Source organism: Dreissena polymorpha, chromosome 3 (assembly GCF_020536995.1).
Source record: "Dreissena polymorpha isolate Duluth1 chromosome 3, UMN_Dpol_1.0, whole genome shotgun sequence".
Lineage (NCBI taxonomy): Eukaryota > Metazoa > Mollusca > Bivalvia > Myida > Dreissenidae > Dreissena > Dreissena polymorpha.
In genome coordinates, this window is record NC_068357.1 from 95,292,387 (window position 1) to 95,364,475 (window position 72,089).

The 72,089-nt window shown below is 35.2% G+C and overlaps 4 protein-coding genes and 2 long non-coding RNA genes across 8 annotated transcripts; 3 read left to right on the forward strand and 3 right to left on the reverse strand.

Annotated features, from left to right (window-relative positions):
• Nucleotides 1-8,296: 8,296 nt before the first annotated feature.
• LOC127875380 (52 kDa repressor of the inhibitor of the protein kinase-like) lies at nucleotides 8,297-12,122 on the reverse strand. Of its 2 annotated transcripts, none has more exons than XR_008047385.1 (5): nucleotides 11,048-12,122; nucleotides 10,736-10,879; nucleotides 9,983-10,140; nucleotides 9,473-9,798; nucleotides 8,297-9,147 (listed from the first exon to the last, which is right to left on the reverse strand). XR_008047385.1 is itself a non-coding variant. In XM_052420422.1 (5 exons), the coding sequence occupies exons 4-5, from the start codon at nucleotides 9,738-9,740 to the stop codon at nucleotides 8,918-8,920; spliced, it is 498 nt and encodes a 165-aa protein (XP_052276382.1). In that variant the 5' UTR covers nucleotides 9,741-9,798; nucleotides 9,983-10,140; nucleotides 10,736-10,894; nucleotides 11,048-12,122; the 3' UTR covers nucleotides 8,297-8,917. The 2 variants fall into 2 exon arrangements, 1 of the variants encoding a protein (XP_052276382.1); XM_052420422.1 differs by having other exon boundaries at nucleotides 10,736-10,894.
• A 2,339-nt stretch (nucleotides 12,123-14,461) lies between these two features.
• Nucleotides 14,462-48,206, forward strand: LOC127875384 (uncharacterized). The gene is made up of 4 exons (XR_008047388.1): nucleotides 14,462-14,528; nucleotides 15,398-15,507; nucleotides 15,867-16,022; nucleotides 47,298-48,206. It is a non-coding gene; the product is annotated as an uncharacterized LOC127875384 (long non-coding RNA).
• On the reverse strand, nucleotides 20,678-24,476 carry LOC127875381 (52 kDa repressor of the inhibitor of the protein kinase-like). The gene is made up of 5 exons (XM_052420423.1): nucleotides 23,429-24,476; nucleotides 23,117-23,260; nucleotides 22,364-22,521; nucleotides 21,854-22,179; nucleotides 20,678-21,528 (listed from the first exon to the last, which is right to left on the reverse strand). Exons 4-5 carry the CDS (start codon nucleotides 22,119-22,121, stop codon nucleotides 21,299-21,301), a joined length of 498 nt encoding a protein of 165 aa, XP_052276383.1. The 5' UTR covers nucleotides 22,122-22,179; nucleotides 22,364-22,521; nucleotides 23,117-23,260; nucleotides 23,429-24,476; the 3' UTR covers nucleotides 20,678-21,298.
• On the forward strand, nucleotides 24,002-43,254 carry LOC127875383 (uncharacterized). Of its 2 annotated transcripts, none has more exons than XR_008047387.1 (3): nucleotides 24,002-24,121; nucleotides 27,350-27,459; nucleotides 42,156-43,254. It is a non-coding gene; the product is annotated as an uncharacterized LOC127875383 (long non-coding RNA). The 2 variants fall into 2 exon arrangements; XR_008047386.1 differs by lacking the exon at nucleotides 24,002-24,121 and adding an exon at nucleotides 26,527-26,910.
• LOC127875382 (52 kDa repressor of the inhibitor of the protein kinase-like) lies at nucleotides 35,074-37,894 on the reverse strand. The gene is made up of 5 exons (XM_052420425.1): nucleotides 37,767-37,894; nucleotides 37,455-37,598; nucleotides 36,702-36,859; nucleotides 36,192-36,517; nucleotides 35,074-35,866 (listed from the first exon to the last, which is right to left on the reverse strand). Exons 4-5 carry the CDS (start codon nucleotides 36,457-36,459, stop codon nucleotides 35,637-35,639), a joined length of 498 nt encoding a protein of 165 aa, XP_052276385.1. The 5' UTR covers nucleotides 36,460-36,517; nucleotides 36,702-36,859; nucleotides 37,455-37,598; nucleotides 37,767-37,894; the 3' UTR covers nucleotides 35,074-35,636.
• Nucleotides 48,207-63,119: 14,913 nt separating the features above from the next.
• Nucleotides 63,120-64,124, forward strand: LOC127872416 (uncharacterized protein K02A2.6-like). The gene has a single exon (XM_052415747.1). It carries the CDS (start codon nucleotides 63,120-63,122, stop codon nucleotides 64,122-64,124), a length of 1,005 nt encoding a protein of 334 aa, XP_052271707.1.
• Nucleotides 64,125-72,089: the final 7,965 nt, after the last annotated feature.

The window sequence follows — 72,089 nt, forward strand, 5'->3', positions numbered from 1 at the left end:
GTTATTGTAAGAAAATATGTACAAATATTTTCGTCACAATCAGCTCGGGGCGCTAATTTGTATTTGCTGCATGTTATGAAATTCGTCTTCAATGTATAATTTTTATTGCCTATTTTGTGTTATTGTAACATATTTTTATCAATATATTACAATTTAACACATATAAAAATTGCATACCCACTTTAAAAGTTAGCATAAATCGGATTAACAAACTTTTATTTTTAGCGATGATCTCATGCAATAATACCATGCATTTTTTAAAAACAAAATAGTAACAGTAGTAGTAGTGCGTTAGAAACACATCTCAAGCCTTGAAAATTAATAATCAAAAAAAAAGTAAACAGTTTGCATTAATCGGATTTAATAAACACATACTGTTATTTTTATCGTTTATCTCATGCAGTCATACCATGCATTTTTGAAAAAAAAATCGTTGATTGGGCGGAGAGTATATACAACTGAGTAATGTAATATGCAACATGGAATATAGGAATTTCAAATATGCTATCAATACTGATATGGAATGCAATACAATGTTGATAGTAACGATCAAAGTACTGACAGTACTGGTGTGACGATGCTTTTGAAGAGGATGGATATATACAAGCATCAATTTAAGTAGATTACATCATCACAATTTTGTATGTGGTACGAAAAAAAAACTTGGTACAAAAATTTTGGGAACGAAAAAAATTTGCCAAAAAAAAATGTGGTTACGAAAAAAAATTAGAGTACCAAAAAATTGGGTACGAAAAAAAAATTGGGTACGAAAAAAAATTTGAAACGAAAAAAAAAATTGGGTACGAAAAAATAATTTGGTACGAAAAAAATTTGGTACGGAAAAAATTGGGGGTACGGGGACGTAGTACCCCTGGGGAACTTGACCCACAATCGCACATTCTTGGCCCTTTCCTTCATAATCGAGTACCTCGAAGGCAATAGTATGAATACACATTTATGGCGTACCATTTGGGTCGAAAGTCAACAAGACCTAGTAGGTAAAAAGAGAAATGTACTTTGACGTACAATATGTACGTCGAAGTACATGTTTTGTACTTCGATGTACAAAATTGTAATTCGACGTTCAGTCTTTACTGACCCTTGAGTATTAGCCAATCAGAAGACGCCTTACATCTGTTGCTTTTAGAGATATTTGACATTGAACATTACTATTATTATTATTTATACCAAATTATCCGACTATCGACCGCTAACTAATAGATATTGAGCGTATTTATTGAACATTATTATTATTATTTATACCAAAGTTTGCGACTATCGACCGCTAACTCATAAATATTGTGCGTATTTATTGACCTGGCGTGGCGGAATTAACCTCTGACTTATGCAAATAATGGTAAAACGCTTTTAAGCAAACAGCTTTCAAGCGACTGCCGGCTGATTTGGATCCAAACTGGCCACAATCGCCTTAATGTCTCTTTTACTGTGACACAGTTCATTTGACTTAAAAATGATATTTAATACAGTCGATTGGTGTATAACGGATTGCTAAGGTCTTCGAGTCTCATTTCAACGTAAACACCATGCATTCAGTAATTAAACCTTTAAACCTCGAAAGACAAATGTCTTTCCTATTGAAACATGCCAGCGGTTTTAAAATTCCGACAAATATTTTTTGTTTACAGCGCAAATTTCAGGGTAAACTGATTCAGCAATTACCGGATCGCTTAGGTCTTTATCGGATTACATATGTATCGTGTTATTTCTTGAAATTTTACCCAGCATTTGTAAAACATATTGCAAGATATGTACATTTCCAGAAAAGGAACTACATGTCTGCGTTTAATAAGACCGAGTTCATGGAAATCGCTGCACAATTGATGAAGTAATGGCTGTTCAAAGCGATGCACCCTATATTCGGGTCGTTTTGAGTTGAATACCTTGTTATATATATTTGATAGTGAAAACTATGTTTTCAGAGAAATCGATAGTTCGTTATAATTTATTATTTTTCATTCAAAATGATGTTTTTACTAATAAATATCATAGCCACGCGCTACCCACATGTGTATTGGACAACTTCAATTGAGTTTTCATTTAGTTTGAGACAATCTCCACATTCCCGAATATGTGTCGCCACATGTCCGTTATTCACTAAATCACGAGTTGCAGCTCTCATGCTTATTTTATGTGGTACGCATCAATTTGGTTTCTGAGCATTCTTACTTTTAGAAAGGACACATTATACTACAATATTACTTCAATGAACATAATGTTTACCAAACAAAATCTGCAAAATTCAGGAAACCATACGTCTTCACTTTTCCTTTCGTCACAAAAACGGTGCGTACATAACGTGACCTTGTTTTGCTTTCGAAACAATTGTAAGTTAAACATTGACACACGTCAACTAAAACATGAATCGACTGAACAATGATAGGCATTTTGTATTCAATTCATAGAACACTATAAATCTTTACATAAATAAAAGTATTTTGCAAAAAACTTTTAACCTATCCGTTACTCACTAAAATCCGCTATACACCAATCGACTGTACTGAAATAGAAAGAAGAAATAATACAAACCAGTAATATGAGTAAAGACTTTGTAATCAATGTTTTCAGGACAGCTTGGTGATCTGCAAATCCCATGTGATATGTTTATATCGGGTATCATAGTCATTCAATAAGTCGCAAAATGCTCGAATACAATTTACAAAGCAAAATGTGACTTAAATTGATAACTAAAAATACCAGTTATGCCGTGTCAAGCTGTCAAGATCCAGAAAGTCCTGCATTCACATCGAATGTATCCTTCGAATTCAATCCATTGTTGACATTAGCGGAGATTTAGTTAATAAATAACTCATATATCCTAAATGACAGTTTCTAAATAGTCAAACAAGCCGATGTATGCTGTAAGAAAGTTTTGACACAAGTGTGAACATTATCTCATGGAAGCGGCAATGGTTGTATGACCTTGAGCGGTCCGTCTAAAATGCGTATATGACTCATATCCGCGGATATGAACGAAAAGTGCGAATATGAACGAATATAGGCAATATTTATGCGTTTTTTGCAGTTTTGTTATGAACAATTCACTGTTGAATTAAAACTTCACAATATGTGATAAATATGTTGAGACTGCCTCAAAATAGAGCAATTTAATAAAAGCGGTGGTCTGACTGGTCGTTCATATTCGCGGATATTAATTTGGAGTTACTGAAATTAAAATGCCAATTCAGAGGCGTCGGAGCTGGGGCGGCAGGGGCGGCAGCCGCCGCCCCAATATTTTCGGCAATATTGTTATTCGGCAAAGACCTTTTCTTCATTTTTTTTTCATTTCAATACCCGTATATTTGATAATATCTTTACCGCGAAGCAAGGTAATCACGCCTTCGTCGTTATGACACGTGTATTGTTGATTGTCATCACCCGCCCGCGGTAATGTACGTGTCAATTATGTTGTTAATTGATCGGTCTCTTTTATAACGATAATCTCTTTATTCTTGAGTATTTAAACCTGGGAATCTTTAATTGTCGGTATGATTTAAGCCTTTGCTTCTTTTTATTAATATAAAGGAAAGTATGACATGAAACAACTGTGCCGATCTCAATAGACCTTAATTATCACAAAATAAAAGATACCTCAATATACCTGGATTAATTGTGATAACTCAAAGTAAATCGATAATTCTAAAAACTTATTTAATGTTTTTTTTTTACCATTTTTTGTTTCATTTCAATATGTCTTCTCTAAACCAAACAACGGATTTCAAATTTCCAAAACGGAATTTCGGGGAAAAAATCCCGAAGAACGTTCTTTCAACCCACACGATCCCTATTTTTGTGTCGCCTGCTGCGAAGTACAAACTGCGACAAATAGAGATTACTTCTGCAATGGCCTGTCTGTCTGTCACATCTTTTGTCATTCAGAATATGCTTGCAATAGACGTGTATAAGGTTAGGTATCAGACATAAAAACGCACCAGAATGCACCATTTGATATTAAAATTCGAAATATTCCCTCCGACACCCACGAACGAGAGGGGGATACCCATCCCCTCCGCCGCCCGAATGTCAATTTGCTTCCGACGCCTCTGTAATGAAAAACGCTTTTAAATTCATTCGATCGTAACATAACACATTAGCGACGTGTATTTTTGTCATTGAACGATATTCATATAACAAAAATAAAGGAAAATCCGCCGATACGAGTCATATACGCATTTTAGTCGTACCCTATGTTGAGGCATGAACGACAACTCTGCTGGAGAATGTTACCAATGCTTATCAGCGAGATATGCCGATTAGAAAATCGACAATATCTCAATTGGACTGGCTCGGTCTTTTACATAGCTCGCCATTGTGAAGAATTTTTCCATGGTATGATAACTTAGACGATGCTGAAGCAACATCGTCAAAAATGTAGACTTCGTGCTACAGTTAAGCACTAAGTGAATATTAACTGCGAGTACACCTATTGTGTGAGCATATAATTGATTTCATCGATCTTCAACAGCCGGAAGTCCCGTACGCCGCCTTCAGTCTAATCAAACATCATTCGACACATTTTAGTTAATATGCAATTTATGACGAAGTGTAATATCTAAGCACCAGCCTAACTTATCAGTTAATATCATTTATAGTATTCAATTAAGTATAAACTTTTTCTTATAAGATGCTCGTCAGTTATGATACACAATGCTTACAAATATAAATTTGCTGTGAGCTCATAATTCAGTTGTAACCATATTTGACGTCCGATGTTAAATAATATCGGCTGTGGGACTAAGGAAGAGAATATCCGCCAGTACATGCATGCTGTTGAATGGCATTCTTATTTTAATACAGAACATGCACGCTGTTACATGATATTCTTATTGTAACTGTCATATAACAGAATGCATGCTCTGTATTACAACTAGTGCTTTGTCACAGACGTGACGTATACCCATCCACACATGCTGTATTGACACAGAATATTTGAACTCTTAAGTTCTTTCGCATGACACGCCGTCCAATGACTGTGGACAAAATTAATGTAAAGAGTCATTTTAAAATCTCACAATGAATGACATAGGTATGGCCCGGACAAGCTCATTTATGGCCATTTTAGACTTTTGAACTCAAGTGTGACCTTGACATTGGAGATATCGACGTAATTCATTCGCATAACACACCGTCCAATGATTGTGAACAAATGTACCGAGTCATTTTAAAATCTCAAAATGAATGACATAGTTACGGCCCGGACAAGATCATTTATGGACATTTTTGACCTTTGAACTCAAAGTGTGACATTGACCTTGGAGATATCGACGTAAGTCTATCGCATGACACACCGTCCAATGATTGTGAATAAATGTACCGAGTAATTTTAAAATCTCACAATGAATGACATAGTTATGGCCCGGACTAGATCATGTATGGCCATTTTTTACCTGTAAACTAAAAAAGTGACATTGACGTTGCAGATATCGACGTAATTCTTTCGCATGACACACCGTCCAATGATGGTGAACAATTGTGCCAAATTATTTTAAAGTCTCACAATAAATAACAATGTAATGGCCCGGACAAATCATTTACGGGCACTCCAAGTGTGACCTTGACCTTGGATATCGACGTACTTCTTTCGCTTGACACACTGACCCTTGATGGTGAACACATGTACCAAGTCATTTTAAAATCTAACGATAAATGACATAATTTGGGTCCGGACAAACTTTCGGTTTAATACGCACTAAGTTACCCCGTGACCTAGTTTTTGACCCGGCATGACCCATATTTAAACTTGATCTAGGCATCATCTAGATACAACTTCTGACCAAGTTTGGTGAAGATCGGATGAAATTTTCGGGACAGACAGACCGACCGACAGACAGACCGACAAAGTGACTCCTGTATAGCCACCCTTACCAATGGTAATGGGGGTATAATAAGAATGTCATTTAACAGCATTCATGTACTGGCGGATATACTCTTCCATCTGGGATATGTGTCAAAAATCCTAATTTACGCAATACAACTCCCCATGAAATCCTTTTCAAAATTGATGCGTAAACAATCAACGTTCAGAATGTCTCCTCCACGAGCTTTCTCATGCGAAACTATTAGATCAATTTAAAACGAACTTGATACTAAAAATAATGTGTTTCATAATTCTGCCATTCTGTCCACCTTTTTTCGAATCAGGACTAAACGTTTATAAATAAAACTTGAATTAAACGTTACAAAGATAATAAAGAAATGAAAACTGATATAAAAATCATACATACCGGTACTCGCAATAATAACTGGATGTATATTTTGAGTTACTGCTATTCGACTATCATATGCATGATCTTCAACTCATTCAATAAATTACAGTAATTGTAAAATAACTTTCGAAACTCTTAATGATGTGCAATGATTTAATGTTGTTTTTTTTTTTTTATATATCATGATAAAATAGCAAAATTCAACAAACCTCAACTTACTTAGAGAGATTTTGAAGACAATCCTCGCTCAATTATGCAAGCCGATTCTGATTTAATAAAAGCATACTGTGTGCTATTATTAGCATTAAGCTCATGCAAATGTAATTCAATATGTTCCTGAGCGTGTGTATTTCGAAGTGTATGAGGTTCTTTCGCGCATTATGGTGCATAATGTGAGGACCAAGAGCACTTCTACCTCATTAACTTAATAAAGTCACGAAAGTTGGGAAGGATTTTTAATGATAACTGCAAATTCCAGCTGTGTCTAATTGGTACTGAAATATAGTTAAATTGGGTTGTGGTATTGTGTTGTGGTTACGATATTTGAAGAGGTGAAATGGCTAAGCACCAAGCTATATGTAAATTGAACATCATTGATTTTAATAATTAACGTATTACCTTTCACATTCTCTTTAGTTATTGCATACAATGCTTACAACTGTGTATTTGCCGTGAGCTCATTGTTCAGTTGAAATTATATGTGTCGCCCGATGTTAAATAAGACAGGCTTTAAAACATGTGTTCAAAAATGCCTGATTGACGCAATAAAAATCACAATAAAATTAGGTTGATGCGTAAACAACAAGGTCTCCATAATGCGGACTTACACCCATTTGTTAAATACATTGACAAATGAGCACTTTCTCGTGTAAATTATTGGACTACCGGTTAACGAATTTACCAGTCTGTTTTAAAGCAAGCATAAACAATACTTTTTTAAACAAATAAAACGTTAAATGTGAATGAATAAAAAATGTACAGAAGTTCCAAATATAATAAGAAATAAATGTTGAAATAAAAATCGTACATACGGTACTCACAAATAATGACTCGGAGGCATTTCTTTTTTAATTTGTACGACCAATCATATCCGGTATCTTCAACCCATTCTCAAAATTGTTTTTAAAAGACAATTCGATCTAAAATATGTTCATATATGTGTTTGTTAATGTTTGTTTAATGGATAACACGATTTAACAAACAAAAAAATCAACATAACGCAACTTACTTGGAGTACTTTTGTATGCATTCCTTGCTCGCTAATGAAAGGAGATTAAATGGCATGCACACACACAAAGTGCATACATCGACCGGTATTTGAACAGTTGTGACGTGTCACCAATGTTAAATTTCACTAATCCAAAAACACGGTCTAAAATCAATCGAACATCGATTAGCAATTACACACACGTACATGTATTAAATATCAATAAGACAGTCGCACAGTTTTTGTCTCTCTCAGCCATAACGTTATCTTATAACGATGGATTTTGACAAAGCTTTGTATCTTAAGACGACGTGTCCACGTAGCATCCAGCACTTTCACACAATGTTTAAGGTTACATGAAGTGGTCAAAAGTCGCATGTGGTAATGAAACAGGATTAAAATAACTTCCACTGCCATATATTTCCCATATATTTATGGATTTTGTTATAAGTTACCAAAATTACAACCAAAAGGAGACAGCATTTTTTGTGTAAAAAACAACCTCCTTACCTACAAAGTTAAGACAACACTTTGAGGTTAAAAGCAAAGAAAAATTTGTCATAAAGAGCCTGAAAATGTTAGACTCAGACATATCTCAGGGCCGAATACAGAGAGGACCCAGTTGGAGGGGGGGGGGGGCACAAGATTTGTTGCGCATATCTAGGGGGGTCCGGGGGCATGCACCCCGGAAAATTATTTGTTCCTAGATCGTCTGTGGAGCATTTTTGGGCTATTTCCTGAGCAAAATAAAGACTATTTTTATACTTTATAATGGTGCTTTCAACATAAAGAAGTGAAAGAAAATGCTGTGTATAAATAATGTTATTTTTTTATTTCCAATTGTGATTGGCATTCAATTGTTCAACAAGTAACAAATACAAACAAACAAAAAAATCACAATTTTCAAACTGTCATCAGAAAAATGTACAAGCTTTCACTCTCTTTAACTTAACACAAGTAATTGTCTTCATTGCTTAAATCAGACTCCAAAATACAAGGCAGTTTCATTTTTCTTGGATTCTGTCTTGCAAATTGCTTTACAATGTCACTAACATTCACATCAATGTCCCTGTGCACTGACATCAGACACAGACCAGTGAGTCTTTCTTCCCCCATTGTTGAACGACAGCTTGTTTTTACATTCCCTAACGTTGAAATGCTCCTTTCGCATTCATAGCTTGTCACTGGAAATGTTGCTGCAATGTTTAATATTGTATAAATGTTTGGGAAAATCTGTCTATGGCATGCTTTTAATGCAGCACTTAATGTTGAAGGGGGGTTGGGATCATTTACCCACTTACACCTCCAGCATGTCTGCCTGAAGTGTTCCTGGTGAAGGGAGGTCATCTAAGTAGTACTCCAGACTGGTGTTGTCCAGGTCCTGTTTAACTGATGGAATAAGGAGGAGTGCAGAAGAAGCCCTCTCATGAAGCGTTGTAAAACGCTCACTAAACTGCTGCAGCAGGTGGTCCAGGAATGGAATGGTTCAAACCCTCTTGTAGTATGTTTCTGGAGTGTCTGCTGGGATGTTGTTTCGTTGTGTCTGTCTGCAACATCGCCTTGGGATTGAAGGGTCCACTCCGACAGCTTTGGCTACAGCCACAGCCTCCTCATACAGACAGCCATGGAAGTTGTCAACAGAGTCACGCTTGTTTTGCAGGGTGTCCTTCACATGGCGGACATTCTTCAAAGCCTCTTCCGAATCAAGTTCTCTGCCTATAAATACAAACAGAATGTGTACTAGAATAAATATTTGGACAACGATAAATAATACTATGAGAAAGTAATAAATGTCTTAAATTGTGAAAGTAGAATTTGCTTCAATAACATTTTTAATGTATACAAATCATAGAGAGAATATTATAATTAAGGAAGTTGTTCTACATCTGTTTTGAATTGTACCTTAAGTTTAGATATCCTAATTGTATAAGAGTTTTGTGCAAGCTACTAGCCATACGAATTCAATAAAACATATATTTCGGAGATCAAGCTAGTTGAAAGGGTTGATGATAAGAAAACTATAAAGTGAACACAAATTTACCCTGAAGAACAATGCTGAGAGACTTGATGTACGCCAAGCAACGCAGAGCAATCACCAGGGCAATAATAAATGGGAATGATGTGATGGCGCTCAGAATTCCATTTGCATCAGTCAGTGAGTCCGGGCGACTTTCATACTCCAGAATATTTTCAATGGCATCAATCGTTGCTGGGAGGAAGTCTAGGAAGACCTCGAAGGCATCATGGCGTTGTACCCAGCGGGTCCTACACAATTCCTTAAGTTTTCTTCTTTGAGGCTGGTCTGGCATCTGCTCAAGAGCTGCCACAAGTCTGTCTCTTCGCTGAGTTGTTGAAGAACCAGCAACACTGTAATTATGATGAATCTAATTTGCAAAGTGTAATCATTAAATAATGTATACATAAATTTAATATTGAATAAGACATTATGCATTTAAAAGAAAAAAATGTACATACTTTGTTGTAGTAGTATTGTTATGTACTAGTACACTATTATTTAATATGCCAAAACATTTCAAGCGTTTTAAATTACCTTATCTGCAATACCCATCATGTTACGGACTTCCTTTACATCACAGGCAGCAACAATGCAGCGATTCAGAAGATGTGAAGCACACCAGAATGGAAGGGCTTTTGAATACTGCTGGAGAATTCTAGAGCCAACACCTTTAACTTTGCCCATCATGTTGCCTGTTTAAAGGAAAAACAGTAATTAACATGAGCTGTGTTTGTCAGAAACACAATGCCCCCTACTGCGTCGCTTTGATTTTTTTTCGTGACCTTTGACCTTGAAGGATGACCTTGACCTTTCACCACTCAAAATGTGCAGCTCCATCAGATACACATGCATGCCAAATATGAAGTTGCTATCTTCAATAATGCAAAAGTTATGACCAATCTTTAAGTTTTCGGACGGACGGACAGACAGACGGACTGACGGACAGTTTAACTGCTATATGCCACCCTACGGGGGGCATACAAACTTGTTACAGTTTTTCACTCAATAGTAAAATACCAAAATTAAACCACTCTACATTTGATCATAAAAGTATTATGCGCAGGATAGGTTTGCATGATACTTAGGACTTGTTCCAGACTGAATCCAGTTTAAAAAGAAGCAATTAACTGGCCATAATTTAGTCAAAGATAGTTACTATTCATTGTTTAAATTAAATAAAATATACCGTACAAACACGTTACTTTTGATTATTAAAATGTCTTTGTACTTCTTTTGTTTATTAAAATGTCTTAATTACTATTAACTATTTCTTGTTGCATTGTGTACCTGCTCCGTCATAACATTGGCTCCTCATCTTGGTCGGGTCAAGCCGCAAACTGGTGATGATGTTCAAAATTGTATCTGAAAAAGCCTCCCCTCTTGTGTCCCCACTAACTTCTTGCAAGGAGAGGAATCGTTCTTGTACATCATCTGTACATATAGAACCTACAATCAACCACAATGCACGTCTTAAATACGAATGAACATTGGCAGTTATATGAGAACAAAAGTTCAATTTAGTGCACTGCTTGATAAATGTTTTAAGTATTAGTAATTAAGTATACAGTTTAGATGGATAGATTTGCGGCATAAACTTACCATCATAATTCGAAGAGCGAACACAGATTGCCAGTTGTTCTTTGTTTGACACATCTTAAACTTCATCAGCAGAGACAGTAAACCATCCGCCAGCTTTGTTGAGGTCATTAACAATCTGGTCTTGAATCTGACTCCCAATCAAACTTATGAGTTCGTTTTGTATCGTCTTGGACCTATATGTAGCATTTTTTGGAGCAGTTTTGAAGTGTTCTTTCAAAATTTCATCTCCACTTTCAACACGGAAGTTCAAAAGTGTTTGGAAGTTCCCAGTGTTGGTTCCTTCCCCAAAGTATTTGGAGTCATCCCTATCTCCTCGCATTGCTAGATTTTGTCGACCACACAACAACACTGTCTTTGCCACATTTTCAATTACTTTTGCATTATTTGCAACACGCTCGGCTAGTGCACGGTTAATTTCTAGGTGCACGTTTGATCGGCTGTTCATTTTGTTAAAAAATTCTTCACTTAGAACTTTGCACTGCAGATGCTTATTATGTCCTTTGCCACCATTTTTTTGAAGTCTGAAGGGGTGGAGCAAAACCATTGAAATGTCCATTAAATTTAGATTTTGCATATTTCCAGTCCCTGAAAAGGCTGTTGGTTAGAGCACCTCGAGTTCCATCTGAGAAGGCCACACAATATCTACAGAATGCCCCATCTGTCTTTGCACTGTACACAAGACCAGGATACAAAGTGAGCCAATTTTGAACAAAACTTCTGTTATTTGAACTAAATTTTGTGGCTGGAAATGTTGCTGGCATTGGCCAAACTGTAGTTAAAAGCGCAAACCTTTGATCATCAGTAAGTGATTGAAGTTCTGCGAACTCACTGATAAATATCTGTGGCTCCAATTGGTAGGGGGCTGGCAGCTTTAACCTCACTTGAGCTGGTTGGTTGGCTCTTACAGTCACGTTTATGATGTGTTCTGAAACAAACAAAAAAAGAGTTTTTAGAAATGCAAAATTCAGTTAAATTTACTTTGCAAATATATTAATTTTTAAAATATTTAATTAAACTGTTGGTCCGATTATTATTTCAATAACCATTGTTTATATTAAGCGTGATAAAATATGTATGTTATTAATTGAAAATTCAAATGCTGAAAAAAGTGCATAGAATATTCCATAAAGTTCAATTACTGTCATTAAATTAATTTCTACAATGCTTATATAGAGCAGAACATGCATATTTAATTGAATTGTCTTATTTATCATAATATCAGTATAAAGAAAGTTGTTAATAAATTTAAACTCAATCTTTTTGTTCTTTCATTGCAATATTTTTGAGTTAAACATTTAACAAACTGAATAAACTTAACGCAATTAACGGATTATAATACCATTTTTTAAAATAATTTCTCACCTTAGGCTCAATAACTTTGGCTCCGAGTCTGTCTCTGTGTTTTTTGTTTTTTTGGATGGACCAAAAAATCGATCCAGCGTTGTTGCCTTTCGCTTCATTGTGATGATGACAATGATGTGAAACGCTGTATTATATACCACAAGAAACGTCTCCATATATAACGTACCCATGGTTATGACAATACACTGTTAATTGGTATTAGTGCTGCAAACAGGCACACATAAGTCGCTTATTTAGGGGAGTAACTGGCCACTGATCATAAACAAAGAGTTTTATATACAGAAATGTTCGTCTGGGTCTGTAGATTATGGTATGAGATTTCATTTGTTCGAAAAGTGCAGGAGGGCTTCAAAATCCAAAATTGCGTCCAAGATGGCCGCCCAAAGTGTCCTACTCACTGTATACATTACAACTTTTATTTTATGTGGGGAATATTGCTATCCTCCTTCTAAATCAACATTAAATGAAAAGGGTGTGTATCTTAAATGCTTTATTTACCTATTACCATGTAATGGAATGCATTTTTGTGCATATTTTACTGACAATCAGCAAAAAATGCTCCAATTTTGGGGGCATAGTCTAATATCTTTATGTATAACTATCAAGTATTTGATTAAAATGTACTTAAAATCAGGTAAAATTAATAAGTGTATTAATATCCTTTTAAACAAATGAAAAAGAAAACTTTATGGTCAAGAATACGATCCAGATATCATTAAATAATATTTTAATTGATGAAGTGATTCGTAACTGTACTTTCATTTGCTACATTGTGTTAATTCATAGCTTAAAACTTAAGGTAGCGCACCTCTAATGGGCACATATCCAAATATAATTTAATTAATTATTTTCTTAATCAGCATCATTTCACTTAACTACATGCATATTTGTAGGTAGGCTTTCCATGCTTTTTAAAAAAAATATACCGATTTTTTCAAAACGACCCTCACGCTCGGCTTTTGTCCAGTTTATTTTCACCCCTGGGGCATATAAAAGTTCCATAATTCATTCAGATTTCCAAATATGGGCATGCAGTTGGTGTGTACAGATGCAGTAAAGGTGTTTAAAGTTTAAACAAGATGAAATAAGTATTTTTTACAGACATTTATTTTTTACATTTTTTTATCTACGGAATAGCGCCATGAAATGTAAATGATTTCAGCCAAGTAAAAATTGGGTCGGTTAAAAACAAAGTGTCATAAAATTCAAAATAGTATCATTTAAGTTATATTTTAAACTATTTTTTTTATAGAAACACTATATACAACAAAAATACCAAGAAATAGACAGATTTACCGTTTACTTTTTGAAATAAAAATAAAAATGCAACATGCATCATTCGTATTTTCAGCAGTAAATTACCCAATTTAGTCATAACGTTGTTTTAATTTTAAAAAATGAAGAATGTTCTTACAATTTTCAACATATTTGACAATAAACATAGCTATTATGCTATATTAAATCAAATTACGTTAGAAATAAAACGCGTCGCAAACAGTATGCGATGTCGGCAGGATTCGAACCTGCGCAGGAAGATCCCAAAAGAATTGAAGTCCATCGCCTTAACCACTCGACCACAACAACTTCACATCAGTGCATCTTTAAATTAGATATCCATAAGTAAACAGGTAAAAAGGCTCGTAGATCTTTGAAGAAATCGCGAAATCGTATTTTTCAGATGATAATTGGATCAAAGTCAATATTTATATTGAAAATAATGTATTCTAAATGAATTAGGTAAACACATATCAAAATTCGAAGTTTGAAAAAAATAAAATGCATCTCTCGGAAATAACCGATCATTTAAGATCGGCACTGATCGTAAAATAAATCGCGGGAAATCATAAGAGGTGCGCTACCTTAAATTATGATTTTATACCAGTAAAATGTTATCCATTTAAATGAAATTATATACCATTTTTATGAACTGAGTGAACTTTAAACTCTGAAAGCTATGACTGCTATAATAATATAAAGAATTATTTGATTTTAGATACTAAACATTTGTTGAGTTACTCCCCTTTGATATAAATTTACCATGCATATAAAGTAAGCAGACACCAATGTCTAACTTGTTTTGTCATTTTCACAGTTTTCATTTCCATGTACATCTAATATGGTAAGTATTTAACATGTTTATTCATTGTTCGTTTCATAACTACATGCTATGTTTATAGATTTTAATTGATAAAACATTTTCTCAAACATCATCACAAGGAAATTTGTCGGCAATGTCTTTGATGTTATTCATCACATATATTTACTAAAATCCGTTTAAAGTCTCTATAACGCTCAAAATCAACGAAAATTTCTTTAAGTATTTCGTAAAATAAAGTTAACACCTAAACAATCAGTGTTCCTTATAGCAATAGCCAAAATTTCACCGCTAGATGTGGTATGATTACATAGATTTTTGTAGATACAAAATGCTCGTTTTTATTTATTTGTGGCCACAATTAATTCCCGCGAATATATCTATTCATACGACACACGAACACCATTTTAGTGTTCATGTGTCGTATGAATAGATATGCAAAACAATAATAAAAACGAGCATTTTGTATCCACAAACATCTATTTTACCAGACCACATCTGACGTTGAAATTTCGGCAATTGCCATAAGGAACACTGATTTTTAATTGGTTAAGTTTATTTTACGAATAATTGTACGAAATTTTCGTTGATTTTGAATAGTAATGTTACTTTAAATACATGCAAAAGTAGTGTGCGTGAAAATTTGAAACCCTAACATGAAACCTACACTGTCTTTTGTATTTAATAAGAGGTGCTAATATTTGTTTTTTCTAAAACTTGAGTAGTACTCGGATAGGTACTAGTAAGCGGACATTGTTTTCACTCATTTTATTATTTTGTAAATTAACTTCTTTGAGTTTTTTTATAGTTTTTTCTGTTGATGAATTATTGTGTATGCCTAATATATGTTAATTTCTGCTTATTCTAAACTATTGTTTGGAATATATTAATAGGTTCGACAAAAGAACTTCATCAGCCAAGGGAATGCCACAGTCTTCGGGGAAGAAAACATGGCTACATCTGGAGAGAGCTTAAAGATCTACTATGACTAGAAAGTAAGAAAGTATGTATTGTTAATTGTAATTCTGTTGATCCATTATTACAGTCATTTATGAAAGAGGTTTGTGTATACTAAATAGTTAGATATAAATGTACTTACAATGAGAACACAGGCAAGTTATAATTATTATTAAATCAAAGATGATTTTTGTTTGCTTCAAAAAAATGAAGCAGAGGAGTGTACTGAAGACATATATGACAACCATGTGGTGATCCTGGTCTGGTATGACAATGATAAGGATTTTCATAAATATCATAGCTTGATTTCTCTCAAACATGATCATTGAGAGTAGAACATTAATGTCATTTCAAATTCTCTATTTTTCTGCAAAGGATTTCATATGTATTTCTGTTTTTTTTCAGGCCCAGATGGTCCTATGATGACTCAACAATGGATGACAAGGAAAACACAAGAACACCTTTTTAAGACGAGGTCCACTTTTGAGAACTTTGACTGGAAATCATAGTGCTTCATTTGTGGTGAAAAGTGCAGCCGTCATAGAGACAATACATCAAGAGGTTTTAGCAGAAGTTGGTCCCTAGGGCCAAACAAAAAAAATTGTGTGTTTCGGGAAACGGCTGAAATTTTTTTAGGTAGGGTAGGTATTTTTTTCTGGTCTTTACGATGGCTCACATGCTTTTGCAATGGGAATATCCGGAAAAAAACATCGTACCGAAGTATGAGCGTCCTAGAAATTGGACCATATTCCGTTTATTGTTGAATTCTCAAATGCGCATAATTAAATTTGTAATCCAAAACACTCTTCCCTATTTAATTTTTACTCGACGTTATCACATTCTTCAAACAAACTGTAAATGTACAGTGTGTTTTAATCTTTTCTCTGGAGAAAAGCGCGCGCAAATTATTCCCTACATGAACAACGTCACGTCAAACGCATGGAAAGCGTGCGTGCATTAAATTTCCATTTAATGTTCCGTGGTAAATTTTAACAGAATGATATAGCGAATGATTTGGAATTTGACATTTCCTCAAAATTAATTGCAAATCAAACACACTTTATATTTATCGTTACGGACGTTTACATAAGTCACTATTGAAACAGTTATTGTACTGTATACTGGTGCAAACAGAAAATCTAGACGAAACTGGATTAAGTGTTGGGTGTTGTCAAAACGAATCCCGGAATAAACCCCCTTTGGAAGAAACACCCTTCCCTAAAAACAGCATAGCGGAAGAAACCCCCTTTCACATTTTGCATAAACGAAAGAAACACCCTTCCATAGCGGAACAAACTCCCTTCCAGTTTTCAGACAGGCGGAATAAAACCCCTTCATAACTGTTATTCAAACTGTTCGAAAAACATTGACACGACAATTCGATTACAATTTTCTTGCTTTGATATGCGGTAATAAACATTATGTATATTACTACTCACATTAGTAGCACGCCATTGTATAATTTATATTATATAACTTAGAGACAAATATAAACTGTAGCAGTGACTATCTTGTATCAAGCTGTATGTACCAATATGGTCGTCGTCAACCTGTTTCATGTTTTAGTTGATAGTATACCGCCACTTTTATCTACTGAAAACATTTCGAAAAAAACAAATTAATAAAAATTATGTGGTTGTGTAACAACAAAAACACAATAACACATTAAAATCATTTATAATTCAATTACGTTGACCATATCTTTAAGACTCGTCACTAGATCAGATGTAAAAAATTGCTTGCTCAAAATTCTTGAAAAATCATGTGTTACATAATTCATGTGCGTACCCAGTGAACAGTTTTTATGAGTATATCAGCGGTGTTTGGAAACGATTTTTGTACGTTAAAAAGATGGCTGTTGCGGGAGGTGGGTAGCAGCTGTTATAACATGGGTATAGTTAAACCTTGTGACACTCTAGAAGTCTGATGTTTTGCACAATCATTATGAGACTTGCATAGAACCTTTTTTTCAAATGATATATCAGCATAGTTTGAAAATGGCCCTTTTCCTTTTAAAAACATGGCCGCCGTTGGGTAGGGCAGTTTTATTATGTGGCTATAGTGAAACAAGGAGGTGAGGCAGTTGTTCGAGGCTATAGTGATATATTGTGGACGCGCTAGAAGACAATCATCATTAATTGCAATCAGAACATCTTTTATGGACATTTTTTACCTTTGAACTCAAAGTGTGACATTGACCTTGGAGATATCGACGTAAGTCTATCGCATGACACACCGTCCAATGATTGTGAATAAATGTACCGAGTAATTTTAAAATCTCACAATGAATGACATAGTTATGGCCCGGACTAGATCATGTATGGCCATTTTTTACCTTTAAACTAAAAAAGTGACATTGACGTTGCAGATATCGACGTAATTCTTTCGCATGACACACCGTCCAATGATGGTGAACAATTGTGCCAAATTATTTTAAAGTCTCACAATAAATAACAATGTAATGGCCCGGACAAATCATTTACGGGCACTCCAAGTGTGACCTTGACCTTGGATATCGACGTACTTCTTTCGCTTGACACACTGACCCTTGATGGTGAACATATGTACCAAGTCATTTTAAAATCTAACGATAAATGACATAATTTGGGTCCGGACAAACTTTCGGTTTAATACGCACTAAGTTACCCCGTGACCTAGTTTTTGACCAGGCATGACCCATATTTAAACTTGATCTAGGCATCATCTAGATACAACTTCTGACCAAGTTTGGTGAAGATCGGATGAAATTTTCGGGACAGACTGACCGACCGACAGACAGACCGACAAAGTGACTCCTGTATAGCCACCCTTACCAATGGTAATGGGGGTATAATAAGAATGTCATTTAACAGCATTCATGTACTGGCGGATATACTCTTCCATCTGGGATATGTGTCAAAAATCCTAATTTACGCAATACAACTCCCCATGAAATCCTTTTCAAAATTGATGCGTAAACAATCAACGTTCAGAATGTCTCCTCCACGAGCTTTCTCATGCGAAACTATTAGATCAATTTAAAACGAACTTGATACTAAAAATAATGTGTTTCATAATTCTGCCATTCTGTCCACCTTTTTTCGAATCAGGACTTAACGTTTATAAATAAAACTTGAATTAAACGTTACAAAGATAATAAAGAAATGAAAACTGATATAAAAATCATACATACCGGTACTCGCAATAATAACTGGATGTATATTTTGAGTTACTGCTATTCGACTATCATATGCATGATCTTCAACTCATTCAATAAATTACAGTAATTGTAAAATAACTTTCGAAACTCTTAATGATGTGCAATGATTTAATGTTGTTGTTTTTTTATATATCATGATAAAATAGCAAAATTCAACAAACCTCAACTTACTTAGAGAGATTTTGAAGACAATCCTCGCTAAATTATGCAAGCCGATTCTGATTTAATAAAAGCATACTGTGTGCTATTATTAGCATTAAGCTCATGCAAATGTAATTCAATATGTTCCTGAGCGTGTGTATTTCGAAGTGTATGAGGTTCTTTCGCGCATTATGGTGCATAATGTGAGGACCAAGAGCACTTCTACCTCATTAACTTAATAAAGTCACGAAAGTTGGGAAGGATTTTTAATGATAACTGCAAATTCCAGCTGTGTCTAATTGGTACTGAAATATAGTTAAATTGGGTTGTGGTATTGTGTTGTGGTTACGATATTTGAAGAGGTGAAATGGCTAAGCACCAAGCTATATGTAAATTGAACATCATTGATTTTAATAATTAACGTATTACCTTTCACATTCTCTTTAGTTATTGCATACAATGCTTACAGCTGTGTATTTGCCGTGAGCTCATTGTTCAGTTGAAATTATATGTGTCGCCCGATGTTAAATAAGACAGGCTTTAAAACATGTGTTCAAAAATGCCTGATTGACGCAATAAAAATCACAATAAAATTAGGTTGATGCGTAAACAACAAGGTCTCCATAATGCGGACTTACACCCATTTGTTAAATACATTGACAAATGAGCACTTTCTCGTGTAAATTATTGGACTACCGGTTAACGAATTTACCAGTCTGTTTTAAAGCAAGCATAAACAATACTTTTTTAAACAAATAAAACGTTAAATGTGAATGAATAAAACATGTACAGAAGTTCCAAATATAATAAGAAATAAATGTTGAAATAAAAATCGTACATACGGTACTCACAAATAATGACTCGGAGGCATTTCTTTTTTAATTTGTACGACCAATCATATCCGGTATCTTCAACCCATTCTCAAACTTGTTTTTAAAAGACAATTCGATCTAAAATATGTTCATATATGTGTTTGTTAATGTTTGTTTAATGGATAACACGATTTAACAAACAAAAAAATCAACATAACGCAACTTACTTGGAGTACTTTTGTATGCATTCCTTGCTCGCTAATGAAAGGAGATTAAATGGCATGCACACACACAAAGTGCATACATCGACCGGTATTTGAACAGTTGTGACGTGTCACCAATGTTAAATTTCACTAATCCAAAAACACGGTCTAAAATCAATCGAACATCGATTAGCAATTACACACACGTATTAAATATCAATAAGACAGTCGCACAGTTTTTGTCTCTCTCAGCCATAACGTTATCTTATAACGATGGATTTTGACAAAGCTTTGTATCTTAAGACGACGTGTCCACGTAGCATCCAGCACTTTCACACAATGTTTAAGGTTACATGAAGTGGTCAAAAGTCGCATGTGGTAATGAAACAGGATTAAAATAACTTCCACTGCCATATATTTCCCATATATTTATGGATTTTGTTATAAGTTACCAAAATTACAACCAAAAGGAGACAGCATTTTTTGTGTAAAAAACAACCTCCTTACCTACAAAGTTAAGACAACACTTTGAGGTTAAAAGCAAAGAAAAATTTGTCATTAAGAGCCTGAAAATGTTAGACTCAGACATATCTCAGGGCCGAATACAGAGAGGACCCAGTTGGAGGGGGGGGGGGGGCACAAGATTTGTTGCGCATATCTAGGGGGGTCCGGGGGCATGCACCCCGGAAAATTATTGGTTCCTAGATCGTCTGTGGAGCATTTTTGGGCTATTTCCTGAGCAAAATAAAGACTATTTTTATACTTTATAATGGTGCTTTCAACATAAAGAAGTGAAAGAAAATGCTGTGTATAAATAATGTTTTTTTTATTTCCAATTGTGATTGGCATTCAATTGTTCAACAAGTAACAAATACAAACAAACAAAAAAATCACAATTTTCAAACTGTCATCAGAAAAATGTACAAGCTTTCACTCTCTTTAACTTAACACAAGTAATTGTCTTCATTGCTTAAATCAGACTCCAAAATACAAGGCAGTTTCATTTTTCTTGGATTCTGTCTTGCAAATTGCTTTACAATGTCACTAACATTCACATCAATGTCCCTGTGCACTGACATCAGACACAGACCAGTGAGTCTTTCTTCCCCCATTGTTGAACGACAGCTTGTTTTTACATTCCCTAACGTTGAAATGCTCCTTTCGCATTCATAGCTTGTCACTGGAAATGTTGCTGCAATGTTTAATATTGTATAAATGTTTGGGAAAATCTGTCTATTGCATGCTTTTAATGCAGCACTTAATGTTGAAGGGGGGTTGGGATCATTTACCCACTTACACCTCCAGCATGTCTGCCTGAAGTGTTCCTGGTGAAGGGAGGTCATCTAAGTAGTACTCCAGACTGGTGTTGTCCAGGTCCTGTTTAACTGATGGAATAAGGAGGAGTGCAGAAGAAGCCCTCTCATGAAGCGTTGTAAAACGCTCACTAAACTGCTGCAGCAGGTGGTCCAGGAATGGAATGGTTCAAACCCTCTTGTAGTATGTTTCTGGAGTGTCTGCTGGGATGTTGTTTCGTTGTGTCTGTCTGCCACATCGCCTTGGGATTGAAGGGTCCACTCCGACAGCTTTGGCTACAGCCACAGCCTCCTCATACAGACAGCCATGGAAGTTGTCAACAGAGTCACGCTTGTTTTGCAGGGTGTCCTTCACATGGCGGACATTCTTCAAAGCCTCTTCCGAATCAAGTTCTCTGCCTATAAATACAAACAGAATGTGTACTAGAATAAATATTTGGACAACGATAAATAATACTATGAGAAAGTAATAAATGTCTTAAATTGTGAAAGTAGAATTTGCTTCAATAACATTTTTAATGTATACAAATCATAGAGAGAATATTATAATTAAGGAAGTTGTTCTACATCTGTTTTGAATTGTACCTTAAGTTTAGATATCCTAATTGTATAAGAGTTTTGTGCAAGCTACTAGCCATACGAATTCAATAAAACATATATTTCGGAGATCAAGCTAGTTGAAAGGGTTGATGATAAGAAAACTATAAAGTGAACAAAAATTTACCCTGAAGAACAATGCTGAGAGACTTGATGTACGCCAAGCAACGCAGAGCAATCACCAGGGCAATAATAAATGGGAATGATGTGATGGCGCTCAGAATTCCATTTGCATCAGTCAGTGAGTCCGGGCGACTTTCATTCTCCAGAATATTTTCAATGGCATCAATCGTTGCTGGGAGGAAGTCTAGGAAGACCTCGAAGGCATCATGGTGTTGTACCCAGCGGGTCCTACACAATTCCTTTAGTTTTCTTCTTTGAGGCTGGTCTGGCATCTGCTCAAGAGCTGCCACAAGTCTGTCTCTTCGCTGAGTTGTTGAAGAACCAGCAACACTGTAATTATGATGAATCTAATTTGCAAAGTGTAATCATTAAATAATGTATACATAAATTTAATATTGAATAAGACATTATGCATTTAAAGGAAAAAAATGTACATACTTTGTTGTAGTAGTATTGTTATGTACTAGTACACTATTATTTAATATGCCAAAACATTTCAAGCGTTTTAAATTACCTTATCTGCAATACCCATCATGTTACGGACTTCCTTTACATCACAGGCAGCAACAATGCAGCGATTCAGAAGATGTGAAGCACACCAGAATGGAAGGGCTTTTGAATACTGCTGGAGAATTCTAGAGCCAACACCTTTAACTTTGCCCATCATGTTGCCTGTTTAAAGGAAAAACAGTAATTAACATGAGCTGTGTTTGTCGGAAACACAATGCCCCCTACTGCGTCGCTTTGATTTTTTTTCGTGACCTTTGACCTTGAAGGATGACCTTGACCTTTCACCACTCAAAATGTGCAGCTCCATCAGATACACATGCATGCCAAATATGAAGTTGCTATCTTCAATAATGCAAAAGTTATGACCAATCTTTAAGTTTTCGGACGGACGGACAGACAGACGGACTGACGGACAGTTCAACTGCTATATGCCACCCTACGGGGGGCATAAAAACTTGTTACAGTTTTTCACTCAATAGTAAAATACCAAAATTAAACCACTCTACATTTGATCATAAAAGTATTATGCGCAGGATAGGTTTGCATGATACTTAGGACTTGTTCCAGACTGAATCCAGTTTAAAAAGAAGCAATTAACTGGCCATAATTTAGTCAAAGATAGTTACTATTCATTGTTTAAATTAAATAAAATATACCGTACAAACACGTTACTTTTGATTATTAAAATGTCTTTGTACTTCTTTTGTTTATTAAAATGTCTTAATTACTATTAACTATTTCTTGTTGCATTGTGTACCTGCTCCGTCATAACATTGGCTCCTCATCTTGGTCGGGTCAAGCCGCAAACTGGTGATGATGTTCAAAATTGTATCTGAAAAAGCCTCCCCTCTTGTGTCCCCACTAACTTCTTGCAAGGAGAGGAATCGTTCTTGTACATCATCTGTACATATAGAACATACAATCAACCACAATGCACGTCTTAAATACGAATGAACATTGGCAGTTATATGAGAACAAAAGTTCAATTTAGTGCACTGCTTGATAAATGTTTTACGTATTAGTAATTAAGTATACAGTTTAGATGGATAGATATGCGGCATAAACTTACCATCATAATTCGAAGAGCGAACACAGATTGCCAGTTGTTCTTTGTTTGACACATCTTAAACTTCATCAGCAGAGACAGTAAACCATCCGCCAGCTTTGTTGAGGTCATTAACAATCTGGTCTTGAATCTGACTCCCAATCAAACTTATGAGTTCGTTTTGTATCGTCTTGGACCTATATGTAGCATTTTTTGGAGCAGTTTTGAAGTGTTCTTTCAAAATTTCATCTCCACTTTCAACACGGAAGTTCAAAAGTGTTTGGAAGTTCCCAGTGTTGGTTCCTTCCCCAAAGTATTTGGAGTCATCCCTATCTCCTCGCATTGCTAGATTTTGTCGACCACACAACAACACTGTCTTTGCCACATTTTCAATTACTTTTGCATTATTTGCAACACGCTCGGCTAGTGCACGGTTAATTTCTAGGTGCACGTTTGATCGGCTGTTCATTTTGTTAAAAAATTCTTCACTTAGAACTTTGCACTGCAGATGCTTATTATGTCCTTTGCCACCATTTTTTTGAAGTCTGAAGGGGTGGAGCAAAACCATTGAAATGTCCATTAAATTTAGATTTTGCATATTTCCAGTCCCTGAAAAGGCTGTTGGTTAGAGCACCTCGAGTTCCATCTGAGAAGGCCACACAATATCTACAGAATGCCCCATCTGTCTTTGCACTGTACACAAGACCAGGATACAAAGTGAGCCAATTTTGAACAAAACTTCTGTTATTTGAACTAAATTTTGTGGCTGGAAATGTTGCTGGCATTGGCCAAACTGTAGTTAAAAGCGCAAACCTTTGATCATCAGTAAGTGATTGAAGTTCTGCGAACTCACTTATAAATATCTGTGGCTCCAATTGGTAGGGGGCTGGCAGCTTTAACCTCACTTGAGCTGGTTGGTTGGCTCTTACAGTCACGTTTATGATGTGTTCTGAAACAAACAAAAAAAGAGTTTTTAGAAATGCAAAATTCAGTTAAATTTACTTTGCAAATATATTAATTTTTAAAATATTTAATTATACTGTTGGTCCGATTATTATTTCAATAACCATTGTTTATATTAAGCGTGATAAAATATGTATGTTATTAATTGAAAATTCAAATGCTGAAAAAAGTGCATAGAATATTCCATAAAGTTCAATTACTGTCATTAAATTAATTTCTACAATGCTTATATAGAGCAGAACATGCATATTTAATTGAATTGTCTTATTTATCATAATATCAGTATAAAGAAAGTTGTTAATAAATTTAAACTCAATCTTTTTGTTCTTTCATTGCAATATTTTTGAGTTAAACATTTAACAAACTGAATAAACTTAACGCAATTAACGGATTATAATACCATTTTTTAAAATAATTTCTCACCTTAGGCTCAATAACTTTGGCTCCGAGTCTGTCTCTGTGTTTTTTGTTTTTTTTGGATGGACCAAAAAATCGATCCAGCGTTGTTGCCTTTCGCTTCATTGTGATGATGACAATGATGTGAAACGCTGTATTATATACCACAAGAAACGTCTCCATATATAACGTACCCATGGTTATGACAATACACTGTTAATTGGTATTAGTGCTGCAAACAGGCACACATAAGTCGCTTATTTAGGGGAGTAACTGGCCACTGATCATAAACAAAGAGTTTTATATACAGAAATGTTCGTCTGGGTCTGTAGATTATGGTATGAGATTTCATTTGTTCGAAAAGTGCAGGAGGGCTTCAAAATCCAAAATTGCGTCCAAGATGGCCGCCCAAAGTGTCCTACTCACTGTATACATTACAACTTTTATTTTATGTGAGGAATATTGCTATCCTCCTTCTAAATCAACATTAAATGAAAAGGGTGTGTATCTTAAATGCTTTATTTACCTATTACCATGTAATGGAATGCATTTTTGTGCATATTTTACTGACAATCAGCAAAAAATGCTCCAATTTTGGGGGCATAGTCTAATATCTTTATGTATAACTATCAAGTATTTGATTAAAATGTACTTAAAATCAGGTAAAATTAATAAGTGTATTAATATCCTTTTAAACAAATGAAAAAGAAAACTTTATGGTCAAGAATACGATCCAGATATCATTAAATAATATTTTAATTGATGAAGTGATTCGTAACTGTACTTTCATTTGATACATTGTGTTAATTCATAGCTTAGAACTTAAGGTAGCGCACCTCTAATGGGCACATATCCAAATATAATTTAATTAATTATTTTCTTAATCAGCATCATTTCACTTAACTACATGCATATTTGTAGGTAGGCTTTCCATGCTTTTTAAAAAAAATATACCGATTTTTTCAAAACGACCCTCACGCTCGGCTTTTGTCCAGTTTATTTTCACCCCTGGGGCATATAAAAGTTCCATAATTCATTCAGATTTCCAAATATGGGCATGCAGTTGGTGTGTACAGATGCAGTAAAGGTGTTTAAAGTTTAAACAAGATGAAATAAGTATTTTTTACAGACATTTATTTTTTACATTTTTTTATCTACGGAATAGCGCCATGAAATGTAAATGATTTCAGCCAAGTAAAAATTGGGTCGGTTAAAAACAAAGTGTCATACAATTCAAAATAGTATCATTTAAGTTATATTTTAAACTATTTTTTTTATAGAAACACTATATACAACAAAAATACCAAGAAATAGACAGATTTACCGTTTACTTTTTGAAATAAAAATAAAAATGCAACATGCATCATTCGTATTTTCAGCAGGAAATTACACAATTTAGTCATAACGTTGTTTTAATTTTAAAAAATGAAGAATGTTCTTACAATTTTCAACATATTTGACAATAAACATAGCTATTATGCTATATTAAATCAAATTACGTTAGAAATAAAACGCGTCGCAAACAGTATGCGATGTCGGCAGGATTCGAACCTGCGCAGGAAGATCCCAAAAGAATTGAAGTCCATCGCCTTAACCACTCGACCACAACAACTTCACATCAGTGCATCTTTAAATTAGATATCCATAAGTAAACAGGTAAAAAGGCTCGTAGATCTTTGAAGAAATCGCGAAATCGTATTTTTCAGATGATAATTGGATCAAAGTCAATATTTATATTGAAAATAATGTATTCTAAATGAATTAGGTAAACACATATCAAAATTCGAAGTTTGAAAAAAATAAAATGCATCTCTCGGAAATAACCGATCATTTAAGATCGGCACTGATCGTAAAATAAATCGCGGGAAATCATAAGAGGTGCGCTACCTTAAATTATGATTTTATACCAGTAAAATGTTATCCATTTAAATGAAATTATATACCATTTTTATGAACTGAGTGAACTTTAAACTCTGAAAGCTATGACTGCTATAATAATATAAAGAATTATTTGATTTTAGATACTAAACATTTGTTGAGTTACTCCCCTTTGATATAAATTTACCATGCATATAAAGTTAGCAGACACCAATGTCTAACTTGTTTTGTCATTTTCACAGTTTTCATTTCCATGTACATCTAATATGGTAAGTATTTAACATGTTTATTCATTGTTCGTTTCATAACTACATGCTATGTTTATAGATTTTAATTGATAAAACATTTTCTCAAACATCATCACAAGGAAATTTGTCTGCAATGTCATTGATGTTATTCATCACATATATTTACTAAAATCCGTTTAAATACATGCAAAAGTAGTGTGCGTGAAAATTTGAAACCCTAACATGAAACCTACACTGTCTTTTGTATTTAATAAGAGGTGCTAATATTTGTTTTTTCTAAAACTTGAGTAGTACTCGGATAGGTACTAGTAAGCGGACATTGTTTTCACTCATTTTATTATTTTGTAAATTAACTTCTTTGAGGTTTTTTTATAGTTTTTTCTGTTGATGAATTATTGTGTATGCCTAATATATGTTAATTTCTGCTTATTCTAAACTATTGTTTGGAATATATTAATAGGTTCGACAAAAGAACTTCATCAGCCAAGGGAATGCCACAGTCTTCGGGGAAGAAAACATGGCTACATCTGGAGAGAGCTTAAAGATCTACTATGACTAGAAAGTAAGAAAGTATGTATTGTTAATTGTAATTCTGTTGATCCATTATTACAGTCATTTATGAAAGAGCTTTGTGTATACTAAATAGTTAGATATAAATGTACTTACAATGAGAACACAGGCAAGTTATAATTATTATTAAATCAAAGATGATTTTTGTTTGCTTCAAAAAAATGAAGCAAAGGAGTGTACTGAAGACATATATGACAACCATGTGGTGATCCTGGTCTGGTATGACAATGATAAGGATTTTCATAAATATCATAGCTTGATTTCTCTCAAACATGATCATTGAGAGTAGAACATTAATGTCATTTCAAATTCTCTATTTTTCTGCAAAGGATTTCATATGTATTTCTGTTTTTTTTCAGGCCCAGATGGTCCTATGATGACTCAACAACGGATGACAAGGAAAACACAAGAACACCTTTTTAAGACGAGGTCCACTTTTGAGAACTTTGACTGGAAATCATAGTGCTTCATTTGTGGTGAAAAGTGCAGCCGTCATAGAGACAATACATCAAGAGGTTTTAGCAGAAGTTGGTCCCTAGGGCCAAACAAAAAAAATTGTGTGTTTCGGGAAACGGCTGAAATTTTTTTTAGGTAGGGTAGGTATTTTTTTCTGGTCTTTACGATGGCTCACATGCTTTTGCAATGGGAATATCCGGAAAAAAACATCGTACCGAAGTATGAGCGTCCTAGAAATTGGACCATATTCCGTTTATTGTTGAATTCTCAAATGCGCATAATTAAATTTGTAATCCAAAACACTCTTCCCTATTTAATTTTTACTCGACGTTATCACATTCTTCAAACAAACTGTAAATGTACAGTGTGTTTTAATCTTTTCTCTGGAGAAAAGCGCGCGCAAATTATTCCCTACATGAACAACGTCACGTCAAACGCATGGAAAGCGTGCGTGCATTAAATTTCCGTTTAATGTTCCGTGGTAAATTTTAACAGAATGATATAGCGAATGATTTGGAATTTGACATTTCCTCAAAATTAATTGCAAATCAAACACACTTTATATTTATCGTTACGGACGTTTACATAAGTCACTATTGAAACAGTTATTGTACTGTATACTGGTGCAACAGAAAATCTAGACGAAACTGGATTAAGTGTTGGGTGTTGTCAAAACGAATCCCGGAATAAACCCCCTTTGGAAGAAACACCCTTCCCTAAAAACAGCATAGCGGAAGAAACCCCCTTTCACATTTTGCATAAACGAAAGAAACACCCTTCCATAGCGGAACAAACTCCCTTCCAGTTTTCAGACAGGCGGAATAAAACCCCTTCATAACTGTTATTCAAACTGTTCGAAAAACATTGACACGTAATTCGATTCACAATTTTCCTGTTTGAAGCAATAATAAACATTTTGTATATTATATGCTCACATTAGTATCACTACATATATATATATTTATATATATTAGAGACAAAATATAAACTGTGCAGTGACAATCTTGTATCAAGCTCGTATGTACCAATAGGGGTCGTCGTCAACCGGGTTTCATGTTTTAGTTGTATACGTATACCAGGCCACTTTTATCTACTGAAAAGCATTTAGAAAAAAACAAAATTATAAAAAAATAGTGGTTGATGTATAACAACAAAAACACAAATAACACTATTAAAAAGTCTTATAAGCGGTACGTTGACCATATCTTGTGTCAATATCATAGATCTATATGTGGGCTTTTAATTGCTAATTATATATATAAAAAAACACCACAGATTGACATAATTATACACCGAAGTTTGACAGGGAGTTCTGTAGGAGTCACGCTGTTGGGCGGTCGGTCGATTGGTTGGTCGGATGATTGGTTTGTTTGTTTTTCCGAATCAAATATTTAAAGTTTGTTGAGCGACCTCATTTGTCAAGCTATTGAATCGAAACTTGGAATATGTAAACCCCTTAAAAGTGAAGATGTGCAAGACACTTTTTCATGAGCAGTGATCCACACGTTCTTGAGTTATTTAGCCTTGATAGTAAACCTATTATGGCAAACGTATACAATTTTCTCCGTTTGTGAAGTGATCTTTTTTCCATATTTCTCAAGCGATAGAATTGAAACTTGAAATATGGCAAAAACATGAAGTGTATGATGTTCAAGACACAATTTTGTTTGCTGTTTCAAAATGGTAAGAGGGTATGTTAAGTCATGTTTGTGACAAAGCTGTAGTTTATGTACGTAAAATGCATCACGTATAACGATCATGAAGTTTAAACTTAATTAGTTTTAACCCAATTCCAAATCATGGAACAATTGTTAAGAGTTTAATGGGCAGATATATTGACTTTAATTTAATTAATGAAATAATGCATATTGCCACTTTTAACCTGAACGTGTTTTTAAATAAACCTTGAAAAATTCTACTTGCAAATTATCTGATAACCTGTGTACTTATTATATTATGCTTGCAAAAACTGTGCATATTTGTTTTAAATGAGACACTCAATACATATATATCAGCACATGTAATTTAATCATGAATAAGGCACAATTCTAATATTGGGAGATTAATCTCGAAGTATAACCATGCTTGACATTGATGTCAATAGAAGCTACAAAGTGATTCATTTCTGCAAGATTCTACACATCCATGTTCTCAACAAGATATTGTTCCCAAACAGTCGATACTTAGAGATAATTCTTACTCACTTTAAGATCAAAACCGTCGGTGGATACCGTAATCCTGACAAGTAAACAAAGATGAGAAGCTATTTATCATACGTGATATGGAGAGTCCTCAGTTAATCTGCACTAATCGGAGCAAATTATCAGCTACATTTGTTCGAGTGGACAGAAACCAACGCGTTTATCTTGTTATCTAAAAGTGCTCAGTTTAAAAAAAATTATAGGGCGGTTAACTGCATTGCTTGTAAAACTTGGTTGACAAATTAAATTGTTGCAAAATTTAGCCCAGATCTCCGACTTCAATCTGAAAAAGCCATATATACATGAACATAATAATCTGCAATTCTGTCGTGTGTATTTCTTTCCCCATAGTAATACTGTATTCAAATAGTAAAGCTTAATGCGAGTGAACTCGTTTATATTCGAGGTTGAAGAAAGCTTACTTATAGCCCTCTACTGCTTGATAATCCAAGCTAAAATAAGTCGTAGTTTGCTGATTCAAGCCGAAATAGGTCACAGTTTGCAACTTCGATGATACGCGTGTCACAGTACAGCATGCTTAAATATATGTAGTACGTTTGAAAAAAGAGTCTTGCTAAACTATAATTAGAACTTATAAAACAATGTGTCTTTTATTTCATTGAAACGAATTTTGTTTGAAGAAAAAAAATGTGTCTGTTCAAAAGCGCTTCGTGCGATATATATGTTTACTTATTTTTGCGTGTGTACTTAATCGATTAACTCTTAAGGCTTCTAGCGCAATCGCTTGTATAATTCTATCTATGCAATTAATTATAGCAAATTGTTCGTTATTGTACCGATTACAATGCTTTTTTTTCAGTAACGTGTTCATCTAAATATTTTTTTTCCAAGTGTGTTTGGAATTGGATTAAAGGTAGATCCAAAAGTGTGCATCTGCTCGTTGGCGCTGTTCGGCAAATGTTGCTGTAATTTCACCCGACTTATATTTTAAGTTGCGTCCAAATACATCCTTGCTTGAAATTAATTCCTGAGTCAGACAAAAAATGTGATTAAAGTCATAAAACTTATCCTTGGCGGTAAAACAATTTGGCCGCCTGTGAGAAGTTTGTTTGAAAAGCTCTCCAAAAACAAGGACATTATCATTAAGTGTGGGAAATCTTAACTCTGCACAAATGTAAAGACAATTATCCCCATCAAGTGATTTCTACTGACAACATGTTCTGATTTCTTCCCCAAGCTGTTTGTTTTCACTGCTGATGTGTGCACAATGATTTTATCTTATCTGAGTACACATTGCTCACGAAGACATTTTGTGACAATATTGTGTGCGTCGTCTGTTCGTTATCATGTACCATATTAACACTTCAGAGCACACATGGATTGCTCAATTTTCACGAAACTTTTTCAGCACATTTGTCGCAATGATATTTCGGACAACGTCACTAGGTCAGATGTAAAAAAGGGCTTGTCAAAACTCTAGAAGAATCATGTGTTACACACTCTTCATGAAGCGTACCCAGAACATGTGTTTTTATGATATATCAGCAGAGTGTTTGGAAACGATTTTTGTACGTTAAAAAGATGGCTGTCTGCGGGAGGGGGGTAGCAGCTGTTATAACATGGGTATAGTTAAACCTTGTGACACTCTAGAAGTCTGATGTTTTGCACAATCATTATAAGACTTGCATAGAACCTTTTTTTCAAATGATATATCAGCATAGTTTGAAAATGGCCCTTGTCCTTTTAAAAACATGGCCGCCGTTGGGTAGGGCAGTTTTATTATGTGGCTATAGTGAAACAAGGAGGTGAGGCAGTTGTTCGAGGCTATAGTGATATATTGTGGACGCGCTAGAAGACAATCATCATTAATTGCAATCAGAACATCTTTTATGGACATTTTTGACCTTTGAACTCAAAGTGTGACATTGACCTTGGAGATATCGACGTAAGTCTATCGCATGACACACCGTCCAATGATTGTGAATAAATGTACCGAGTAATTTTAAAATCTCACAATGAATGAAATAGTTATGGCCCGGACTAGATCATGTATGGCCATTTTTTACCTTTAAACTAAAAAAGTGACATTGACGTTGCAGATATCGACGTAATTCTTTCGCATGACACACCGTCCAATGATGGTGAACAATTGTGCCAAATTATTTTAAAGTCTCACAATAAATAACAATGTAATGGCCCGGACAAATCATTTACGGGCACTCCAAGTGTGACCTTGACCTTGGATATCGACGTACTTCTTTCGCTTGACACACTGACCCTTGATGGTGAACACATGTACCAAGTCATTTTAAAATCTAACGATAAATGACATAATTTGGGTCCGGACAAACTTTCGGTTTAATACGCACTAAGTTACCCCGTGACCTAGTTTTTGACCCGGCATGACCCATATTTAAACTTGATCTAGGCATCATCTAGATACAACTTCTGACCAAGTTTGGTGAAGATCGGATGAAATTTTCGGGACAGACAGACCGACCGACAGACAGACCGACAAAGTGACTCCTGTATAGCCAACCTTACCAATGGTAATGGGGGTATAATAAGAATGTCATTTAACAGCATTCATGTACTGGCGGATATACTCTTCCATCTGGGATATGTGTCAAAAATCCTAATTTACGAAATACAACTCCCCATGAAATCCTTTTCAAAATTGATGCGTAAACAATCAACGTTCAGAATGTCTCCTCCACGAGCTTTCTCATGCGAAACTATTAGATCAATTTAAAACGAACTTGATACTAAAAATAATGTGTTTCATAATTCTGCCATTCTGTCCACCTTTTTTCGAATCAGGACTAAACGTTTATAAATAAAACTTGAATTAAACGTTACAAAGATAATAAAGAAATGAAAACTGATATAAAAATCATACATACCGGTACTCGCAATAATAACTGGATGTATATTTTGAGTTACTGCTATTCGACTATCATATGCATGATCTTCAACTCATTCAATAAATTACAGTAATTGTAAAATAACTTTCGAAACTCTTAATGATGTGCAATGATTTAATGTTGTTGTTTTTTTATATATCATGATAAAATAGCAAAATTCAACAAACCTCAACTTACTTAGAGAGATTTTGAAGACAATCCTCGCTCAATTATGCAAGCCGATTCTGATTTAATAAAAGCATACTGTGTGCTATTATTAGCATTAAGCTCATGCAAATGTAATTCAATATGTTCCTGAGCGTGTGTATTTCGAAGTGTATGAGGTTCTTTCGCGCATTATGGTGCATAATGTGAGGACCAAGAGCACTTCTACCTCATTAACTTAATAAAGTCACGAAAGTTGGGAAGGATTTTTAATGATAACTGCAAATTCCAGCTGTGTCTAATTGGTACTGAAATATAGTTAAATTGGGTTGTGGTATTGTGTTGTGGTTACGATATTTGAAGAGGTGAAATGGCTAAGCACCAAGCTATATGTAAATTGAACATCATTGATTTTAATAATTAACGTATTACCTTTCACATTCTCTTTAGTTATTGCATACAATGCTTACAGCTGTGTATTTGCCGTGAGCTCATTGTTCAGTTGAAATTATATGTGTCGCCCGATGTTAAATAAGACAGGCTTTAAAACATGTGTTCAAAAATGCCTGATTGACGCAATAAAAATCACAATAAAATTAGGTTGATGCGTAAACAACAAGGTCTCCATAATGCGGACTTACACCCATTTGTTAAATACATTGACAAATGAGCACTTTCTCGTGTAAATTATTGGACTACCGGTTAACGAATTTACCAGTCTGTTTTAAAGCAAGCATAAACAATACTTTTTTAAACAAATAAAACGTTAAATGTGAATGAATAAAACATGTACAGAAGTTCCAAATATAATAAGAAATAAATGTTGAAATAAAAATCGTACATACGGTACTCACAAATAATGACTCGGAGGCATTTCTTTTTTAATTTGTACGACCAATCATATCCGGTATCTTCAACCCATTCTCAAACTTGTTTTTAAAAGACAATTCGATCTAAAATATGTTCATATATGTGTTTGTTAATGTTTGTTTAATGGATAACACGATTTAACAAACAAAAAAATCAACATAACGCAACTTACTTGGAGTACTTTTGTATGCATTCCTTGCTCGCTAATGAAAGGAGATTAAATGGCATGCACACACACAAAGTGCATACATCGACCGGTATTTGAACAGTTGTGACGTGTCACCAATGTTAAATTTCACTAATCCAAAAACACGGTCTAAAATCAATCGAACATCGATTAGCAATTACACACACGTATTAAATATCAATAAGACAGTCGCACAGTTTTTGTCTCTCTCAGCCATAACGTTATCTTATAACGATGGATTTTGACAAAGCTTTGTATCTTAAGACGACGTGTCCACGTAGCATCCAGCACTTTCACACAATGTTTAAGGTTACATGAAGTGGTCAAAAGTCGCATGTGGTAATGAAACAGGATTAAAATAACTTCCACTGCCATATATTTCCCATATATTTATGGATTTTGTTATAAGTTACCAAAATTACAACCAAAAGGAGACAGCATTTTTTGTGTAAAAAACAACCTCCTTACCTACAAAGTTAAGACAACACTTTGAGGTTAAAAGCAAAGAAAAATTTGTCATAAAGAGCCTGAAAATGTTAGACTCAGACATATCTCAGGGCCGAATACAGAGAGGACCCAGTTGGAGGGGGGGGGGGCACAAGATTTGTTGCGCATATCTAGGGGGGTCCGGGGGCATGCACCCCGGAAAATTATTGGTTCCTAGATCGTCTGTGGTGCATTTTTGGGCTATTTCCTGAGCAAAATAAAGACTATTTTTATACTTTATAATGGTGCTTTCAACATAAAGAAAATGCTTTGTATAAATAATGTTATTTTTTTATTTCCAATTGTGATTGGCATTCAATTGTTCAACAAGTAACAAATACAAACAAACAAAAAAATCACAATTTTCAAACTGTCATCAGAAAAATGTACAAGCTTTCACTCTCTTTAACTTAACACAAGTAATTGTCTTCATTGCTTAAATCAGACTCCAAAATACAAGGCAGTTTCATTTTTCTTGGATTCTGTCTTGCAAATTGCTTTACAATGTCACTAACATTCACATCAATGTCCCTGTGCACTGACATCAGACACAGACCAGTGAGTCTTTCTTCCCCCATTGTTGAACGACAGCTTGTTTTTACATTCCCTAACGTTGAAATGCTCCTTTCGCATTCATAGCTTGTCACTGGAAATGTTGCTGCAATGTTTAATATTGTATAAATGTTTGGGAAAATCTGTCTATTGCATGCTTTTAATGCAGCACTTAATGTTGAAGGGGGGTTGGGATCATTTACCCACTTACACCTCCAGCATGTCTGCCTGAAGTGTTCCTGGTGAAGGGAGGTCATCTAAGTAGTACTCCAGACTGGTGTTGTCCAGGTCCTGTTTAACTGATGGAATAAGGAGGAGTGCAGAAGAAGCCCTCTCATGAAGCGTTGTAAAACGCTCACTAAACTGCTGCAGCAGGTGGTCCAGGAATGGAATGGTTCAAACCCTCTTGTAGTATGTTTCTGGAGTGTCTGCTGGGATGTTGTTTCGTTGTGTCTGTCTGCCACATCGCCTTGGGATTGAAGGGTCCACTCCGACAGCTTTGGCTACAGCCACAGCCTCCTCATACAGACAGCCATGGAAGTTGTCAACAGAGTCACGCTTGTTTTGCAGGGTGTCCTTCACATGGCGGACATTCTTCAAAGCCTCTTCCGAATCAAGTTCTCTGCCTATAAATACAAACAGAATGTGTACTAGAATAAATATTTGGACAACGATAAATAATACTATGAGAAAGTAATAAATGTCTTAAATTGTGAAAGTAGAATTTGCTTCAATAACATTTTTAATGTATACAAATCATAGAGAGAATATTATAATTAAGGAAGTTGTTCTACATCTGTTTTGAATTGTACCTTAAGTTTAGATATCCTAATTGTATAAGAGTTTTGTGCAAGCTACTAGCCATACGAATTCAATAAAACATATATTTCGGAGATCAAGCTAGTTGAAAGGGTTGATGATAAGAAAACTATAAAGTGAACAAAAATTTACCCTGAAGAACAATGCTGAGAGACTTGATGTACGCCAAGCAACGCAGAGCAATCACCAGGGCAATAATAAATGGGAATGATGTGATGGCGCTCAGAATTCCATTTGCATCAGTCAGTGAGTCCGGGCGACTTTCATTCTCCAGAATATTTTCAATGGCATCAATCGTTGCTGGGAGGAAGTCTAGGAAGACCTCGAAGGCATCATGGCGTTGTACCCAGCGGGTCCTACACAATTCCTTTAGTTTTCTTCTTTGAGGCTGGTCTGGCATCTGCTCAAGAGCTGCCACAAGTCTGTCTCTTCGCTGAGTTGTTGAAGAACCAGCAACACTGTAATTATGATGAATCTAATTTGCAAAGTGTAATCATTAAATAATGTATACATAAATTTAATATTGAATAAGACATTATGCATTTAAAGGAAAAAAATGTACATACTTTGTTGTAGTAGTATTGTTATGTACTAGTACACTATTATTTAATATGCCAAAACATTTCAAGCGTTTTAAATTACCTTATCTGCAATACCCATCATGTTACGGACTTCCTTTACATCACAGGCAGCAACAATGCAGCGATTCAGAAGATGTGAAGCACACCAGAATGGAAGGGCTTTTGAATACTGCTGGAGAATTCTAGAGCCAACACCTTTAACTTTGCCCATCATGTTGCCTGTTTAAAGGAAAAACAGTAATTAACATGAGCTGTGTTTGTCAGAAACACAATGCCCCCTACTGCGTCGCTTTGATTTTTTTTCGTGACCTTTGACCTTGAAGGATGACCTTGACCTTTCACCACTCAAAATGTGCAGCTCCATCAGATACACATGCATGCCAAATATGAAGTTGCTATCTTCAATAATGCAAAAGTTATGACCAATCTTTAAGTTTTCGGACGGACGGACAGACAGACGGACTGACGGACAGTTCAACTGCTATATGCCACCCTACGGGGGGCATAAAAACTTGTTACAGTTTTTCACTCAATAGTAAAATACCAAAATTAAACCACTCTACATTTGATCATAAAAGTATTATGCGCAGGATAGGTTTGCATGATACTTAGGACTTGTTCCAGACTGAATCCAGTTTAAAAAGAAGCAATTAACTGGCCATAATTTAGTCAAAGATAGTTACTATTCATTGTTTAAATTAAATAAAATATACCGTACAAACACGTTACTTTTGATTATTAAAATGTCTTTGTACTTCTTTTGTTTATTAAAATGTCTTAATTACTATTAACTATTTCTTGTTGCATTGTGTACCTGCTCCGTCATAACATTGGCTCCTCATCTTGGTCGGGTCAAGCCGCAAACTGGTGATGATGTTCAAAATTGTATCTGAAAAAGCCTCCCCTCTTGTGTCCCCACTAACTTCTTGCAAGGAGAGGAATCGTTCTTGTACATCATCTGTACATATAGAACATACAATCAACCACAATGCACGTCTTAAATACGAATGAACATTGGCAGTTATATGAGAACAAAAGTTCAATTTAGTGCACTGCTTGATAAATGTTTTAAGTATTAGTAATTAAGTATACAGTTTAGATGGATAGATTTGCGGCATAAACTTACCATCATAATTCGAAGAGCGAACACAGATTGCCAGTTGTTCTTTGTTTGACACATCTTAAACTTCATCAGCAGAGACAGTAAACCATCCGCCAGCTTTGTTGAGGTCATTAACAATCTGGTCTTGAATCTGACTCCCAATCAAACTTATGAGTTCGTTTTGTATCGTCTTGGACCTATATGTAGCATTTTTTGGAGCAGTTTTGAAGTGTTCTTTCAAAATTTCATCTCCACTTTCAACACGGATGTTCAAAAGTGTTTGGAAGTTCCCAGTGTTGGTTCCTTCCCCAAAGTATTTGGAGTCATCCCTATCTCCTCGCATTGCTAGATTTTGTCGACCACACAACAACACTGTCTTTGCCACATTTTCAATTACTTTTGCATTATTTGCAACACGCTCGGCTAGTGCACGGTTAATTTCTAGGTGCACGTTTGATCGGCTGTTCATTTTGTTAAAAAATTCTTCACTTAGAACTTTGCACTGCAGATGCTTATTATGTCCTTTGCCACCATTTTTTTGAAGTCTGAAGGGGTGGAGCAAAACCATTGAAATGTCCATTAAATTTAGATTTTGCATATTTCCAGTCCCTGAAAAGGCTGTTGGTTAGAGCACCTCGAGTTCCATCTGAGAAGGCCACACAATATCTACAGAATGCCCCATCTGTCTTTGCACTGTACACAAGACCAGGATACAAAGTGAGCCAATTTTGAACAAAACTTCTGTTATTTGAACTAAATTTTGTGGCTGGAAATGTTGCTGGCATTGGCCAAACTGTAGTTAAAAGCGCAAACCTTTGATCATCAGTAAGTGATTGAAGTTCTGCGAACTCACTTATAAATATCTGTGGCTCCAATTGGTAGGGGGCTGGCAGCTTTAACCTCACTTGAGCTGGTTGGTTGGCTCTTACAGTCACGTTTATGATGTGTTCTGAAACAAACAAAAAAAGAGTTTTTAGAAATGCAAAATTCAGTTAAATTTACTTTGCAAATATATTAATTTTTAAAATATTTAATTATACTGTTGGTCCGATTATTATTTCAATAACCATTGTTTATATTAAGCGTGATAAAATATGTATGTTATTAATTGAAAATTCAAATGCTGAAAAAAGTGCATAGAATATTCCATAAAGTTCAATTACTGTCATTAAATTAATTTCTACAATGCTTATATAGAGCAGAACATGCATATTTAATTGAATTGTCTTATTTATCATAATATCAGTATAAAGAAAGTTGTTAATAAATTTAAACTCAATCTTTTTGTTCTTTCATTGCAATATTTTTGAGTTAAACATTTAACAAACTGAATAAACTTAACGCAATTAACGGATTATAATACCATTTTTTAAAATAATTTCTCACCTTAGGCTCAATAACTTTGGCTCCGAGTCTGTCTCTGTGTTTTTTGTTTTTTTTGGATGAACCAAAAAATCGATCCAGCGTTGTTGCCTTTCGCTTCATTGTGATGATGACAATGATGTGAAACGCTGTATTATATACCACAAGAAACGTCTCCATATATAACGTACCCATGGTTATGACAATACACTGTTAATTGGTATTAGTGCTGCAAACAGGCACACATAAGTCGCTTATTTAGGGGAGTAACTGGCCACTGATCATAAACAAAGAGTTTTATATACAGAAATGTTCGTCTGGGTCTGTAGATTATGGTATGAGATTTCATTTGTTCGAAAAGTGCAGGAGGGCTTCAAAATCCAAAATTGCGTCCAAGATGGCCGCCCAAAGTGTCCTACTCACTGTATACATTACAACTTTTATTTTATGTGGGGAATATTGCTATCCTCCTTCTAAATCAACATTAAATGAAAAGGGTGTGTATCTTAAATGCTTTATTTACCTATTACCATGTAATGGAATGCATTTTTGTGCATATTTTACTGACAATCAGCAAAAAATGCTCCAATTTTGGGGGCATAGTCTAATATCTTTATGTATAACTATCAAGTATTTGATTAAAATGTACTTAAAATCAGGTAAAATTAATAAGTGTATTAATATCCTTTTAAACAAATGAAAAAGAAAACTTTATGGTCAAGAATACGATCCAGATATCATTAAATAATATTTTAATTGATGAAGTGATTCGTAACTGTACTTTCATTTGATACATTGTGTTAATTCATAGCTTAAAACTTAAGGTAGCGCACCTCTAATGGGCACATATCCAAATATAATTTAATTAATTATTTTCTTAATCAGCATCATTTCACTTAACTACATGCATATTTGTAGGTAGGCTTTCCATGCTTTTTAAAAAAATTATACCGATTTTTTCAAAACGACCCTCACGCTCGGCTTTTGTCCAGTTTATTTTCAACCCTGGGGCATATAAAAGTTCCATAATTCATTCAGATTTCCAAATATGGGCATGCAGTTGGTGTGTACAGATGCAGTAAAGGTGTTTAAAGTTTAAACAAGATGAAATAAGTATTTTTTACAGACATTTATTTTTTACATTTTTTTATCTACGGAATAGCGCCATGAAATGTAAATGATTTCAGCCAAGTAAAAATTGGGTCGGTTAAAAACAAAGTGTCATAAAATTCAAAATAGTATCATTTAAGTTATATTTTAAACTATTTTTTTTATAGAAACACTATATACAACAAAAATACCAAGAAATAGACAGATTTACCGTTTACTTTTTGAAATAAAAATAAAAATGCAACATGCATCATTCGTATTTTCAGCAGTAAATTACCCAATTTAGTCATAACGTTGTTTTAATTTTAAAAAATGAAGAATGTTCTTACAATTTTCAACATATTTGACAATAAACATAGCTATTATGCTATATTAAATCAAATTACGTTAGAAATAAAACGCGTCGCAAACAGTATGCGATGTCGGCAGGATTCGAACCTGCGCAGGAAGATCCCAAAAGAATTGAAGTCCATCGCCTTAACCACTCGACCACAACAACTTCACATCAGTGCATCTTTAAATTAGATATCCATAAGTAAACAGGTAAAAAGGCTCGTAGATCTTTGAAGAAATCGCGAAATCGTATTTTTCAGATGATAATTGGATCAAAGTCAATATTTATAGTGAAAATAATGTATTCTAAATGAATTAGGTAAACACATATCAAAATTCGAAGTTTGAAAAAAATAAAATGCATCTCTCGGAAATAACCGATCATTTAAGATCGGCACTGATCGTAAAATAAATCGCGGGAAATCATAAGAGGTGCGCTACCTTAAATTATGATTTTATACCAGTAAAATGTTATCCATTTAAATGAAATTATATACCATTTTTATGAACTGAGTGAACTTTAAACTCTGAAAGCTATGACTGCTATAATAATATAAAGAATTATTTGATTTTAGATACTAAACATTTGTTGAGTTACTCCCCTTTGATATAAATTTACCATGCATATAAAGTTAGCAGACACCAATGTCTAACTTGTTTTGTCATTTTCACAGTTTTCATTTCCATGTACATCTAATATGGTAAGTATTTAACATGTTTATTCATTGTCCGTTTCATAACTACATGCTATGTTTATAGATTTTAATTGATAAAAAATTTTCTCAAACATCATCACAAGGAAATTTGTCTGCAATGTCATTGATGTTATTCATCACATATATTTACTAAAATCCGTTTAAATACATGCAAAAGTAGTGTGCGTGAAAATTTGAAACCCTAACATGAAACCTACACTGTCTTTTGTATTTAATAAGAGGTGCTAATATTTGTTTTTTCTAAAACTTGAGTAGTACTCGGATTGGTACTAGTAAGCGGACATTGTTTTCACTCATTTTATTATTTTGTAAATTAACTTCTTTGAGTTTTTTTATAGTTTTTTCTGTTGATGAATTATTGTGTATGCCTAATATATGTTAATTTCTGCTTATTCTAAACTATTGTTTGGAATATATTAATAGGTTCGACAAAAGATCTTCATCAGCCAAGGGAATGCCACAGTCTTCGGGGAAGAAAACATGGCTACATCTGGAGAGAGCTTAAAGATCTACTATGACTAGAAAGTAATAAGTATGTATTGTTAATTGTAATTCTGTTGATCCATTATTACAGTCATTTATGAAAGAGGTTTGTGTATACTAAATAGTTAGATATAAATGTACTTACAATGAGAACACAGGCAAGTTATAATTATTATTAAATCAAAGATGATTTTTGTTTGCTTCAAAAAAATGAAGCAGAGGAGTGTACTGAAGACATATATGACAACCATGTGGTGATCCTGGTCTGGTATGACAATGATAAGGATTTTCATAAATACCATAGCTTGATTTCTCTCAAACATGATCATTGAGAGTAGAACATTAATGTCATTTCAAATTCTCTATTTTTCTGCAAAGGATTTCATATGTATTTCTGTTTTTTTTTCAGGCCCAGATGGTCCTATGATGACTCAACAATGGATGACAAGGAAAACACAAGAACACCTTTTTAAGACGAGGTCCACTTTTGAGAACTTTGACTGGAAATCATAGTGCTTCATTTGTGGTGAAAAGTGCAGCCGTCATAGAGACAATACATCAAGAGGTTTTAGCAGAAGTTGGTCCCTAGGGCCAAACAAAAAAAATTGTGTGTTTCGGGAAACGGCTGAAATTTTTTTTAGGTAGGGTAGGTATTTTTTTCTGGTCTTTACGATGGCTCACATGCTTTTGCAATGGGAATATCCGGAAAAAAACATCGTACCGAAGTATGAGCGTCCTAGAAATTGGACCATATTCCGTTTATTGTTGAATTCTCAAATGCGCATAATTAAATTTGTAATCCAAAACACTCTTCCCTATTTAATTTTTACTCGACGTTATCACATTCTTCAAACAAACTGTAAATGTACAGTGTGTTTTAATCTTTTCTCTGGAGAAAAGCGCGCGCAAATTATTCCCTACATGAACAACGTCACGTCAAACGCATGGAAAGCGTGCGTGCATTAAATTTCCGTTTAATGTTCCGTGGTAAATTTTAACAGAATGATATAGCGAATGATTTGGAATTTGACATTTCCTCAAAATTAATTGCAAATCAAACACACTTTATATTTATCGTTACGGACGTTTACATAAGTCACTATTGAAACAGTTATTGTACTGTATACTGGTGCAACAGAAAATCTAGACGAAACTGGATTAAGTGTTGGGTGTTGTCAAAACGAATCCCGGAATAAACCCCCTTTGGAAGAAACACCCTTCCCTAAAAACAGCATAGCGGAAGAAACCCCCTTTCACATTTTGCATAAACGAAAGAAACACCCTTCCATAGCGGAACAAACTCCCTTCCAGTTTTCAGACAGGCGGAATAAAACCCCTTCATAACTGTTATTCAAACTGTTCGAAAAACATTGACACGTAATTCGATTCACAATTTTCCTGTTTGAAGCAATAATAAACATTTTGTATATTATATGCTCACATTAGTATCACTACATATATATATATTTATATATATTAGAGACAAAATATAAACTGTGCAGTGACAATCTTGTATCAAGCTCGTATGTACCAATAGGGGTCGTCGTCAACCGGGTTTCATGTTTTAGTTGTATACGTATACCAGGCCACTTTTATCTACTGAAAAGCATTTAGAAAAAAACAAAATTATAAAAAAATAGTGGTTGATGTATAACAACAAAAACACAAATAACACTATTAAAAAGTCTTATAAGCGGTACGTTGACCATATCTTGTGTCAATATCATAGATCTATATGTGGGCTTTTAATTGCTAATTATATATATAAAAAAAACACCACAGATTGACATAATTATACACCGAAGTTTGACAGGGAGTTCTGTAGGAGTCACGCTGTTGGGCGGTCGGTCGATTGGTTGGTCGGATGATTGGTTTGTTTGTTTTTCCGAATCAAATGGAATATGTAAACCCCTTAAAAGTGAAGATGTGCAAGACACTTTTTCATGAGCAGTGATCCACACGTTCTTGAGTTATTTAGCCTTGATAGTAAACCTATTATGGCAAACGTATACAATTTTCTCCGTTTGTGAAGTGATCTTTTTTCCATATTTCTCAAGCGATAGAATTGAAACTTGAAATATGGCAAAAACATGAAGTGTATGATGTTCAAGACACAATTTTGTTTGCTGTTTCAAAATGGTAAGAGGGTATGTTAAGTCATGTTTGTGACAATGCTGTAGTTTATGTACGTAAAATGCATCACGTATAACGATCATGAAGTTTAAACTTAATTAGTTTTAACCCAATTCCAAATTATGGAACAATTGTTAAGAGTTTTATGGGCAGATATATTGACTTTAATTTAATTAATGAAATAATGCATATTGCCACTTTTAACCTGAACGTGTTTTTAAATAAACCTTGAAAAATTCTACTTGCAAATTATCTGATAACCTGTGTACTTATTATATTATGCTTGCAAAAACTGTGCATATTTGTTTTAAATGAGACACTCAATACATATATATCAGCACATGTAATTTAATCATGAATAAGGCACAATTCTAATATTGGGAGATTAATCTCCAAGTATAACCATGCTTGACATTGATGTCAATAGAAGCTACAAAGTGATTCATTTCTGCAAGATTCTACACATCCATGTTCTCAACAAGATATTGTTCCCAAACAGTCGATACTTAGAGATAATTCTTACTCACTTTAAGATCAAAACCGTCGGTGGATACCGTAATCCTGACAAGTAAACAAAGATGAGAAGCTATTTATCATACGTGATATGGAGAGTCCTCAGTTAATCTGCACTAATCGGAGCAAATTATCAGCTACATTTGTTCGAGTGGACAGAAACCAACGCGTTTATCTTGTTATCTAAAAGTGCTCAGTTTAAAAAAAATTATAGGGCGGTTAACTGCATTGCTTGTAAAACTTGGTTGACAAATTAAATTGTTGCAAAATTTAGGCTAGATCTCCGACTTCAATCTGAAAAAGCCATATATACATGAACATAATAATCTGCAATTCTGTCGTGTGTATTTCTTTCCCCATAGTAATACTGTATTCAAATAGTAAAGCTTAATGCGAGTGAACTCGTTTATATTCGAGGTTGAAGAAAGCTTACTTATAGCCCTCTACTGCTTGATAATCCAAGCTAAAATAAGTCGTAGTTTGCTGATTCAAGCCGAAATAGGTCACAGTTTGCAACTTCGATGATACGCGTGTCACAGTACAGCATGCTTAAATATATGTAGTACGTTTGAAAAAAGAGTCTTGCTAAACTATAATTAGAACTTATAAAACAATGTGTCTTTTATTTCATTGAAACGAATTTTGTTTGAAGAAAAAAAATGTGTCTGTTCAAAAGCGCTTCGTGCGATATATATGTTTACTTATTTTTGCGTGTGTACTTAATCGATTAACTCTTAAGGCTTCTAGCGCAATCGCTTGTATAATTCTATCTATGCAATTAATTATAGCAAATTGTTCGTTATTGTACCGATTACAATGCTTTTTTTTCAGTAACGTGTTCATCTAAATATTTTTTTTCCAAGTGTGTTTGGAATTGGATTAAAGGTAGATCCAAAAGTGTGCATCTGCTCGTTGGCGCTGTTCGGCAAATGTTGCTGTAATTTCACCCGACTTATATTTTAAGTTGCGTCCAAATACATCCTTGCTTGAAATTAATTCCTGAGTCAGACAAAAAATGTGATTAAAGTCATAAAACTTATCCTTGGCGGTAAAACAATTTGGCCGCCTGTGAGAAGTTTGTTTGAAAAGCTCTCCAAAAACAAGGACATTATCATTAAGTGTGGGAAATCTTAACTCTGCACAAATGTAAAGACAATTATCCCCATCAAGTGATTTCTACTGACGACATGTTCTGGTTTCTTCCCCAAGCTGTTTGTTTTCACTGCTGATGTGTGCACAATGATTTTATCTTATCTGAGTACACATTGCTCACGAAGACATTTTGTGACAATATTGTGTGCGTCGTCTGTTCGTTATCATGTACCATATTAACACTTCAGAGCACACATGGATTGCTCAATTTTCACGAAACTTTTTCAGCACATTTGTCGCAATGATATTTCGGACAACGTCACTAGGTCAGATGTAAAAAAAGGGCTTGTCAAAACTCTAGAAGAATCATGTGTTACACACTCTTCATGAAGCGTACCCAGAACATGTGTTTTTATGATATATCAGCAGAGTGTTTGGAAACGATTTTTGTACGTTAAAAAGATGGCTGTCTGCGGGAGGGGGGTAGCAACTGTTATAACATGGGTATAGTTAAACCTTGTGACACTCTAGAAGTCTGATGTTTTGCACAATCATTATGAGACTTGCATAGAACCTTTTTTTCAAATGATATATCAGCATAGTTTGAAAATGGCCCTTGTCCTTTTAAAAACATGGCCGCCGTTGGGTAGGGCAGTTTTATTATGTGGCTATAGTGAAACAAGGAGGTGAGGCAGTTGTTCGAGGCTATAGTGATATATTGTGGACGCGCTAGAAGACAATCATCATTAATTGCAATCAGAACATCTTTTAATGATATCTCGGCTGAGTTTGTAAATGATTCCCGTCTGGTTTTTCTTCTTTTGCGCCTGGGAAACCATGTAAACACTTAAAAACACATATCATTTTGTCCAATGATCATTAACTTGCTCAGAACATTAGTTCTAATGACTTCGAGGTCGAGTATGAAATAAGTTCCGGTCCATTAAAAAAAAACGCTTAGCGGTTCTACTGACCTATTGTGCAGACAGAGATGTTTCAACAAAAGGGATTAAAATGTGCGAAAGCGACTCTTTGCGGATAATGGAGCGTGTCTGTCAAAATCGTCAATACTATGCGTATCCTTGGAAATTTATGAAATTCTACGCTGGATTATAGTGTGCAATCGATAATTGCCGGGCGTAAAATCGGATGATTGATAACGATAGCGGAAGTGGCAAATGCGCGGTTATTTTCGGGCATTATTTTTTTCAGAGATCTTTTTTTACAAGACGAAAAAAAGTAGGGTCGGGACCAAAATCGTAGGTAGGGTCGCGTTACCCGAATCACACATTTTTTTTTGTTTGGCCTAGTTGAAACTTCTATATCTTCAGACTCTAACTCTATATATCGCAAAGTGTAAGATATTGCTACTGTAATAAATGATGTAGCCATTATTGACAGATTGGCAAGTGTTCCAAATGGTGATCTTGTAGCCATTCAGGCTCGATATCATAGAAAAAGGTTGTTTGACTAAATACTACCAGTGTAATACTTATGCATTTTCCGGGCTGACACCCAATAAGGCCACGTCTGAAAACCAAACAATTTCATACACAATAACTGATGAAATAATTAAAAATCAATTTGAGCATTCTATTGTTGTTGATAAAAAGGTGTTCTTCTTTCCTACGTTAAAAAAACATTTTGTTGAAATTGCTGAATCAGAAGGATGTTCAAATGATGCAAACTCTTATAAAAGTTCCAATTTGAAAAAGTTGTTTGAAAATTTATGGCCAGAGGTATCCTTTATTCATCAGCATGAAAAGCCTGACCTAGTTTGTTTGTCTATTTTGACTATAAATGATGCTTTCAGAAAGTCAAAGGAGATGGAACAGGTCATTCAAGATGACAATGAGTGTTCATGCGATGAACTACCAGAGTCAGAGGACGACACAGATGAAGCTGTAGTTCATAAGGTGATGGGTATTTTGAGAAGACGAATTATAGAGAATAATCCTAAATTTGATGACTTCTTTTACGCTCCAGAAGAAATCAAATTGTCAGATCAGAAGCAGTTTGTGAGGCCTCTTCTTTACAAGGCAGTGTGTTGGTTACATGACAAAAAATGCTACAAGGAAGCTTCTGAGAGGACCATTACAAGATGTCTAGCTGTTGCTTGTGACCTAACTACACTTGTCACGTAAAACCCATCCCCTACACACCTGGGCTTAGGGATATACCTCAACAACGAGTTTGGCAGCCGCTATCTGATTGAAGATATGTACTCTCTTGTTTATTCCATCTCATATCCAGATCTTCGGTTATTCTTGACATCAGCAGCCCAACAGAACATTGCATCACACAAAATAACATACTCTGGTGGTATTGTACCAGACAATATACTACCTAGAGACCAAAGGGGGAAGCTTGTAGTGGCAGTTGCTGATAACTGGAATCTGAATGAGCGAACAGTTGATGGTAAAAGGACGACTCATGCGATGACAAGCATGTTGGTCAGCAGTGCGCCAGCCGAGTCAATGAGGATGCCGCGACTTCCGAAAGCAACAAGTAGGACGTTTGACAGTCAGTCACTTTCTGGTTTACAGGAGTTGTGTTTCAGTGTTTGTAACTTGAAAACATAATTTGTTATTTGCATCATTTGTATTAGTAAATACAATGTAAAACCTCATAATTTACAACATTTGTAAATAACGTTTATGAGTCTGTATCAAGCACTAATAACTGGTTGGATTTGATTGTTGAATAAATATGATACATGGAACACTGCATAGCTGTTCTTTACATTTGCCTTGATAAGTCTTAAAGTATTTTTTAAAGATTAAAAGCTTATTAAACTTGATGGTTATAATGCCAAATGACTTTCCACGAACCAGGAAAATGGCCACATAGCGTATGTAGTCTTGGTTACCATGGTTACCAACACAATTTTAGGCATTTATTTTTGTTTAAGATGAAGCTTGTAAATGTGGCTATATAATAAAGAGGTTAGTTATCACGGCAAATGTAAAGCATTTGAATTTAAAAAGAAAATGATATGTCAATACTCAATTTTTCGTTTATTTTTCAATTTTGACCATGAAATGACCTTGACCTTGACCTTTGGTGACCTTGGTGATCTGTTTGGTAGAAGCCCTATATCAATGGATTACTTCTATCAGATATTAAAGTCAGTACATATAGGTGTTCAATAGACGTATTCAATTCATCTTTATAAGTAATTGAATCATAAAACGGCGGCCATCTTGGACGCCATCTTGGATTTCTAAGCCCTCCAGCACTTTCCAGAAAAACGACATCTTGTTCTGAAATCTACAGACCCTGACGAACTTTTTTGTATATTAAACCCTCTGTTTATGAGTTGTGGCCAGTTAGATGTTATAAAGCTTAACAAATTTGCAGTAATATATACTTGCCTTCAAAACAACGTTCAAGATCAACCAGACGCTTATTGAATGTAAATGACAGACGCTCACTGTTATCTAGACGCTTTAAATCTACGGCCGCAGAGAGTTTTTGCTACGGTGATAATTGAGTGTTAACGTCTAAAAGGTGCCCCCTGTTGATAGTAGACGGTAAGGTTGTTAAGATAAAAAGCAGGGAGTGGAGGCACTTCCTTTGTCGGAAATCGGGGAAATCAGAACATCTGGCCAAGTTGGTTTCACAAACACACACAAATAAAAAAAATTGTCTTCAGCCGCTGGGGGGGGCACGTGCCCCTCGTGCCCCCCGGTAAATCCGTTCCTGATGTAATAATAAAAATTGACCCTCTTCTACTAGATGTATAATTCACTAACACCCCCATATTTGTGTGCACTGATACCATCTAGCGTTGATGAAAGAACGGCATATCAACTTCGTCATTCCTACAATATCCGCAGAACTCATGTCAACCACAGCTTTTGTTCACGATCCTTCTTACCATAAACTATAAACTTATGGAACGCTCTATCTGTATGATCGACTCCTCGATGGATGTTCTTAAAAATGATTTTTCAGAAACAATCAATCTTGGATAAGATGTAAGTAAGCATCGTATGTTAGTTTGCTGACTATGAATATCTATGATGATTTATATGCCAACGACTTCGCTTGCATATTCGTTTGTAACTGATTGAATGAGACATTACCTGTCCGAACATTCAAGCATGTATGCATTCTGTATTATGACCGCACCGTGATTTGTGTATCTCTTATTTAGGTTACCTTATCTGATTTAAGATTTATTAGCAATATAAATTAGTGAAATCCTGATTGCTAAGTCAAAGTCAACCCATTTGTATAACCGCGTTACTGTTAATAGTTTGACGACCCCATTTTAGTAATACTATTTATATTTTGATATGCATTTATTATGGAAAGCCAAAGGGGACCCCCGCTAAAATACATATACTCATATAGTAAATATCGGGATTGTCATTTTTCGCGGAACTTTCACTTTCCGCGAAAAACCAAAGCCAGCATGGTCATAAAACACTACATACAAATCGAAATCTAAAAAGCGCGGAACTTTCATATATTTTCCGTCGGAGCAATTATTTTTCAACCCTGTATAAAAAGCGGGCTCAATTAATCGCGCGGAACCTTATTTATCTACTCTGTACAAATAGTAGTGTTTAAAATCGCGCGGAGATTGTAGAATGCTATTTTAAGAAGTCTATTAAAGAGAGAAAATCCAGTAAATACCAGATCCAAAAAGCGCGGAACACAAATATCGTCCGCGAAAATTAAGCATTGAATTACTGTACAAATCTCGGGTTGTTAGGTGTTGGAATCCCTAGTTACCCGAAAAATTTGATTGGATCCGATACTTAGAAATAACCAATCAGATACTTTGTAACAAATGCAACACAATCAGTGCGTTCAGTAAGTATAACGTTTCAAGATGGCGGAGCGAATTGCATGGTTATTGTTTCTACTCGATGGATTCGCAGATAATTCGGAAATAGATCAGATTGGGATCAATAACTTTATTGCATACGATCATTTACATGTATTGCCTGGTTTGTATTTGTACTTTTTAATATTGTGTAAAACTATCGGATAATTTGCATAATGTTGACAATCGTTAATTAAATGAGCCGCGTTCTGAGAAAACTGGGCTAAATGCATGTGCGTAAAGTGTCATCCCAGATTAGCCTGTGCAGTCCGCACATGCTAATCAGGGATTACACTTTCCGCTTTCATGGTATTTTTAATTTCAAGAAAGTCCCTCCTTACCGAAAATCAAGTTTATGCGGAAAGTGTCGTCCCTGATTAGCCTGTGCGGACTGCAAAAAGTCCAGTTTTCTCAGAACGCGACTGAAATAATAACTTATTGTAATGTAATGTACTTGTGTCTTGTATTCGTTCAGTTGTTCGTCAATATATTAATAAATTTATTTTTGTTTTCAACCTATTAATTAAAATAAGGTATTGTTTTTAATCCGTTTTTAGTTTCGTTCTAGCTGACCTAGATTAAAACATTTCGTCATAAATTAATGAATAAAATTATTAATAAATTTATGTTTTTATATAATTTATATATAAATTTTGTAGGTGTGTGTTGCCAGTAATGGTTGAAGATATGCCAAACAAATTGTGCCTCTCTATAAAGACAGATTTCAGGTCTCAATTTCAACTTCAAAGGTCAACATATCACTGATATCAGGTTTGTCAGCTATTGGTTTGTATTATTCTTATCCACATTGCAGCAGGAATAACTGGATAACTTAACTTTTCAATAGCTATTACATGTAATTTAAATTAATCATGTTTCTAAATCATCCACTAAATGCGGCCAATTCTCCACTTGAAAGTGTTGTATGTTTGAAGTTTTTTGTGACGAAAACTTGGAGTAGATCCATTTTACTCCCAAACTTCCTTTAAGAAAGTGCAGCGGCTGTAGTGATGGAAAATCTACTTCTTTAAAATATTTATAAGTGAATAGACCCTTTTCACAATAAGCCAATAGCGTGTAGTCAAATGATTTGCAGAATTCGAGAATGAGGCTTAATGTGTAGAGATTTCTAATAGTGCGTGGCAATATTGCTCTGCTTTTGATCATTTAGCAATTTAATGATATTGCCAACACAAGTTGACTTTGTCAGAATCAGCCGTTAATTACTTAATATATACTTTCCATTTTAAGTGCCAATATATGAAATACATTTTCTTGATTAAAGTACTTGTTTGTATTCATTTTTTGTTGCACAAATTTTGACACTCTAAGTATGGCTTTCAATTCTTAGTGTGTGTAAATTGACAGTCTAAAACTTATTGGATTATCTGACACTCTTTGTTTGCGCATTATTTGGGCGATCGATCAATTATTTTGTTTATTGATAGATCTTGCGTTTAAATGCCCCTGTATTCAGCACAAACCCATAACCTCGTTATGATCAGATACTGTGCAGACAATTACTAAATAACAACGTGATGTCATAAACCACAGGTTGCAGATATCTGGTCATTTGACACAATTAATGACACCTCCATGTGACCATGCCTTCTCGTGGTTGTAGCATTGCGTAGCTGTTTCTTGGAATAATTTAACGCCAAACTCTCAATTGTTGCTTTTATTGAACATAAAAGATATTGTCAACATTGAAAGTCATCTGTCCAAACAGATTGTCAGAAACTAAATACTGTATAGATATTAGCCAGTTTTATCAGAATTATAAAGTGCTTTATACCAATATATTTTAAATATTTCAAAAATTTAATGCTAAACATTAGTGTCATTTTCTTCTATTTTATAGGACTTTGTCTTATGCTTGATTCAACTCTTACATGTTCTATGATTCATGAAATAGTTCACACACTAATACATCCATACCTTTGAGAATTGTAGTCTTATAATACTTTGTATTGGATACTGCTAAATTATGACTTCGATTTGTGCAATAATCGATGTTTAGTCTTCAGACCACATTTACTCTGATGCTTATGGGTAACTCGTATTTTTATGCCCCCGGTAGGGTGGCATATAGCGGTTGAACTGTCAGTCAGTCAGTATGTCAGTCTGTCCGTCCGACCGGAAAAAAACTTTAAAGTTGACCATTACTTTTGCAATATTGAAGATAGCAACTTGATATTTGGCATGCATGTGTATCTCATGAAGCTGCACATTTTGAGTGGTGGAAGTTCAAGGTCAAGGTCATCCTTCAAGGTCAAAGGTAAAAAATAATAATAATTTTTTTTTAAGCGGCGCAGTAGGGGGCTTTGTGTTTCTGACGAACACATCTCTTGTTATTTATAAAGATTAAATATAAGTTATTAATATACACTAATAGTATTAAATATTATGTCCTTGAATTATTATTTAGGTATTATAATTTTTATATAAGAATTACTTATTAATTTATTGACTTAACACAGCATGACATGTGATGGTTGTCTGTATGCATATGTTTGACTTAATTGTAACCAGTGTCAGTTCGCATTAAAATCTTGATATTCAACGCAATTTGCATAGCAAAAGAAAATGCAGTTACACGTTCAGCCTCGTTCTGCAATTCGACGCGTCAGGTGATATGATTGATATCTTAAAATAGTATCGCCTATATAATCGGTGTTCATATTGTGAAACTGGTCTATTATTCGATTATGATTAATTTGATGAAGTTAATTTTTGTTAAATGTCTGTTTAAATATTAAGAAATTTATTTTATAACAATAAAGTAATATATATAGGGAATTGAGTTACCTACACATTCTTTTAAAAGAAATTTGAATTGTAAATGTATACTTCATTTATTATGCCCCCCTTTGAAGAAGAGGGGGTATATTGCTTTGCACATGTCGGTCTGTCTGTCTGTTGGTCGGTCCGTTCACCAGGTGGTTTCCGGATGATAACTCAAGAACGCTTGGGGCTAGGATCATGAAACTTCATAGGTACATTGATCATGACTCGCAGATGACCCCTATTGATTTTCAGGTCACTAGGTCCAATCACAATTGGAAGCCATAACCTGTTTTATAGGATGGTGTTAGTGGGACAATGAATTTTGTAAAGATTTAAAGAATGGAAAAGATAATTAAAAGTCAAAAGAGTTCTGCTATTGTTAAGCATGCTTTATTGATTTGTAATGTTAGAAAGATAGCATTATTAACAGAATAAAATGTCCATAATTTGAATATTCTACTGTTTTCAGCAACATTTAATTTGATATAGTACAAAATGCTGCATGTTATATCATGATCCGTTTTGTGAACAATGACCTTTCAATTTATATTTAATAATTTGTCAATGGGTGTTACACGCATAAGCCCTACCATTAGCCCAAAAAGGAATTGCTTAGGAGTTTTGCCACCTTCTAGAGAAAAATACTTCTCAGAAACAATTGCATTTTGGAAAGTCTATGGCTAGTAAAATTTGGATTCCTTTTGGATACCCAAGGTTACCAATTTATGTTTAATGAATTTGCAATAAAAAGCTTTGACAGAACATAATGTCACAGAGTCGAACACGTGTATGGAATAAAATGGAAGTTGATTTAATGAGTAATACACATTATATGCTTCTTTGATTAAAAGTTTGTGTTTTCACTAAAACTGCAAACATAGTAAGCTTTAAGGTATTGCAACTAAATAAAAGATTCAGATTTAAATTGTATTATTTGAATGCGCTGTCTAATACATATGAGCCTCGCTCTGTGAAAAAGTGGTTTAATGCATGAGCACTCCAGATTAGCCTGGGCAGACCGCACAGGCTAATCAGGGACCATACTTAACGCACATGCATTAAACCCCTTTTTCACAGAGCAAGGCTCATATATGTTCAATAAACCAAAGATAATCAAAAACAAAATGAGACATTTAACCCTGTACCACTCAAAAACGCACTAAGACACATTCGAGAATAAATTTAATTTAACACCTTTCTTACTATATTAAAGTTTTAAAGGCTTTGTTTCCAACCCATGGATACTGATGAGCAGCAAACAGCATAAAACCTGAACAGATTGTGAGTTACTTGCAGGCTGTTCTGGTTTTATGATGTTTGCATGTAGAAATTTTAAAATTTCCTCAGAGCAGAAAAAGGTTAATAATAACACAACAGCAATTATACTAATTTTTAGCTCATCTATTTTTTGAAAAAAAATTATGAGATATTGTCATCACCTTGGCGTCGGCGTTGGCGTCTGCGTTCGGTTAAGTTTTGCGTTTAGGTCCACTTTTCTCAGTGAGTATCAATGCTATTGCATTCAAACCTGGTACCCTTACTTACTATCATGAGGGGACTGGGCAGGCAAAGTTAGATAACCCTGGCATGCATTTTGACAGAATTATGTGCCCTTTTTATACTTAGAAAATTGAAAATTTTGGTTAAGTTTTGTGTTTAGGTCCATTTTATTCCTTAAGCATCAAAGCTATTGCTTTCATACTTGCAACACTTACTAACTATCATAAGGGGACTGTGCAGGCAAAGTAATGTAACTCTGACTGGCATTTTGACAGAATTATGTGCCCTTTTTATACTTAGAAAATTGAAAATTTGATTAAGTTTTGTGTTAAGGTCCACTTTATTCCTACAGTATCAAAGCTATTGCTTTCATACTTGCAACACTTATTAACTATCATAAGGGGACCGTGCAGGCAAAGTTATGTAACTCTGACTGGCATTTGGACGGAATTATGGGCCCTTTATACTTAGAAAATTGAAAATTTGGTTAAGATTTATGTTTTGGTCCACTTTACCCCTAAAGTATTATAGATATTGCTTTCATACTTGGAACACTCAAAAACTATCATAAGGGTACAGTAAAAGGACAAGTTGCATAACTCTGGTTGTCATTGTTACGGAATTATGGCCCTTTTTTGACTTAGTAACTTTTAATATATGGTTAAATTTTGTGTTTCGATCCACTTTACTTCTTAAGGTTCATGGGGGGGGATAAATTCATTAAAACTTCGCTTTGGTTTTTCTTCATTGAATGAGGTACAATATGGTCAAACTATATATCATTTTAAAGCTAAAGACGGATAGAATAACATAAACACATTTTTGACAGTCAATATTTGTGTGCTTTATTCATATTTTGGTTTAAAACCAATATATTTTTACACTAATTTACAAAATCTCAATCTAAAGTTAGGAAGGATATGCACTACCTTAAGTGGAATAAATACAAAGCTATATACATATACAAGGTCAAGTTAGCAACATTTCACAGAAAATTATTGTCATAAAACAACAAATGAGTTTTTATTCAACTGCCTTTTTTGGATAAATATCCTAAACAAAGTTCTAAAAATAACTACAACGTAACTACTTTTTAAAAATCCAGGTATGGTGGATAATAAGAGTCACAATTCTATTTCAAAGGCTTAACAATTGTGTTATTTACCTCTCAACCAAATTGCAAATTTTAAACCATCTCAAATTGAAATAGATTGCAGACGACATTAAAAATTGTAAAGGAATAAAAAGAAATTGGCAAACGATTGATTTTATATTTCTATTCCTTCTACCCATTTTGAAAGCGTGGCCATCGCTGTGATCCGTAGAAAAACGTGCAAAACAAATCGGTCGAAACCACGTGCAGTGGTGAGAAAAACGGGTATGTGTATACACATACCTGAGAAAACACAATACTTATTTTGACAGTTGGGTGGCAACTAGTAAAACAACTTTTAACATTAATCAGCAAGAGATCGCACTAAATAATAGAAATGACCACGTAGAGATATCATCACTTACCTTATTACAAATATTATCCAGCTGAAAATTGTCCCCCACACGTCTTTTTTAGTTTATTTGTATTGTTTTTCTGGAGCCGAAGTGCATCTCACAGACTATCCATCCAACTTCCGTTGTTTTCACTTTCGTTATTAAAAACTCCGTTTAAAAGAATTATTTCTACTTTTAGATTGTTAAAGCGATGTATTATTATATATTATCTATAGAATAGTATACCGTGATGTATTGAACAGAGTTACGTATCGATCTTTCTATCAGTCTGTAAGCGTACTATTTTATGCGCAATAATATATGTCGTGTGATTCGACAACGATTGTAAACATTGGTGAAATGCTTCTTACATAGTTATTCTTTTGAGTGTTTATGAGGTCTGATCGTGCAGTTTGCAAACATCAACGGAAAGATTACAATCCAATGCATTTGTCATCGTCAACCGTTTGGAATGTCAATTAGGCGATGAGTGAGTTTTTAGCATGTTTCTTTCTATTTTATTGATTTAAAAATGGCCTCCCCCATGGTGATGAAATGACATGTGTTCGAGTTTTGATATTTCTAGATATGTACACTTTTTTTACTATTTAAGCGTAACTTGCCCTCGTCAATGTCGATATTATTCACTAGTTATATAATTTTCCGCCGAAATACGTGGAATAAACATGATTCAGATTTTTGAAAATAATGTTTATTTTAGTGTTAAAATCGCTTTGTATTTTGATTGATTTTGTGGATGTTATGATACGTTGATGTACAAAATTGATAGCAGTTTGAAGGAAAAACATCCTTTAAAGCATATATGTATACATTTTCAATGTGGCACTCTTCCTTTAGTCAAATTTGAGTTCAATGCTAGGGGTCCCACATTTTTTAAAATGAAGCCTCTACATGAACCTTAAGTATCAAGGCTATTGCTTTCAAACTTCAAATACTTTCATGCTATCATGAGGTTACTGTACCTGGCAAGTTGAATTTTACCTTGACCTTTGAATGACCTTGACTCTCAAGGTCAAATTATTAAATTTTGCTAAAATTGCCATAACTTCTTTATTTATGATTAGATTTGATTGATACTTTGACGAAACTACTCTTACCTGACATACCACAATAGACTCCACCCAAACCGTCCCCCGTGCCCTCCCCCCCTACCCCCCTCCCCCCTCTTTTTTTAATTTTATTTTTTTATTTTTTTTAAGATCATCTCACAAATGACCACCACACCCTCACACTATACCCCTACCCCACCCCACCCCAATTTTTTTTTTGTAATTTTTTTTTTTTTTTTTTAAGATCATCTCACAAATTACCACCACACCCTCGCACTATACCCCACCCCACCCCCCCCACCCCCAATTTTTTTTTTAAACGGTTATGTTTGAAATACCGTCCAACCATCGCACCCAAAAAATCCCCCCCCCCATCGCCCTCCCCCCACCCCCCCCCCCCCACCCCCCCCGCCCCCGATTTTATTTTTTTTCGCTTTTTTGGAAGATAATGTAATAAATGTCCACAACCCCACACTATACACCCCTCTTCACTCCACCCCTCCCTCCTTTGTGATTGAAAATGAGAGTCCCTTCACCTTTAAAAAGAAAATAGATGAGCGGTCTGCACCCGCAAGGCGGTGCTCTTGTTAAGACTTCATACTAATGCAAGTAACTTGCAACTGTCTAACCAAAATCGGAGATGGTGGAGGGCAGAATTAATGGCTGTGCACCTTGAATTATCTATTCATACTCAAACAATATAATGTTGATCTACAGTATCTTTTACAGCATGCATCTAATACTACAGCCAAATTTGCTTACAAATAATATTACAAGAAACACAAGTCATTAAAGACTTTACTTTATTGCATCAACCATTTAGCAGGAATAAAATATAAAGAGAAAAATTATGGCAATTTTTTCATCTGAACACACAAGTCTTGATATACAATCCCATTGCATATAAAAACGACAGTTTACTATTTCTCCGTTCTATATGTCAGCATAAAGACAAGATGGTATTCACTGTGCAATAAAACACAAGCAATCATATTACAATTGCTTTTAATTATATGAACTGTACCTTCACTAACATTCAAGAATTTTAATATAAATACATGATGAAAGATGAGCTTTTTCTTGTCTTAAAATAACTTGATACTTTGCAATGACCAAACAATACAACTCAACATACAAATTATCCAACAAAATATATTTTAATAACACTATATTTTTATTCAACAATAGGAATAGCTTAAGGTTGTAACGTATTACACTAAAGTCACAGTGTCAATCTAAGCAAAGAGTAGAATCATAAAGAGATGTCCACAACGGATGATGTGCAAGCTGGCTCTGACTCAGATTTCCACATCAGTTGATGTGCAAGCTGGTTATTACAAGGATGTGAACAACCGATGACGTGCAAGCTCTAAGACAGATATCCACAACAGAGATTGTCCTTGCTGGCTCTGACTAATGTCCACAAGTAAATAACATGCAAGCTATCTCTGACTGATGTCCTGAACATATGACGTGCAAGCTGGCTCTAACACAGATGTCCACAACAGATTACGTGCAAGCTAGCACTTACACGGATGTCCACAACAGAGGATGTGCAAGCTGGCTCTAATACTGATGTCCAAAAGAGATGACGTGCAAGCTGGCTCTTACACGGATGTTCACAACAGATGACGTGCAAGCTAGCACTAACACCGATGTCCACAATAGAGGACGTGCAAGCTGGCTCTAACACCGATGTCCACAACAGATGACGTGCAAGCTGGCTCTGACTCGGTTGTCCACAGCAGATGTCAGATGGGCAAGCTGGCTCTGACTCAGGTATGTACACAGAAGATGATGTTCAAGTTGGGAACAGTGCTACAGCTATAAAATACAAACACCATGTTTCATACTATCATATTATTTTACTACATGTATTTCTTCTACAATACAGAACATTATACTCTTTATTTGCATTCTGCTATTGCTATCTTAAGGTTTGCCAGATGCTTTGTGTGAAGATAGTTCATAACAGAAATTAGCCGAAAAACACTTTTTAGACATAATGTGCATTCTGCTTTAAGAAATATAGCTCAGAATTCACTGGTTAAATCAAAATTTTTGGACTAAATTGGCGTGCCATGCAGACAAAATGTTGAGTTTTGAAACTGTGTCGTATCTGGTGTGAATCTTGAGTTATTTAATTTGGTCAGTATATCAGATGTGTACACCTGTTATATGTTAACTGTAAGAGTTTAGAATGTCTTGACAGTCATTGTGTTTGTAATACATTGTGTTATCTTTCAGATTTGTGTGACAGTTAAATATAATAATCAATAATCTTGTTCTGCATGCCGATCAAATTGTTCCGTGGTAAACACCTACCCATTGTGGTCAACTCGTACCTCTTTTTTAGTCAACTTGTACCTACCCGAACTAAACCCGTACCCGATATACAGAAATAGGTGTAGGATGGTTAGCTTATAAGTCAAACTCATAGAGACAATTTTTATTTTCCTCTTGATGTTTCCACTTAAATTATCTAAGCATTGCTCACGCAAGTTGTCTGCTGCAGATATGTATAAGCAGCGAAAGAGTTGTTGAAAATTGACACTTGTGGTTGATGTCTTTCAAGAATTTGACAATTGTGACAAAATAAGACAAATGAAACAAGTTGAATAGTTTGTGTCATGTATTGTAATGTAAGGGACACAACTCGTATTGTCTTGTTAAAGCATGCAGTCATGAGTTACTTGTATTGAGATTTATATAATGTGAATCTACGAATAAAGCCAGTTGTGAGTTACCCACCGACGAGTTCAGAGTTATTACATGGTGTCAGAAATCTATTAAAAATCGGCGCAATCAGGCGATTGCATGACAATCGTACGTTGCAAATCTGTTGTTAAAGGTTCATTTTATACAACAGCGAAATGGCTTCTAAGGTAATCAGGCCATTACCGGAATTTAACCCGTCAGAAAGTGCATCAAGTTGGGAAGACTACAAACGGGACTTCATAATTCATTTGGACGCGCTAGGTCTGGATGACAAGCCTGGAAAAAGAAAGGTTGGTGTCCTACTTGCCAACATGGGGTGAGAGTGCGTAAAAATTTACGATGCGTTCGCGTGGGCGCCGGAAGTTGTTGCCAATCAGGATGCTGGAATCGCGGCAGTGCCAGCCGAGGATAAATGCCATCTAGAAACAGTTTTCACAAAATTTGACAGACATTTCGGAGTGCATAATTACCGTAACATTAAAAGACAAGAGTTCCTCAACACAAAGCGTGGTAACCTGTCAATAATGGATTACATTTCGGAATTAAAAAGAAAGGCCGAACACTGTCAATATGGGGAACAAAATGAAGGGTTAATATGTGACATGATCATTAATGGCGTGAATGACACAAAGTGTAGTGAAAAGCTAATGGAGATACCGGTTACACAACTTACCATCGAACGTGTCGTGCAGGTTTGTAGGCAAATAGAATTGACCGCGTCTCACATCAAATCACTTGGCGAAAGCCCTCACGTAAACATCGCTAGAACGCATCAAAACCCTCATAAGCAACAAAAATACTGTGCCAAGTGTTGCAGAAAACATGAAGTAAGGAAATGTCCCGCCTATCAAAAACAGTGTGACAATTGCGGTGAGTTTGGCCATTTCAAGGCATCCAAATTATGTCCTGCAGTCGGTGGGACATCGCATCAACAAAAGGGGATATCACACAGAGGAGCACGTGGCTATGGACGTAGACTGCGTCATCGCGGAAGTGATCGGGGAATCCACCATGGATATCGGGGCCGTGGAGGTCAACGACGTGTCAACTACACCGAAGCCCAGGAAGACCAGGTCGAGGAAATGTTTAACCAGTTTGAACATGCGGATGTGAACGACGTATTTATCGCAACATCGAGTGAAGATAATCATGAATGGTCCGCTAACTTGAAAATAGGGTGTAAAACGATAAAATTTGAAATCGACAGTGGCGCAATGTGCAGTGTCATGTCATATGGAACAGCGAAGCTATTTGAAAAGGTTGCACCAATCACAAGGAGTGATGTTATTATTAGCGGTGTCAATGGGCCAGCAGTGAAGGCGCTAGGAATGATTACATTGCTGTGCGAGCATAAAAATATCAAGCGTTCGGTTAATTTCCAGATTATGAACACTCCAAGAGGCATAAACTTGCTTGGAAGGGATGATTCAGTTGATTTTGGGCTGATCATGAGAATACACACCGCAAGACTTGAAACAGAATCTATCATTGAGAAATATAGTGACGTCCTTGGGGAAGAGATTGGGTGTATACCGGGCGAGTACGAGATTAAAATCGATAAGTCAATAGAACCAGTAGTTCATGCACCAAGACCGGTTCCAGTCGCGATTCGTGAACAATTGCAAGCTGAACTAAAACACTTAGAGAAATGCAACATTATTGCTAAAGTAACAGAACCTACGCAATGGGTCAGTAGTTTGGTGTGCGTAAGGAAGAAAAACGGAAGAGTGCGAATATGCATTGACCCCACAGATTTAAACCGCGCAATTCGAAGAGAACATTACCCAATGAACAGTATTGATGATGTTGCCACAAGATTGAATGGGAGTAAATACTTTACAACGCTAGACGCGAATATGGGTTATTACCAAATAAAATTAACTGAAGAGAGCTCGAAGCTCACAGCGTTTAATACTCCGTTCGGCAGGTACCGATACCTGCGGATGCCGATGGGCGTGAAGTGTTCGAGTGAAGTGTTCCAACGGTCCATGGAACAGAACTTTGGTAACATTGACGGGGTAGAAATAATTGTTGACGACATTTTGATTCATGGTAGAACACTGGAAGAACATAACAGGCGCTTGGAAACGGTGCTTCAAAAGGCACGTTCAATTAATCTGAAGATGAATAAGAAAAAGTGTATGTTTGCCAAGCCGGAGGTGGACTATGCAGGTCACAAACTGACTGGAGACGGAATTAAACCGACAGATCAAAGAGTGAAGGCGATAGCAGACATGAGAGAGCCAGAAAGCTTCAGTGAGCTGGAAACCGTGTCAGGCATGCTATCGTATGTGTCTAAGTTCATCCCAAATCTCAGTGAGTTGAATGCACCACTGCGCGATATGAAAAGGCTAGAAACGTGGAGCTGGGGTGACGAAGCGAAGCGCGCGTTCAATAAAATAAAAGAAGCTCTTGTTTCAACAAAAGTACTTCAGTACTACGACTTGAAAAAACCTGTCACACTCACAGTAGACGCATCAATGAGAGGCATGGGAGCCGCGATAATCCAACAGGACCGTGTTGTGGCATATGCGTCACGTGCGCTCACACCGACAGAGCAACGGTACGCTCAGATCGAAAAAGAAATGCTAGCCGTTGTATATGGCTGTGAAAAAATCCACAAACTGCTATATGGCCGAGATACCTTCCTAGTGGAATCTGATCACAAACCGTTGGAGTCGATTCTAAAGAAAGAAATACATAATGCTCCGCTAAGGATTCAACGAATGATTTTGAAGCTTCAACCGTATGACTTCAACCTCGTGCACAAAAGCGGCAAGGACATGGGTCTAGCAGACTGCCTCAGCAGATTACCGTTAGAAAATCAAGATGAGAAAACTATCGATGAAGAGTTGATGGTTTGAAGCTCGACACGTTGTCGTGTTCAAACCATGACAAAATTGCACGCGCAACACAAGCGGATGAACAATTCCAAGTACTGGCAAAGGTTATCATTCGAGGATGGCCAGAAACGAAGTGCGAAGTTCCAGTTGAAGCCGTTCCATTTTGGGATTACCGCGATGAAATATCAATTTACAATGGAGTTCTGTACCGAGGGGAACGCGTGTGTATCCCGAAAGAAATAAGAACAGAAACGTTGAAAGCGATACATAAGTCGCATTTAGGGGTAGTAAACTGTAAAAAGAGGGCGAGAGAGTTAGTATTTTGGCCCGGCATGAACAAACAAATTGAAGATCTTATTGGCAAGTGTAGTGCGTGTTTAATGCATCGCAAGATGAGCCAAAAGGAGCCAATGATCATCCAACCAGTACCTGAGCTACCCTGGAGCAAAGTTGGAATGGACTTATGCGAACTAGAGGGTAACAATTACCTAATCATTGTAGACTACTTCTCCAACTTCATTGAAGTAGCACCATTGCAAAGAGACACTCGAACGAGCACCATCTTAAAACACATCAAGCAAAACGTGGCTCGTTATGGAATCATGGACTCAATCATCTCGGACAACGGTCCACAGTTCACCAGTGCTGAATTCCGAGAATTCATCGAAAAATATGGCATCACCCATATTACGTCGTCGCCTTTGCACCAACAAACAAACGGCCTTGCTGAAAAGGCTGTACAAACCGTGAAAAATCTAATTAAAAAGTGTAGCGAAACAGGGGACGATATCTACTTAGCCCTGTTAGAACTAAGAAACACACCACGCGATAACATCGGATCACCGATGCAACGTTTGATGGGTCGACGCGCAAAAACACTAATACCTATGAAACAAACATTGCGACAACCAGAAACAACCAGTGAAAATGTCGCACCAAAGTTGTTGGAATTTCGTGAAAAGCAAAAATTCTACTACGACCAACACGCGAAGAGCAAGGACAATCTTCAGCCAGGGGACGCAGTAAGAATTAAAACCCCATCTGGTTGGAAACCGGCCGAGTATGTGAAACCGTCCGAATACCCACGATCACATATCGTTAAGGCAGGCGAATCGGGGCGCGAATATCGCCGAAACACGGACATGCTAATGAAAACCAAGGAAAAACCACACATTATCACCACAAACAATGACGTGTACATACCGACACCCACAGCGCCAACAGAGACGGTAGCAGAACAACCATCAACAACTACAAATCACGAAAACAGTGCTAGTGCGAGATCGAGCGAAACTCGAGACAAACCGGGGAAAGAGAGTGTACAAGACACTGTTAGAAAGAAAACGAGGTCAGGAAGAGAAGTTCACAAACCGATACGGTTAAATGACTATGTGTAAGATGTGAAGTGCAAAACATGTGTCATATGACTGCCTTATTGTAGTGCAAAATAAACTTATTAATAAACTGTTTAATAACTATCATTCGGTAATATTGGTATTTGTATAAGTAAGATGTATTGTGGTAGTAAATGCATAATGTTCTTGAAACTGTACTATCATAACGAGTAAGGAACAGTTTGTACACATTTATTTTTATCATATCAAACTCTTGGTTAAGGTTTAAAGATTCAGTGCCTTCAGCGCTTTGATTTTTCTCATAACAACAAAATGTTCATGAAATTTTCTTCTCACAAAAATCCAATATTAATTATTTTTGGGTGTATCTACTTTCTAGCTTGTTTTCGGTGTTATTACAGTCTGTTATCATTTCCTAGCTGAAACCCGACATTTACTGTATCTGGCATTTGTCATTTTGTCCTGAACAAGCTTGAATCCGAGATAACAGAGACAATTTTTTGGCAAGTTAGCAAACATGTATTTTAGTGAATAATTTTGTCTTACATGTTGTTTTATTGTTAATTTGATTTTATGAAGTTCAATTGCATATTTAATTTATAAGAAGTTCTTCATTACTTAGAGTGCATTTTATTCATATAGAATATTCTATTTTCAATAACAATTTAGCACTCAGAGGTTTAAAAGAAATTCCCACTATGGTTTTATAAAAAGAACAGTTTATAATGTGTTACTACAGGTTATGTTATTTGCTTTTTTTCATAAACCTCTTCGCATATGTAACGATAGAGTAGTTGGTGTATCATGTGTTTATATTTTTTTTTAAAGAAAGAAAATGGGATGTCATGTATTGTAATGTAAGGGACACAACTCATATTGTCTTGTTAAAGCATGCAGTCATGAGTTACTTGTATTGAGATTTATATATATGTGAATCTATGAATAAAGCCAGTTGTGAGTTACCCACCGACGAGTTCAGAGTTATTACAGTTTGAATGAGGTACGAGTTGACAACAAGATCACCGCATAACGGGTGCCACGCTCGGCTACAGGTGCTTGTCAGATTATTTTTTTTGAGGTCACAATGACCTTGACCTAGTGACCCCAAATGGGTGTGGAGTGTAGAACAAATCAACATGCATCTACATATGAAGTTTCAAAGTTGTAGGTGGAAGCACTTTGATTTTAGAGCCAATGTTAAAGTTGTATAGTAGAGGTCACAGTGACCTTGACCTTTGACCTACTGACCCAAAAATGGGTGTGGCGTGTAGAACTCATCAAGGTGCATCTACATATGATGTTTCAAAGTTGTAGGTGGAAGCACTTTGATTTTAGAGCCTATGTTAAAGTTTTATATTAGAGGTCACAGTGACTTTGACCTAGTGACCCAAAAATGGGTGTGGCGTGTAGAACTCATCAAGGTGCATCTACATATGAAATTTCAAAGTTGTAGGTGGAGCACTTTGATTTTTGAGCCAATGCTATGTTTTTGGCATGACGCCTACGGCGGACGACGAGCTGGCTATGACAATATCTCGGGTTTTCTCCGAAAACGCCGAGCTAAAAATGGGTACGAGTTGACCAAGGTACGAGTTGCCTTTGAGATGAATTGCCTGTAAAGCCTTGTTCTTTTTCTTTTTAATTGAAGATGTATACGGTGCTGGACTAGAGCACACGACTACCATAACAATAACTTGGCTCTCTACTAACTGAGCTTAAGGGAAGATGTTTCTTACACACAAACACTATATTTCATTATTTGACGACATATGATTATGACGTGTTTATGCGGGTGTTTATGTTTTATCAGAGACGTTTGCATATAGACAAACCGTGAAAACAACACTCGATACTCTTGAGCTGTTATAATTGCATTAAAATTTATAATTCATGTATGTTAAATACTAACCTCATTGCTAATGTCATCAAAATTGATCACTTTTTCGCCCTTAAAAGGTTTTGTGTTAATGTGAAACAACCGTCATCATGATGACTGCATGAATGCTGGATAAGACGCGAGTTTTGATTGGTTCTTTCTAGGTGTCGGAACCAATCAAATTTTATCGCGTAACCACATAGCAACCCGAATTTCGTGCAGTAATTCAATGCTATTGAAAATCGCGCGGAGTAATGAATCTTCCGCGCGATTTTTCATTAGCAACCCGCAATTTACATAGCAACCCGAGATTTGTACAGTAATTCAATGCTTAATTTTCGCGGAAGTTATTTGTGTTCCGCGCTTTGTGGATTAGGTCCGCACGATTTTATACACTACTATTTGTACAGAGTAGATAATATTAAGGTTCCGCGCGTTTATTTGAGCCCGCTTTCTCTACGGGGTTGAAAGATAATTGTTCCGACGGAAAATATATTAAAGTTTCGCGCTTTTTAGATTTCGATTTGTATGTAGTATTTTATGGCTATGCTGGCCTTGGTTTTTCGCGGAAAGTGAAAGTTCCGAGAAAAATGAAAATCCCGATATTTACTATATAAGTATATGTATTTTAGCGGGGGTCCCCTTTGGCTTTCCATAGTATAGAAACTCAGAAACGCTGAAACTGACTTTGCATACCCTGTAGCGTTAACGACTGCAACACATCTTGTGACGCTTTTGTTCTGTTCTGAAAATTCGTTACTTTGTGGAAAATAACATGATCAAACACTGTGAAAACTGATCTATTTATAGAATCTGTGAGTCATTACATGCACTGCAATATTGAATCATATCTATATTTTTAATAGGATCACATCTCTTTTCGGGACTGATATTAAGATTAAATCGGGAAAACGTACAACTCTAGAACAAATATATATAGAATAAGAAAAATTCTGTCTATTGTGAGTCTTCGATATTCAGTGATCAAAAAATTCGATACAGTTACATTTAAGACATATCAACATTTAAATACTGTTTATTATCTTACCCCTCTTTCTGGTGCGTTGATGTGATTTTTACAATAGGCTTTTTATTAATATTCCGAAGCGCACTTGCCCATGAGCATCCATGTTTTTTTCACAAAGATGGTTTATTTATAAACACGCGCAACATAAAATTGCCTTCGTTGTCTTTTGTCCAAGAAATATCAATACCAGACGAATACATTAAATATACATCAAGCAAGGCCTTCGATACTGTCTTACATAAAAAGCTCCTATTTAATCTGGAGCAGTATGGCATCAATGGTAACATTAAACACTGGCTCGAGGACTTCCTTACAGACAGGAGCATGAAAGTTGTTGTGGAAGAAGAGAAATCGAATCCGGCAACCGTCGACTCCGGAGTACCACAGGGCACAGTCTCTGCCATATCAACGATTTAACCAACACAGTAAAGTCCTCAGTCCGCCTATTCGCAGATGATTGTTTATTCTACCGCACCATCAGAAATCGCTAGGACCATGAAATCTTACAGCAGGGTTTGAACAAATTGGAAATCTGGGCCAACACATGAGGCACGAGATTCAATGCCATCAAAAGCTATATCCTAACCATCAAACAGAAAAACTCAAAATTCTGCAAATCTAATAACAACATCCTTCAACAAGTCTGAGAAAACCCATACCTCGGAGTAACTATATCAGAAGACCTAACTTGAAACCACATATAAACAAGATGTCAGAGGCTTTAAATATAATAGGTGAAATAAACGCTTACCTTATGGTAAGAATTTTACTGTCGCCTTACGGACTGCTTCAATGTTTGTCCGAAATCACAAACTACGTTTTATCTGACAAATGTAAGCTCATTCCAAATAGTTCAACTAATGCGTCATTTATATTTATAGATTGTTCTAGATCTTTGATCAAGGTCGTTTTGCTGGTCAAGCGAACAATACGGTCAATATACTCAATATAATACATGGTATCCCGTCTTTACGCAATGACATAAGCGCGTGCTCTTCCATGGGAAATCAGGATTACATGACTTTGTGGGGTTCCAAATTAAACGTTAATGGATTTAAACACGCCGGTGAGTGGTGCTTTTTTTCAAACAACTTTTAAAAACAATATTTCTTAAGAAGTGCAACTAGTGCATACAAGACAGATTTTTATGCTGCTTATGGCAATATAAAACTACAACATAATTCCTTTATTTAATAAGCATGTGTTCTTGTTCAAAAATTCGGTATCTACTGCATTAATTGTAGACGGTTATGCTTCACGCAACGTGAAATTTTGTCACCGTTTTCAGACGTCTTCAAGGATGTATTCTTATACCTTAAGATATCGGCACAAACTGAAGAAAAACTGTCTTTTATGTACCCGACTTTTTTGCATTTGTATTTCAATAACTTGAGATATTTGCAAAAATAAAGTTCCGAATGGTGTGTTACATTCTGGCAACCCCGTGTGTAAAACCCGGGAAACCCCGTTGATTATGCACCCTGTAATCAGAAACTTGCGAATACTGCGAGTGATATATCAAAGTAACCTTTCGGTGCATGCATTTAATTCCGGTTTGTCCTTGATAAATCTTAATAAACAGCTAATAATAAGTTGGAGCAAATTGAAAATTCGAGAATACAAAATATTTGAATTATCCGTTCATTTGAATTATTTAAGTGGAAAAAATAATATAAAGTCAAGAAAACAAAACCTTAAGATCGAAAAAAACTAAATATTAAAGTCGAGAAAAAAAATGAATATAAAAGTCGAGAGAAAATATGTACTGCTGCGCTATGTTATTAAGTTTTCTTTTTTCTTTCTCGTTCCATCGAGTTAGTTATTCGTTCCCTCGACATGGCTAAATCGTTTACTCCTTTTTTTTAATGCACCTCTCCTTTATTTACTGCACCGCTCTTTTTTCATAACACTTCTCTTTTATTTAGTTTTGCACTCCTCTTTTTTCTAGCTCGATCGTTCCCACGACTAAGTAAGTCGTTTCCACGACATAGCTTACTCGTTCCCACGACGAGTATGTCGTTTCTAAGAGTATGTCGTGTGTATGTAGAAAAGAGGAGTGCGATGAAAAATGAGGAGTGAATATCACCTCTATGCCACCGTACATACATGTGTCACTTTTCTTTTCTATTAATGTGCAAATAATTTCTCTGGTTCAATGTGTGCACTTGTGTGTGGGTATTTTAATCAGACGTATTGATTTAGTTATTTGCATATTTATAAAGCGGTTAATTGTACTTTACTTATTGGCTGTGCTGTTTAAACCAATACCAATAATTATATTTATGCCCCCCCCCCTTCCAAAAAAAGGGGCTATATTGTTTTGCACATGTCGGTCGGTCGGTCCGTCCGTCGGTCGGTCGGTCCCAACACCAGATGGTTTCCGGATTGATCATGACTGGCAGATGACTCCTATTGATTTTCAGGTCACTAGGTCAAAGGTCAAGGTCACAGTGACAAAAAACGTATTCACACAATGGCTGCCACTACAACTGACAGCCCATATGGGGGTATGCATGTTTTACAAACAGCCCTTGTTTAATATGGTTTTATAGATAACGTCGGGAAATTATATACAAATCGTTTTCCTTCATCAATGATGTATCGTTATAAAATATTTGGGCTGACATTGGCCAGTTTTTCCTTAGTCTAGGCTATCATTTCTTAACATTATTTAATACATTTTCTTCGCCAGTTTTGACCTAGCCTAGGCTATCATTTTGTATCATTATTTAAAACATTTCTTAGCAATGCGTATGATTAGAATCTATGTTTTCAAGAATGTGGCAACTTTTTTCTTCTTCATAGTTTTATATACATGTACATGGTATCAATTGTGACTAATGTTTACTTATCATAAACTATTATCGTTATAGATGCTGGCAACAAATACATGATTCACGTAAAACAATCATCATATGAGTAATACTATTTTCACATTGAATGAACCAAACAAATTGTTCCACATGTTTTATTTGAAGTTATTTTTTAATGCTGAAGAAACTTAAATGAACATTTAAGTTTGTCGATCAACATGTCGATATTTTTTCGTTAGCGTCAAAAGCAAACAGATCACATTGAATATGTCAATACTGTTCGTGTTCAGTATACATATTTTTATCAAGTACATACGATTTGAGTAATTTTAAACAAAACTTTGATTAATAAAGAGTTAAGAAGAAGCGAAACATAAGAACGAAAGATGAGTACACACAATGTCAACTTGTGTTCTTCCGATCAATCGAAAATACCCACTGATGTACAAAAGGTTTGTCCATAATTATGGAATCTCTACTTTTATTTGCATTTGCTCATAAGACACATGGACATCATGTTTGGTCCTTCAAAATTAAGAGTAAACTTTTCGATATCGGCGTAAACTTTGTCGTTTTGAATTACAATGCAGTAAGCAATAATGGATTAATTGTACCCATAATAGATAGTAAATACATATGTTATATAGTAAATATTACACTTTATTATGTTTAGTTAAATATATTGACTACTTTACCTTCGTTAATGTAATTGTCCAGTTATCTGCGAACAAACAGCATTCCAATCCGCCCACAACTGGACGCTTTAAATGTCAGTTATTAAAGCAGCTTGTTACCCAAACGCATGGATAATTAGGATTTATCTGGGCTTACCCATATAGGCAGTGTTCAGTACATTATTGTATTTGTATACAAGTATCGGAAAAGCATATTTAATTAAAACATTATGGAAACAAAAAACTAAAATGTCAAAACATAATTTCTTATGATAAATGAAACATTACATAAACACTTACGTTTTTCGTTGGCTGAAACATACGTTTGCCGAACCATCGCTGGTTCCCTTTGGGCAGTTTACAATATGATATATAACATATACATCTTAAAAATAGTTTTCATTGCATAAACATCGGGGGGGGGGTTATGCACACGTTGAAATTCGTAAGAAAAATTGTTTTAAAAAATTATTTTAAAAAAAGCACCACTAACCGGTGTCGTTAGATCCAATAACTTAAACATGTAATTGGGAACCCCACATAGTAACGTGATTCTGTACACTGAACAATGGCATGCTTTATGACCACGACTTGCTGACCGGGTATTCAACTCGTCGAGAATTAAAATACAGATAAAACTTGGTATCCCAAATTAAGCCAACATTATATAAAAGTGGATATGTAAATGTTAAAGTTGAAACAAACGCACTTGAAGTTCTTCAAATCTCTTTATTCGCTAATTTTGTTACAAATAGTGTTTCTGAGCGAATAAGTATTATAAAAGTATTATATGCATAATTTTAGTAACACGTGAGTCATCCAAGATCCGATTCATTAGAGGAATATTACGCACAAAGTTCATAAAATGATTTTTTTAACACGCATATAAAACAATATGCCAATAAAAAACATTATTTGACATGTAATGTGTGGTTTAAACACCGATGGTCTATAATTAATTAAATTACAATGTTTTCATGGAATTTAACAAGTCTGACAGTACTATCATACTGCAATGATAAATGTATTTCATAGGATCCATCTGTTAAAGGGACTGTCAACCACGACGACGAAGAAAAGAAAAGTTTTAAAATACCGTATGTTTTTACAATTATTAGTTTAAATTGTTTAAAATATCACGACTGGTATATTACATTATTTAAAAAAAGTTGTTAAGTGTTCATTATATCAGTATATTTGGTAATAAATTTTACTGGGTATGTCTACCAGGCAACTACCAGTTAACTATAAATAACGCCAGTAGATTGATCATCCTCGACACGTGGTAGGACCAGAAATGCATGCGTAGTGAATTGTATATATTTTATATGAAAAATGATCAATCTTCTTGCGTTATTTATCGTGTGTAAATCGTAATGTCAAAATAGTATTGTGTCACGTTTAGGGATAATTGTTTAATTATCTAACAAAAAATGTTTTTTACTGGCATCCGTGTGCAGTTTTCATTAATGGAACAGAACTGTGTAGGTTTTAACAAATCTGCTTCATCTTGTAAGCGTAATTTCATAATTTTCTCAACTTCAAGGGGAGATGATTCTGAACTTATTCTTGCGTTGCTCATTTACGATAGGGGTTGAGTACACATTGATATGAAAA

Coding starts and splice junctions, on each gene's coding strand:
- LOC127875380 (XM_052420422.1), bottom strand. CDS start 9,740: ATGCCAGACCAGCCTCAAAGAAGAAAACTTAAGGAATTGTGTAGGACC. Junction 9,148..9,472: donor TCTCAGCATTGTTCTTCAGG/GTAAATTTGTGT, acceptor TTGTATTTATAG/GCAGAGAACTTGATTCGGAA.
- LOC127875382 (XM_052420425.1), bottom strand. CDS start 36,459: ATGCCAGACCAGCCTCAAAGAAGAAAACTAAAGGAATTGTGTAGGACC. Junction 35,867..36,191: donor TCTCAGCATTGTTCTTCAGG/GTAAATTTTTGT, acceptor TTGTATTTATAG/GCAGAGAACTTGATTCGGAA.
- LOC127872416 (XM_052415747.1), top strand. CDS start 63,120: ATGAGCCAAAAGGAGCCAATGATCATCCAACCAGTACCTGAGCTACCC.
- LOC127875381 (XM_052420423.1), bottom strand. CDS start 22,121: ATGCCAGACCAGCCTCAAAGAAGAAAACTAAAGGAATTGTGTAGGACC. Junction 21,529..21,853: donor TCTCAGCATTGTTCTTCAGG/GTAAATTTTTGT, acceptor TTGTATTTATAG/GCAGAGAACTTGATTCGGAA.